We start from the raw sequence: 60,948 nt of genomic DNA, 5'->3' as shown, positions 1-60,948 counted from the left end.
GTATATATTCCTATACCACCAGCCCAAGAGAGCACGGAAATGCCATTCCACTAGAAAGAATCACGCTCCTTCTCTGCCTTTCCTCACTCACGCTCTTCTCACTGGAATGAGAAGCCTCGATCACGGGGTCCCTGTGAGGGACCAGCACCACTCTTCTCCTCAGTGGGGTTCTCATCCCAGACACAGGTCCCATGTCAAGGAGCAAATCAGATGGGCTATCAAGACACAGACCACAGACCGTAAGCCCTACCTTCTGTCCATGGGGGATGAATCAGGTGTGAAAGCTTCAGTATCTCCTAATGATGATGGTGGTGATAAACTCCCTTAAAGAAAAACAAAAGAGACCAGAGTAAAAAACTCACATAGAGGGCAATACCACTAGAGCCAAACTTCCAAAGCATACTTCAGCTAATATGGAAGGTGAATATGACCTGGTCCATTCATTCTTGTGACTCAAGAAACTATTAACCAAACATTATTAACTTTTCCCCCAGGTTGATGAGAGGAAGCCAGAGACCAATTCCCTATCATTTATAAACAAGCAGATATTATCAACAATCACTGAGAGAAATGTGGTGCCTCCTTCACTGAGTCCCAGGGACGGGCCAGCAGCTCCCATGGGCTCTGCCGGGTCCTCCTTCCTCCCAGGACCCCAGGTTCTAGCCTCTAACAGCCACAGACAGGTTCAGCTCCAGGGGCCAGAAAACAAAGGGTTTTGGCGCCGCCTGGTGGCCACGGGGTACGCAACCGGCGGGAAGGTCATGATAATAATCCGGGTATGAGTAAAGCCTGTTAAAATCCCAAATAAATGGAGAACAGCCTTGAAAAGTCCATGAGCAGACAAACCACTTTGGCCAAGCATTCAAAACTTCATTGAGCTTATTAGTAACACGAACTGACCTGGTCGTTTCTTTTCTATGCCTCGAGAGATCACAAGCCACACATGAAAGTTTCCCCGGGTGGATGTGAGGAAGCCAGAGACCAATTCCCCATCATCGGTAAATGTGTGACTCTTACAAACAATGAGAGAAACAACGCTCTTCCACCCCAAGAATCAGGCCTCGTCTGTGCCTTTCCTCAGTAAACCTCTCCTCCCCACTCCGCCCCTGCCCAAACCTGGTGCCTCCCTCACTGAGTCTCTGGGAGGGGCCAGCAGCTCCCCTGTCCTCTGGGGGTTCTGGCTTCCACCCAGACCCGAGGTTCCAGCCTCTCCCCAGGCACTCTGATCAGCATCCTAGAGCAAAACCAGGACAGGGACTTCGCGCCGCCTGGTGGCCGTGGTGGGGAATACGTCAGATGGGAAGACCTCGGGGTCTTGTTCCGAATGATGACAATGATGGGAGAAGTAAAGCCTGATAACATCACAAACAAATGGACACCAGCCTTGAGAACGCCTCATCAGAGACACCCGTGAGCAGGCCATCGGAAGCTTAATGTAGCTGCTTTTGTCACAGGACTTTGACCATCTCTTGTTTATGCCTGTGGAAATCACAAGCAAGCCTTCAGCTGATTCTCCAGGTTGATAAGAGGGAACCAGGATCCAATCCCCTATCATTTAAGCACATTTTCACAGCGGAGCTCAGCGCGGTGCAGAATAATCAGCCACTGCCCTCCCACTCCGCAAGCTGTTTTATGACAGCGCACACCTGAGTTTCATCAATGTGAGATCAAGAGTGCCTCAGGGTCTCGAAACTGCCTTTTTGGTGTTTGCACAAGAAACGTGGACCACTGAGTACGGAGTAATTCCACGGCTTTACCTCTATGATTGCTGAGCCTGTGACACGTTTTTATGCTAATTTTATACAGTATACATTATAAGCCCATGACACAGGCGTGATTATTTTTTGAATCGCTCTGTCTCCCTTATCACCAATTAAATGCACGGCTGTGAACGGTACTATTTAGGGTCTCTGCAGTGTATGATTCCTCCTTTCCCCTTCCTCCTGCTTGTCCTGATGTTTATTCCACCACCATTAGCCCCTGAATCCATACAAGGTTCTGTGAAGCTCCCAAGGGTCAGGGCCGTCCTCTGCCTTTCCTGGCTCAAACTCCACTCCCTAGAATGTGGTGCCTCCTCCACTGAGTCCCAGGGACGGGCCAGCAGCTCCCTTGGGCTCTGCGGGGTCCTGGTTCCGCCCAGGGCCCCAGGTTCTAGCCTCTGACAGCCAAGGCTCGGCTCCAGGGGGCGGAAAACAGTGGGTTTTGGCGCCGCCTGCTGGCCACGGTGTACACAACCACAGGAAGGCTTCGGAGTTCCTCATCAGGATAATAAGCGTGGTATTAGGAAAGCCTGTTCAAATCCACAGCAAATGCAGAACAGTGTTGAAAACCACGAGCAGACAAATCCACGTAGTCCAGAATAAATAACTTAATTTAGCTAATCGTTAACTTGATTGTGACATTGTTATATCCTGTTTCTCTCTAAAAATTCATAAGGAAAACAAACTTTTCTGCAAGTTGGTATGTGGTAATGAGTAACCAGCTCCTATTATTTATAAAAATGTAGTATTGTACTCTATCACTATGAATAATAAACAGCCAATGTCTTCCCACTATATAATTTGCTTTATAGCTATATGCCCCTGTGCCTCATCCTTTGTTTGATGGAGCCCTAGGGTCTCAAAGTAAATTTTAAGTTTGTGCGCAATAAACTCCTACTCATTACTACTCAGTGATTCATTGGGTTTAGTTCTATTATTACTTCATTGTTCACATATCTATGTATTATTGTATATATTATTATATTGAATCCATGTAACATAAAACATTTTTATTACTCTCTCCTTTGTCTCCTGTTAAGATGCATTTTTAGAGTCTTTGTATTTTAATCTAAATCTGTTCCCCTCTCCTCTCTGTGCTTGTATTTATTCCTCTAACCATTAGCCTGTGAGTTTACGAGATGCTATTTTACTCCAAAGCGTGCTAATTCTGTCACTTTCTTCACTCAACTTCAGCCCCCGACCCCCAATGTGATGACTCCTTCAGTGAGTCCCAGGGAGGGGCCAGCGGCTCCCCTGTCCTATGTGGAGTCCTGGTTCCTCCCAGACCCTCAGTTTCCTGACTCTGATCAGCTCCCCGGAGTCAAAATCAAAGGTTGTTATTGCCACCTGGTGGCCACGGGCGATACATCAGATGTTCCTCTTCAGAATGATAATGATAGTAGTATTAAAGTCTGTTAAAATCCAAAAGAAATGGAAGCCAGCTTTGAAACTTCTCGGAGCAGGAAAAACCAATTTAGTGAAAGAATCAAATCTTAATTTCGGTTATTTCTGAGACTCGCTGGTCCTGTGTCATATTTTGGGCATGCCTCTGTAAATCGTAAGCAAAACTTGAACTGTTTCCCAAGGTTGACACCAGGCACCAACACTTTATCATGAGAGAATTCTATTACTACCAATCATTGTGAAGAATAAACTGTCACTGCTTTCCCAACGCATAAACTGCTTTATAACAATACAGTCCTGAACCTCGTGCCGTATTTGATTCGAGTCTTCCTGGGGCACACACTTGTGTTTTTAGTGTGTGCACATAAAGACTTACTGAATACTATTTGGTTATTTATCGGCTTTACTTCTGTTATTGTTCAACTTTTGACATATTTTCGTATTACTTTATATACTATTATATTAAAGGTATGTAACATGATTTTTAAAAATCATTTTCTCATTTGTCACCTGCTATGATGCACTTTTATGGGTTATTTTTATTTTTTAAAATTTTTTTATTATGTTATGTTAGTCACTATACATATAGGTTATTTTTATAGAATCTTTGCAACTTATGACAGATCCCCCCACTCCTGTCCTGAATTTTATTCCCCACAGCCCATAAGACTATGCAAAATGCTACTCCACTCCAAAAAATCATGCTCCTTCTGTGCCTTTCCTCACTCAGTCTGCCCTCCTCAGAATACGGTGACTCCTTCACTGAGTCCTTGTGAGGGGCCAGCAGCCCCTGTGATATTGTGGGGTCAGGGTACATCCCAGACCTTCAGGTACAAGTGTCTGATAGCATTCTCATCTCTCCTCTCCTTGGAGCCCAAACCACAGGGTTATAGCGCCACCTCCTGGCCACAACGGGGGGCGCATCGGATGTGAATTCTGTGTTCACTTATTCAATTGTTCATTCTTTCGTTTATTATAATAATGATGGTAGTACTAAGGTCTGTTAAAGTCAAAGCAAATGGAGACCAGCCTTAAAAATTCCCTGAGCAGATAAATACAGTTTAGTGGAATAAGCAAAACATCATTTAGTTTAGTTTGTAAGACAAATTCGAACTGAGTCATTTCTTTCTCTGTATCTCTGGAAATCAAAAACAAAACTAAAATTGTTTCCCAAAGTTGATATGAGGTGACCAGTAAGAAATTCCTTACCATTTAATAAAATTCTATTAGTATAACTAGTCACTGCGAAGAATAAGCAGTCACTGCCTTCCCGTTATATAAGCTGGTTTATAACAATATACCCCTAAGCCTCAATCCCTATGTGGTTTCTGTGCTCCTGGGTCACAAACTTCTTTTTGGTGTGTGTACAATGAAATTTTAGTAATTACTACTTTGCTGATCCGTTGACTTTCCTTTTCCTTCTCTTATTGCTGAACTTCTGATATAGTAATATTTTAATAGTATTATATTGAAGGTACATAATATGGCTTCTTATCACTATGCTTTGTCACCTGCTAAGAAGCATAGTTATAAGTTGTTCTTTTTTTTTTTTTTTAAGATCTTATTATCTGAGAGAGAAAGAGGGAGAGAGCAGAAAGCAGGAGCGGGAGGGGGGGCGGGCGGGGGAGCAGAGGAAGAGGAAGAAGCAGACTCCCCGCTGAGCATGGAGCCCGACATTGGGTTGGATCCCAGGACCCTGAGATCTGACCTGAGCTGAAGTCAGGCACTGGAGCAACTGAGCCACCCAGGTGCCCCTATAGGCTGTTCTTTTTATAGAACATCTACAGTTTATGATAAGTCCTCACCACCCCTCCCCCATCCTGATTTATGTTCCCCCACCCATAGCCCACCAGAAACATCAAAAACTAGGGGCGCCTGGGGGGCTCAGTCGTTAAGCGTCTGCCTTCGGCTCAGGGCGTGATCCTGGCATTCTGGGATCGAGCCCCATGCCAGGCTCTTCTGCTAGGAGCCTGCTTCTTCCCCCTGCTTGTGTTCCCTCTCTCACTGACTGTCTCTCTCTCTGTGTCGAAGGAATAAATAAAGTCTTTAAAAAAAGAAAGAAAGAAACATCAAAAACTAATGATGTACTATAAGTGGCTAACTGAACATGAAGAAGAAGAAGAAGAAGAAGAAGAAGAAGAAGAAGAAGAAGAAGAAGAAGAAGAAGAAGAAGAAGAAAGAAGAAAAGCTATTCCTCTCCAAAGAATCATGCTCCTTCTATGGTTTTCCTAACTCAGTCTTCCCTCCCCAGAATGTGGTGACTCCTTCACTGAGTCCCTGGGAGAGGCCAGCAGCTTTCGAGTCCTCTGTGAAGTCCTGGTCCCTTCCAGATCCTCAAGTACCAGCGTCTGACAGACACTCTGATCTGCTGCTGGGAGTCCAAACCGCGGGGTCGTAGCGCCACCTGCTGGCCATGGGGGGACGCACCGCGTGTGAAGCTTGTGTGCTCCTCTTCATAATGATGATGGTAGTAGCCCTAAAACTTCAAAACGCTTTTAGTCTTGGAAGGTACTTTATTTGTGGAATCTCTCTCTTTTTTAAAAAGTATTTTATTTATTTAATTGAGAGAGAGAGACACAGAGAGAGAGTGATGGCATCCAGGATTCCTGACACCAGCCCAGATGTCACCAGAGTACCACTGACTCTCCCCAGTTCAGACCACACAAAGCACAGTCAGCCAGGCAAACCTTTCTGTTCTTAGAAGTATTCTTGGTAAGATGGGTTATTGAACACAGCCAATGTTCATAAAATACAAACACGGAGACAGGTGTGCAAATTACATTTGATTATTTGTGTCAAATAAGCATTTGTTCCATTGAAACTTTAGCATTAAATATAAATCATATTAAAAGATATGGAAGATGAACTAACACCAAGCTCCTAGAGAAATTAATATATATTCATATAGGTAAGCCTGTATGTGTGTGTCTGTATATATAATCTAGTTAGGACATTTCCATAAATTGTCATGAGAATTGTTTGCCAATGATTTTATCTTAGCAGTGGGAATACGAGTCAAGTGGCATGAGGAATTCTCATTTTGGCACTGCATTCATTTCACTGTGTTCCTGATCAGAGAGCACCTTTGTCCTACTTACCACCTGAAGCAGGAATTAAGGAAGATCCAGACAGGAAATGAGGCCTCTGTAGGTCCATCTTCCCCTGGAAGGTGGTCCCCTGACTGCCGACCACGCTCTGTCAGAGAAGCAAACGGAACACCAAGGGCCCTCACATGAAGGAAGACCCCAGAACCCCAGTCCCCTTGGTCAAGTGGCTCCATTCCTGGCTTGACAGGACCATCTCACATTAACCAGGGGACTAAATACATAAGGAGCAAATTGCACCAATATCTTCCCCACATTCTGTGACAAAACCTCAGGACTGGTCTCTGTTTATATTGTTAACAGCCAGAAATCTGAGCCTCCCTGGTCATTCACGGACGAGCAGCCTCATCTCCACAAAGATACGTGGCCCTAATCTGACCCACCTCCCATCCCACCTGCCACCCAGCCTTCCTCTGTGCCTTCTTGTCTCCTCCTATGAGCAATTACTGAGAGCTTCTGTGTTAGAGATGTGACAATTACTGTCATTTCCCATTTAAGTACTAGCAGAACTATAAGATCTCAAGGATTTCTAGTCCCCATTGCAATAGTCAACAGATTTAATCTATTTAATGGATCCATTAAATAAAATGAAACTTTGGCTAACCAAGTTTGGTTGGCCAAACTAGAATTTAAATACAACTTGAAACATAAAAAAAAATCACATCATATTATACAGTGACTTATAATTCATTTGCAATTGCCGAAAAGTATATAGATTTGGTAAGTCAGTGATATGATGGATATGGCAATTTTCTATATTTGGGACATTAAATGGCGGCAAATTTATTGCAACGAATTGCTTGTAGGCAATATATTGTGTTCCGTAGTTATGATGGAGGTGGCATCTAGAGCCTGGGTGTAGATGCAATACACCGTTCTATAGAATCAAGATATTATGGGAACTTCGTTTATACTTACTACTAAATTCATAATGTGAAGAAACCAGAGCAAATAATACAAAGCTATCGGTGTATGTGATTTCAGTGGCCTGAAAGACTCTGTTTCCTACCACCTGTGGAGTCAAGGAAGCTTGTTTTGGTTGCATTCAATTCTACTTCAGCATCATTTAGTGATATTTTTTTCCTGGTACAACTTTCTCCCAGAAAACTGGTTTCCACCATGTGTTTATATTATCTCGAGCTGAGTCTTCCTATGCTGTATTTAGTGCTTGGATTTGGGGATACAAACTGGACCTTTCTATGCTTTTGTTTCTTCACCTAAGAAGGAAGGAAAAGGATGAGATCACTGGTCTTCAACTTATTTTAAAAAGAGACTGTGCTCTTTAAAGAAGTGAATACCAATATTTGAAACTCACAAAGGCAGAGGCTCTGGGTTTGGAGACGAGCCTGTGCCCCAAGCCCACAGTGACCACGTCTACCTACCTCTGTGTTGGCCACCCATTGGAAGATGTTCTCTTTCTGCAGCCATGTTTTGTCACTTTTAAAACTGTATCTTTTTAAAAAATATTTCTTTAAAGATTTGTTAATTTATTTTAGAGGGGGGAAAGGGCAGAGGGAGAGAGAAAGAGAGAAAATCTGGAGCAGACTCCCTGCTGAGCGCAGAGCCAGACGTGGGCCTTGATCTCATGACCCGTAGATCACGACCTGAACCAAAACCAACAGTCGGGCACTCCACGGACTGCGCCACCCAGGCACCCACCCCTAAACTGTACCTTTATGTACACACAGAGATTACATATAAAGTGGGTCACAGACATGTTTATCCATATGTCATCTGCAATCATCCTAAATTGATCAAATACAATCAGAACACTGCTTGGCAAAGTTGGCAAAAAATCATCAATGCTTGTTTTTTAAAAATTCTATACATATATTTTTTTTCTAGTTGCCTTTCCTGATTCCAGTTTGCCATCAGCAATTGTCTAAATAACTGAGATACTTCATGCTAAACCTAAATTGTTGGTTCTTCTCTTTGTGATAATGAAATAATAGGTAACATTTTCAAGGTGTAGAGCGACATGTGGTATCTCTAAAGGTCACACCTCACTAGAAGGTTATTTGCCATGAAAAATCCATTTTAAACTACACTTTAAAAGATTCTCTTTTATTCAAATAGTAACAGAATGTCTTCAAGTTTTGCATAACTTGGGGAACTGAAGAATGAATCTAAAGAGGGTTAAAAATTAAAAGAACAGACAAATTGGATTATAGATGTTTGTTTTCAATAATTTCTTTCCATAGATTTTTAAAAATGTACTGTAAACATAAGTGTGGTAAAACTATTTGGTTATTCATAGGGATCTGGGTTATCACTTACTAAAACCCAGCAGTATGCAAAGAAGTTAGTTTATAATTATCTTCACTCTTTCTTTTTTTGGGCTCCACAATTACCACTTGTTTAATCAACACACACAATCATTTGGTCCCAACGTCCCCTTGTTAGTACTGTGGACATTATGACGAAGCCCTGAGTCAAGAAATGCATTCTCCTGTGGAGCACTGCACAGACCTGATTCACAGGAAAAGGATTTCTTGGCTGAAGACATGATGTTGTGGGTGAGAGAAAAGGGAGAGCAGAGACCTAAGTGTGGAAACTAGAAACAGAATAGGGAGACCACAGGCTCTCCCCCCCAGCAGTGTGGCAGGATCTCCAGTTTCTGAGAGACTACAATTTAGTAGAGAAATTACTGAAAAAATTCAGTCAAGTTCCTTATTTCAGGAAACCTAAACAAAACCAACAAAACAGAAAATACCTTTTAAACATCAAAACTTTTTAGAAATCGCTTAAAAATTGATATTTTTTCTCAAATCACCTAACATTGCCTTTTACCAGGGTGGACTTTTATTCAACACGAACAATTACACAGCTGCCAAGTAGCCAGGGAGAGAGCCTGGCCCACCTCTGGGGAAGAAAAATCACGGGTGAGTCTGTTTCAGTGCTTGGCTATTTGTTCAAAGAGATGTGAATCTGGGAGTGCCTGGGTGGCTCAGTCGTTAAGCGTCTGCCTTCGGCTTAGGGCATGATCCCAGAGTCCTGGGATCGAGCCCCACATCAGGCTCCTCTGCTATGAGCCTGCTTCTTCCTCTCCCACTCCCCCTGCTTGTGTTCCCTCTCTCGCCGGCTGTCTCTCTCTCCGTAAAATAAATAAATAAATAAAATCTTTTAAAAAAAAGAGAGAGAGATGCGAATCTGGAGACACTGTGGCCCTTTCTGTGGGTCTTCCTGGGGCTCCGACAATCATTAGTGTCATCACAGCGCACACCTGGCTAGATCTGGTTTATGTCCGGAGACTCTGTCACGCTGTCTCCAACCTCGTGCCACGACGGAGTTCTGTGAAGCATTCTGAAAACTTGTTTCCACTTTTTCAAAAATTTTTGTTGAAATTGAAACACTTGATCTATTTTCACAACCTGAATCCACTGCAACTGGCAACCAGATTAAGAAGCAGACGTGACCAGCACCTGCCACTCAACCTCTGTGCGCCCCGTCGGTGTGTATCACCCCAAAGGTGGCCCTTGCCACCACTTCTGACAGCATGGATTCACGGCGTCCTTTACATTTGGAATTTACAGATCACGTGCCCTTGTGTCTGGCTTCACATTACGTCCGCTAATTTGTTCTAATCGTTGGTGGATCTGTAGATCATGAATTCACACTGCTGCTGCGTACTCCATTTGGTGACTCTTCGACATCGGCATACCCACCTTTTGTTAGCGGGCATGATGTGAATGTTGTAGCGAGAGTTCTTGTACATGTCTTCTGGAGACCATGCGGAAGAATTGTTGTTGGAACTGAACCAGGAATAGATACACTAAATTATAGGACATGCTTATGTTGATCTTTAAACTTCCAAACCACTTGCCCACACTTGCCCATGGCAGGTCCCACGGCAGGCACTCTGTTTCTGATGAGAGCCAACACTTAACGCCAAACACTGTGTTACCAAATTTAATTAAGCTAATTTAACTATTTAACTATGTTGCTGGAGTTAACAGGAGACACAGCACCTCCCAGTTGTCTGGAGATGGACATGAACCATGACTTCTCTGCTAGGCTGTGAGTCAGAGCTGGAGTAGTGGAGTCTCTGAACTTGACCGTGGAAAGGGCATCTCACACTTTCTCAGGGTGCCCCACCCCTTTGTCCTTCACAAACAATAGGCATCCTCCATCCGTTTGTCCATTAGTTTGTAGATCAGTCTTTTCTCTTTTTTAAAAAAAACAACTGTGGTAAAATATGTGTAACAGAACTTACCATTTTAATCATTTTTAAGTGTCTAATTCAGTGGCATTAAGTACAGTCACATTGTTGGGCAATCATCACCACTATCCAATCCCAGAACTTTTTCATCATCCCAAACTCCCAAATCCTCCCTTCCTCCAGCCTCTGATAACCTCTGTTCTACTCTGTTTATGAATTTGACTACAGGTTCCTCAGGTAATCATATGGTATTTGTCCTTTTGTAGTTGGTTGATTTCACTTAGCAAAATGTTTTCAAGATTTACCCATGTTGTAACGTACGTCAGAATTTCATTTCTTTTTAGGGCTGCCAACTATTCCGCTGCATGGATATGCCACATTTTGTTTATCCATTCATGTGTTGTTGATGGACATTTGGATTGTTTCTACTTTTTGACTGCAAAAAATGTTGCTATGAACATTGCTGTGTACGTATCTGACTCCCTGCTTTCAATTATTTGGGGCGTACACTCCAAATTGGAATTTGTTGGCTCATTTAGTAATTCTACATTTAACCTTTCAAGGAACTGCCAAAGTGTTTTCCACCTGGGAAACTTTATACCATTTACATCCCCATGGATTCTGGTTTCCCCATATCCTCACCATTTATTATTTTTTAAAATAAAAACCATCCTAATGGGTGTCAAGTGGTATCTCACGGTCGTTTTCATTTGCACATCCCTCATGACTACTGATGTTGAGCATTTTTTTCACGTAATTGGTTGTTTGTAGATCTTCTTTGGAGAAATGTCTGTTCAAGTCCTTTGCCCAATTTTTAATTGAGTCATTTGTTTCCATCTGCTACTTTTTAAATTTGAGAAATACACCGCAGTGACTTTTATACAGGATTTGAAAAACTACACCTCTAATGGCGTCCCTTCCCTGTGTCTGTACCTCACACTGCCTCTGGGGTGAAGCCCACACTACCCAAGCGGGGGCTCAGGGGTCCAGGGGGGCGGCCCCTCTGCAGCCCCCTACCTGGCCACTCGGCCTCACATTCGTACTGCAGTCCCCTCTCCTCAGACACCATGCCTGTGACCGTGCTTTGCCTTTTGCAGAGATCTCCTTCCCTTCTTCTCTTCCTTCTCATTGCTCATCTTCAACTGAATTCTAATCATGCTTTAAGATCCTGCTCAGGACCATTTCTTCAAACCATCCTTTCGAACCCTTCAAACCGAGCTCCGGTCATACTCCTGCCTTTCCCACATGCAGCACATGTCTCTGCCCTCCACCGCCTGATGACAGACACCGGAGTCTGTCTGCCGCACAGGGCGCGCTCACTCATTGCGAGCAAGTGTGGGCCTTTGTCACCCACATGCAGCAATACCTCGCACCGAAAAGGAGCTCAGTATTTGCCTAACAGAACTGAACTCTTGATTTACACGAACTGCTACCAGAAAGACTATTTTGTCCATAAGAAATGCATGGCACTGCGTGTTTCCCTGTGCCCCCGCCTGCGCTGGGAATGATAATATTTGTTGCCAGGCCTGGGGGTAGGGGTCAGGGCAGGGGCAGCAGGGCCAAGGGTAGTGATGGTCAAAGTGTGACTTGGGAATCAGGGGTGGCACACAGGGCAGAGGAGGGTGCTTTGCCGTCGGTGGGGCTCCGAACAGCGGCAGCTCCAGTACCATACATGGGGAGGCATGTTGCATCCCAGGCCTGGGGAACGGCGCGTAGCAGCAGCTAGAGCCCCTGGGGGCAGGTCTCACTGCAGCAATAACGGTCAGCTGGGGTCAGCTGTGATGCAGAGCATGGGGGAGCTCAGTAGCAAAGGCTACCATGTCCCCAAGTGGTAAGGCTTGTTCTCCTTCCCTTTCCCATGTGGGGTGGAACTCCTGTGGTGGACGCCTTCTGCCGCTGAGCTGCTCAGGACTGGGGAAGGGGCTGCACTGCTAGGAGGTTTCCTGAACTTTTCATGTAGCCATCCTTGGGTTTTGAGCTCTGCAAGGTTTTTGCTGCTTCTTTGTCATAGTCCATGGCTTTCTCAGAGCTATTTTTGCCAGTTTGTAGTTATTTATTTTTGTGAGAGAAATGGGCACTGGGACGTCCTAGCCTTCCATCTTGTAGATGTCACCCCTCAGTTTTTTCTTTCTAGAGTTATTTTTTGTCATATTCAGAGAAGGGCATGGTCATACCAAAAGTTAAATCTAGTCATTTCACCTCCAGAAGAGAAACATAGAAGAATTTCAAAGGAAAACATTTTCCCAATCTTGCCATATATCATATTAAAAGTTTTTAGAGGCAGTTGCTTATGTAACAGCAGTAAAACGCTCTCTCCCCCAGAGCCTATCACCATGAACTTGTATGAGGGACCTGGTTTCTAGGTTTCTGCATGTTACTGGGGAACTGTCCACAGGAAATGGAAACCACCCTTACAGTTGTCGCTGCTTTAAACATCTCCGTAAAATGTGGTTAGTTTACCAAAAAAAGGTCCAAGCAGACTGACTAGTTTCAGGGTTGTGGCCACCTTTGGAGCCCTGAGAGGTGCTTGTGTCCTCTCCCCAGCAGCCCACCCCATCTTCCCTAAGCACCGTAGCTAAGACTCTGGGAGGACAGGCAGCGGGGCTCCCTCGAAGGGACTAGCTGATCTGTGAACTCAACAATGACAGGTTAAGAAAACTTATCTGACAGACTGTCTGCATACTTGTACTTTCATTACTGTGCATCTGTGACCATCCCTGTCACTAGCTCTCTGTCCTCAGATGGTACATAGGAACCAACTTTTTTTTACTGTCCCATTACGTTACACTACAGTTACACATGGACCAAAAAAACCTCCCCAGTAAGAAAACAGGTCCTCAAATCCTTTGAGGATTTCCTCTGCAAGACATGCATAAGACTTAGAGATTCTTAAACATATAAGATGTTGAATGACATTTAGAACTGTCTCCAAAGCTGGTTCTGGTGTTCCTGTTCGAGTACATGAGTTTCCTTTACCCCCTGCTCAGTGGCCCTCCTTATCACTGCACTCAGCCCAGTACTAGTTTGAGTATGTCAGCCTGAACTATGGCAAGGAACACAATCACCTAGTTACTAGTCTTTTCTACGGAGGAAAGCAATGTCTGGGTGATTAATATCAACACTACACTTAAAAAGCAAAGGCATCCCTTACTCAGTTTATTAGTTCCTGAAGATAAACTGCACAGCTGTTCTTTGGGGAAAACTGTAGCCCAGAGAAAGGTCACCATCTGGTTATTCATGACTACATATGTATGGAAGAGTCCTGAAAAGCATCTCTGAATTAAGCAAGAACTGTAGTGAATCCGTACCAATTTGCATTGTGTTTAGTGACGAGAATATTCTTAGGGATTTTCACATTTTAAAAATTGTTTTAATTAAAATGCTAGAAATCAAATATAACTGAGGTGAAACAAAGTTACATTTCTTCCTGCAGCAGTGGGAAGTGGGAACCCTCAGATTTCAAAACAGTAGGAACCCTCAGATTTCAAAACAGCAGGATTCAATGATAGGGTGACCACAATCATGTCTGAAATTCAAAAGAAAAACCAATGAGAAGATTTTGTAGAATTAAACTATGATAAAACACTTAGTATTAAAATAGAAGGGTGAATTTAAACAATAAATGCAACATTAATGATACAGTCATTACTGAAAACATAATGAAATATTCTAATGGTAAACATGTATCAATTTCAATAATACTATATAATCTGTGCTTATACTATTACTACTGAATTATTCAATAATTACTAAAAATAACTGTACTCTATTAATATAAAATTATGAAGTACTATTAATATATTCTACATTACTAATTTATATTATTTGATATAACACATAATGCCAATAAAACTTTAACAGAATGTTTTCTAAGTTTCTCAGAAATATTTATATAGAAGCTATGTGAGGTATTGTTTGGCCAACAAAGAAAGTGATGTTTTCTAAAGTGCTGGCGTTTTCTGGTTCACTTTTTTTAAAGTATTTGTTTTGAGCAGTTTTAGGTTTACAACAAAACTGATGGGGAGGTACAGAGATTTCCCATCTACTGCCTGCCTGTACACATGCACACCCTCCCGCAGCACCAGCATCCCCTCACCAGAGGCGTAGGTGTGCCTACACTGACACGTCATCATCACCCAAAGCCCACAGCTTACCTCAGGGTTCACTCTTGCTGTTGTACGTTCTGTGGGTTTGGACAAATATTTAATGACATAAATCCATCATTACAACATCATTCAGAATAGTTTAACTGCCCTAAAAATCCTTTGTGCTGATTAACTTTTTAAAAACTGTGTATTTCCAAAAGAACGGAATATCTGGAAGTTATAATGTCCTTTCATTTTCCACATAATAAAATCATTATTATTCACTTTATATTTATGAAGAATTCCTAATATTGGCTAATGTTCTCACTTGAAATGTTAAGTGGTTCACACTATGGCATACTGTAAATATATCATTTTCTGGTAAAGAGTACTTTATTTGAATATTCAAGTTACTATCTACTAGACTATTTTAGTCAACAATTGGCCTATGCAGTAAAAATATGTGTTGTGTTTATACTACTGATTTCAAATTTCATAATAATTGCAATTATTCAATTTTAATTGTTTTGGAAAAGTTGCCCTAAACATTCACAGTTCTGTAGTGAAATGTGGCCAGATAACAGATCCTAAGATAGAGTTTAAAATAGAATTATTTTATTCTTTATGACTGGAACATAAAAATCCACATATTATCATGCAAATCAACAACAGACATCACACATAAATTAAGAGACACATTTATATTTTTCTACTACTCTAGTTCTCTAAAAAACAAGATTTAACAGATTTCTAATATCAACCTTGAATATATATCTAAAATACAATAATTCTTACTTAATAGTGACAACAACAAAATACCACCACGTTCCTCTATTATGCTACAGGGATCATTTAGAAGAATTTAGTAATTAGTCATATCTTCCCTTGTTGTTCTCCTGAATCAAAAAGCTAGAGAAGTTTAGGGAACAGAAAGGAGGTTTGACTACTTAAAGGAGAAAATTACCTTTGATCCCCCCAAAGCAGGAGAAAAAGTAGCTTCATGAACATAAATGCAGACCCTTGAGACAACTTTTCTCTAGGAGATTCAACCCACCAAGCTCAGAGAAGAGCGAGTCCACTTAACACCCCAAGTATGTGTCATGAACATGCCCCCCAACACACTCGTTCATGGGCCCTCCCCAGTGGGGGCCAAGGTGCAGTGTCATTTAATTCTGCCACATTGTGTAGTTTACACATCAATTTTCAGAATAAAAGCCAAGGTTTTTAGTTTTTATTTCAACTACTTTTCACTGCCATGAATGTTCCATACAAAATGATTTTCATGGAAGAAATCTTTACTTTTTATCAATTCACTTACTATTTGGCATATTCTCAAATGTGACATAGGACAGCCACTGTGACACGAGTGTGCATCACTGCTCAGTCTTTCTACCTCTCACCCTCCCCAAGTTGGCATCTGTCAGTGAGGGAGTCTCAACACTTAGCAGCCTTAAATCCTACAGGGCTGGCATTAAGCAGTTTCTGGGGTGGATCTGGGTACAAAGAGAGTGGGTAGAGGACAGCTGGAGGGCACGGAGCAAGCTGACACCTGTTCTTGATGCAAGGGAAGGTAAGGGACCAACTTCAGGAGACAATAGGGAAGGACCATCTACTGGCTGCCTGGACACCAGCTTGTCCCTTTGTTTAATTAAGGTCACTGTAACATCAAGCCCAGCTCCCTTCCTCCTACAGTCAGGCTCACATGGCTCCATTATTTTCTGTCAGGTTTTTATTCTACTTGTTTTTATAGACCTGGAGTCCAGAACAAATACCCTGAATGCTCCAGCTCATCTCTGCCCCTACTTCTCTTTAAATTGTATGAGGAAGATAAAAGCAAACCATGTCATCCATAAACTGGTTTGGTATCATCTGCTAGGTCTTGATGTGCTCCTGGTGAATGTAACAAATTGCACAGGACATCGACATCATTTAAGGCCATTATAGGACCATGATGGATCAGAAGAAAGACAAATCCACCCAGTTACCATGTCTGGACACAGACAAGATATGAACACCATCCAAGCCACAAAATACCAATCACACCCTTCTCCCAGCCGATATAAGACTGCTATTTCTTTACAAATTACAGCTGTAGTCTTATTCTATTCATACCTCCACACAGAGAGATTTCATAAGACACCAATTAAACAATTATCCCTGCTTTCTGACAGCAAATAATCTAGATCAAATCACTGCTTCTTTTAACTCACTTCCAAAATCAACTAACACACGTGAAAACGAGGTCCTTCTAACACCTTCTTAATGAAATATTCCAAAGTTCCATTTTGAAACTTGTCTCTAGATGAAAAGAGTAATGAATCCAATTTTTATTCAATTGCAGGCATGTTCCTGATGGTCTTTAGCGGGCGATCACTAATAGTATGAACATGTGCGTGTATATAAAGGCATAGATATTTTTACAAACCTGAACCCGTGTTCTCAGTGTTTAAACACAATTTCACAACCCAAGATCAATACGCTGAGCTGGAAGTCCATAGACTGCCAGCTGCTGCGGACCCACAACACACTGCCGGCTGTGGACATGAGTGTGAGCAGCAGCACAAACACATGGAACAGGGAAGAGGATCTGCCATCACTAGCGGGAGCCCTGGAGTGACAGGAGCAAAGAAAGGTGTTTGTGGTTGTGTCTGGCCCTCAGATCCCCAGCCACGGAGGTACGACTGAGTAACGCGGATGCAAAGGCTCCACAGTGTTGCAGAGAGGAAACTGGACTCTCCTGGGGCTGTGGCCCCTGCTCACAGGTCTTCACTCCCCATCCTCAGTCCTCTGTTACATTTTCTGCCCAAACTCAAATCAGGGGCAATTCCAACTGCACCCACAGAGTCTTGGATGGGCTTCTAATAGAGCCAAGCAAGGGAACCTCGATGCAGATGCCCGTGGTTGAGGTGACAGATGGATCAGTGAGTCACATTTCTATCGAGCTGAGACTCTGCTTGCATCCATATTATATTTCTGCAGAATTAGATGGGCCCCTTCCACAAGTAAGCAGCCAAAAGGTGTGTTGTGACTGCTTCTACAATTGGTAGCAAATCATATAAAAGATACCAATGCTTTAAACTTCTTCCACCGAAATTCCACACATCATGGTATTATGACATTCCTCTCTGATGCTGTGTTCCCCCTTGGCCAACAACTAAAGGAAAAACACCAATGAAAGGAGTTCAGGGTTGCCTCCTATTTTACTCATTTCTCTCATTTGTGAGGAGGACCATCTAGAGGAAAGTCAGAAATAATGATTTCAAGAATGAGAGAAGTGACTCTTTAGATAAAGACCCCCTGAAACAAACTCCTAAAATTAAGAGGGCAAGGCTGGATGCAGAGGGGCCAACACTGCTGCCTTTAGGTTCCTGGGCCCCAAATCCATGGGCAAGCTGAGGGCTCCCCTGCTTTTGTCTGCCGCCATGGGGACATTCTGTATCCTGTGGAGCTCTCCCAACTCCGAGTTCATTTCTCCTTCCATCATAGGGCACATGTCACCCCAGGATTCTGGTTCTTTAGCTGGTGTAATCTTTTCCAATTGAGATACAGTTCACATTCTATAAAATTCACCCTTTAAACTGTGACTTTTATTTATTTATTTATTTTTTTTAGTATATTCACAAGGCTCTGTTAGCATCATCACTAACTACAGAACATTTTTATCATCCCCCAAGAAACCCTGCGCCCATTAGCAGTCATTCGCTATTCCTCCCTCCTCCCAGTCCCCGGCAACCACTCCGTCTCTGTGGACCTATCTGGACATTTCATATGAACTGAAGGACATGATATGCATCTTTTGTGTCTGGCCTTTTTCACTTAATATAATGCTTTCAAGGTTCATCAGTACAGGAGCACATACTCAGCATTCCATCCCCTTTTTTCTTTAATTTTTTTTATTTGAGAGTGAGAAAGCACAAGCAAGGGGAGCTGGAGGGAGAGGGTGAGGGAGAAGCAGGCTCCCAGGGAGCCGAACCCAGAGCTAGATCCCAGGACCCTGGGATCATGACCTGAGCTAAAGACAGTCGCTTAACCAACTGAGCCACCCGGGGCCCCTCAGCATTTCATTCTTGTTTTAAAGGCTAACATTCCATTGTATGATTATGGCACATTTTGCTGATTCATTCATCAGTTTATGGACATTTAGGTTGTTTCCACTTTTGGCTCTATGAAACTGCTAAGAACACTCACATACACATTTTTATGTGAACGAATGTTCTCAATTATGGATATGTCAGTAGAAATTGAATTGCTGAGTATATGGTAACTATCTTTTTGAGGGACTGCCAGGCTGCTTTCCAAATCAGCTGCACCATTTTATATTCCTACCTGGGGTGCATGAGAGTTCCAGTTTTTCCATGTCCTCTCACTCGCTCTGAGCATTTTTTTGTATTCTTACTGGTCACATTTAGATTGGAAAAAGATCTATTCAAGTTTTTTGCCTGTTTTTAAATTTGGATTATTTTGACAATTTTTGAGTTGTAAGAATACTTTACGCATTCTGTATACTATGCTCTCTTCAGATCTTTGCTTTGCAATTATTTTCTCCTATTGTGTGGCAAGTCTTTCAACTTTGTCAGTGTTCTTTGAAGCACAAACATTTTCACTTTGATGAACCCAATTTGTCAATTTTTTTTCTTTGGTTGCACATGCTTTTGGTATTGCCTAATCCAAGAACACAAATATATATATGTAAATTTTTTTTTAATAATCTCTACACCCAACGTGGAGTTTGAACTAATGACCCTGAGATCAAGTCACATACTCTTCCGACTGAGCCAGCCAGGCACCCCCAAGAACACAAATATTTATGTCTTTGTTTTCTTCTAAGAGTTTTGTGATGTTAGCTCTTATATTTAGCTATTTTACCCATTTGAGGGGTTTTTTTTGTATGTTAGATAGGGGTACGATTTCTTTTCTTTATATGTGGATGCCCAGGTGCTCCAGTACTATTTGTTAAAATAACTATTATAAGTCCCACTGAATATTCTTGGCACTTTGTCATAAATAAATTGACTATAAATATGAGGATTTATTTCTGAACTCTCAATTCTAGTCCACTTATCTAGAAGTCTATTCTTATTCCACTACTACAGTCGTGATTCATGTGCTTGTGGTAAGATCTGAAAGTGAGACATGTGAGCACTCAATTTAATTTTTCCTTTCAAGGTTGTTCTGTTTATTCTGGGTCCTTGCACTCCCATATACATTTTATGGTCAACTGGATTTGTGATACAGATTGCACTGAATCTGTAGGTCAATGTGGGAATACTGCCATCTAATATTGTCTTCCAATCCATAATCACTTTCATTCCATAAGTACTCTTTTGTGGTATATTTCATTTCTTTCAAAATATTTTGCTGTTTTCAGAGAACAGATCTACCTATGTTAAATATATTTTCAGTATTTTATTCTTTTTGGTGCTATTAATTTTCTACTCTCTAGATCCTAGTCTGGATCATACATTGCTTTAAGCTGTCTTATCTTGATACTTTCCTGTGTTCTAGAACATGTTTCAGTTTTGTCTTCCATGAAGTTGTCATTTTTGTAGACTTTGAACCAGTTGTTTACCACAATTCTCCAAAATGGTATTTCCTTCTGTTTTCTCATTGTGACATATAGTTCATGTATTATCATCATTCTTTGTCTTTCATTTTTCAGGAACACCACACAGTGATGTTTGGTCTTTCTCAGTGATTTACACAAGGAGCTGAAGGTATCAATGCTTTTCATTATGATGTTAATTTTTTCATGGGTGGTAAAAACTTCAATTACATACTTAAAGTGTTTACCTAATGTTAACCTTTCACTCTGGTGGTTTCAAGTGGTGATGTTTTTCCTACCATTCTCTCTGCTTTTAGTTGGTTTCTACTATAAAGAGCATTTCATTTCCCTCCACATATAGACGCATGTACATGTATGAATATGTTAATCTTTCAATGTGCTAAAAATCCATTATTTTCGTTCTTTATTTTGATGATATGGTTGTCCCAAAAGTGGCCATTGGGCCCCTTTGATCTGCCCATTTCCTTTTCACCTGTCTACCTCTCCTTTTGTGAGTACTTCCTCACAAGGAAGGCTGCGCAAAAGATACCTTAGATACTTTCCCTCCTCAATACCAATCTTCTGTTTGCCTGCCTCAATCAACCCTTCCTCGAAGGAAGCCTAGTTCCCATTATTGAGAATGAAATTTAGAAACCAGTATTTGAGTGATATTTGTCATTGCAACTGAGGTGCCCTGCTTCTAGGCCCTTTCAGAGGGCAGGATCAGGAAGCACAAGAACACACATCATTAATTCATGTTATTTAAGTCTATTTCCAATTCAACACCCTGAGATTTATCTTCTTCTTCCTCAAGTATTTGTATCTCCATTTTCCATTACGAGGTAAAACTTTGGCTGAACAACCTAAAATATATTTAATCACGTACTCAGTCATACACAAAAAAACTTCAAAAATTGCTACACTCACACCACTGCCAAAAAAAAAAAAAAAATCAAGTAGGCATAAGGATAATTTGCAAGTATTTTTGTATTTCACTTAAGTGTATATAGTAAAAACACTGTGTTAAAAAATGACTTGACTTTATTTTGTGATTATGGTATTTGATATAAAGTTAGGCTCATTTGTTTTTCAATTTTTTCCCACTCATCCTGTTGACTTTAATTTCGTTGTTGAGTACACCGAGTGTTCCCAAACCAAAACCATCCAAAAGGTATTATCAGAAAGCGTCCTTCTCCTACCACTTCCTCAAGACTCCTCTCCACCCCCTGAGGTTACATTTATTGCTTATCCTTCCTTCGCTTTTTCAAGGCCAGCAGCAGACTGTCTCTGGCTTCACAGCTCTCTGACATCCTCTGTTTCTGACCTGCAGATCCTCTTCAAAATGGCTCACTTGATTAGGTTATGCTTATTCTGGAAAAACACCCCTATGATTATCTTACAATTAACCAATTAGAGACTTTAATGACATCTGCAAAACCCCTTCCCCGTTGCCATATAATGAAGAGAATGATATTCCATCACACCCAAAGGTCCAGAACAGAAGCAAAGGAAGGAAATTATACAGGGGTGAACCCCAAGGGACATAATCTTGGGGTCAAACTTAGAATATTGCCTAGCAAAATTGCCCAGAGAGTCTGAGATTCTAATTTATATGGAATAACTGCTTAAAGTTTAAAGAAAGCACTAGGAGAGAAGAAAAAGACTTAGATTCCACCTACACCCTCCACCACTGTCCCAACCCCTCACCTCAATCTGGACTCCTATGTCCCCTCAGTGTACCCCGTATCCCCTCGTCCTGTTCTTTAACCTACATTAACCCTCCCTACCTGGACCCTCTTCCTGAGGCCTGTGCTCACCCTGGATCACCAGTACAGTACCTGTCCCAAAGTCCTGTTCTTCCTCTGCTCAGGTCACTTCCGGTGGTGTGGCCTCTCTATGATCTGGAGTCCACTTCCACATGCCCCCTTTTGCACCCTCATTAAGTAACTTGGCTCCTATTCCTTTCCCTCCTTTTCTGTTTTTGTCAATCCCTAAGGTCACCAAATGCTCCCTTCAATCTATCCCTGCTCCAACATCACCTAGTGCCTCAGATGCCAGCCATGTACTTGCCTCCTCCCCCACTTGCACTCACTTCTCCCTCTGCCCCATTTTTTTCCTACTCCAATGGGGCCCTAGTCTCCTGGCTTCCCATCCCCCCTCTTTTCCTCCCACCTGTTCAGATAGGAATGATTGAGGCTGCACAACTCGGAAAATGTGGACAGGTTGGACATTTTAGAAAGAGGAGTATTATTTTAACACTGGACTTTATTTACAAACCAAATGTTTATTCTTCCATGTTTGTATTAATTTATACCACAGATGTATATGCTTAAACACTTATATAATATTTAAATCAGATTATTTTGTATTATGACCTTCCAGTTTATTTAGATTACTTTGTGATTTAGATTACTTTAACCTCTGTAATTATGGTTAAAGCTGCATAAAAATATAAACTGAACAACATTATGAGCCTTTTGAGAAACAACCCTTACTGATTTCAAGTACTAATCTATTGAAATAATTTAATCTAATGTTTTAGCAATTGTTACAAATTCTTCACTAAACATTACTGGATCACAGCACAAATCGACAAATCTCTATTTTCATCTTACATTATTTATAATAGATCATTTGGCAAAGTCCTGAACACTCTCAAGTGTGGATTTCAGGACTTTTGACAGAGGTTGTAGTCTCTGCTGTAGAGTTTGTTCATGGTGCTTGAAGGGTAAATTATAAATGACGGCATGCTATGAAGGCGCAGGACTGTACACATACAATTTCTCCCTACGTGAGCTCTCTGGCATCTATTAGAGCAGAATCTGAAAACCGTTCTTCCTTACATTTATAATATGGGTTCTTTCATGTGAACTAAGGTTGGAGACTGATGAAGGCTTTTTCATTCTATGTGATTATTTTAACTAAAGGGTAGGACATTTACCTAGCATTTCGGACACATTCATTTCATATACAGGGCTCCTCTCTGGTATAAAATTGCTCATGCTGTTCAAAGCTGGAGTTTTGACTAAAAAATTCCTATGGTTTTTCTTCAGTATGACTTCTTTTATATTGATTAAAGGTGGAAGGATGATAAAAACCTTTTCCACATTTATCTCAGATGTAGGATTTCTCTCCCTTGTGACTTTTTTGTGTGAATGTTAGTTAGCATTTTGGCTAAAGTGTTTTCCACATTCATTACATTTACAGGGTTTCTCTCTGGTATGTGTTCTTTGGTGTATACACAAGCTGAGCGCTCCGATGGAATCCCTTCCTATATTCACTACATTTATAGGGTTTCTCTCCTGTGTGAGTTCTTTGGTGTGAATGTACGTTAGTGCTTTGCCTGAAGTGTTTCCCATATTCATTACATTTAATAAGGTTTCTCTCCAATGTGAGTTCTCTGGTGTATATAAAGCTGAGTGCTCTGATGGAACCCTTTCCCACATTCCTTACGTTTGTAAGGTTTCTCTCCTGTGAGAATTCTTTGATGTGAGTAAAAAATAGCCTTCTGGATGAAGTATTTCCCACGTTCACTACATTTGTAGAGCTTTTCCTCCAGTATGTGTCCCTTTGTGTATAGAAAGCTGAGTGCTCTGGCAGAATTCCTTCCCACGTTCCTTACATTTATAGGGTTCCCTCCCACGTGAGTTAGCATATGTTGAGTCACTGTGGATCTGTAAGTGAAAACCTCCCCATTTTCATTATATTCATAGGCATCCTTTCCATTGTGAGATCTCTGCTGTTTGAAGGAGATGAGAGGCTGTTAAAGAATTTCCCATATACATCAATTCATTTCTCTACACGATACCTACTTTGACCATGCGGTGAACATCTCCTGTTAATATCTTCCCTGTTATTTACACATGCCATGCATGTTATTTTCTACAACACAAAGAGATTTCCTTTCTCATAACATGTCAACTGCAGAACTCTCAGATTTACTTGAAAGATTTCATTAGTTTCAAAGACTAGATGCATGAGCCATGTTTATGTGGCTGTCCTTTTATAAGAACACAGGTGATGGCTTTAAGCAACATCTTGATTTTCTCCCTAAATTCAAACCACCCAAAGCTTTCTGCTGGGGCAACATTTATGCCCAACTGAAATCACAGTCCTGTGCTGTGCTCTAAAATCTGTTGACTCCCATGTCTTTACTGTTGAGGAAGGGTTCACCCCCGTGAAACTTACCATTGATATGCAATTAGATGGGTCCTTTCTGCAGATGTCTTCTTGTCTCTTAAGGCCACTTTTCCTGTCTAAAATAATGTAAACAAAATGAACTGCTAGTATACACGAGAGGATGAAAACTGTTGAAAACAGGGAAGGACTGTGTACTTTTCAAATACTGACCCTTACACAGGGGGAAAATGTGAAAAGAAGGAATGTTATCAGTGAGTTGAAATGTATTTCAGAAAAGTGAGAATTATGAAGTGTTTTCAGGATTGAAATGAGATGTCTGCTGTTGACATTCCCCTGGTCCTGCCCTCCCCATAAAAGGATCTTCCTGGTGCTGTGCACACACAACCTGGAGCTCACCTGGATTCAGGCCTTGGAGAAATCCTCCTCCCTCCCTCCACAGCTCCACTCCTTGTTCCAACTGGGAAATCACATCTGATTTGCAGAGATGATAGCCTGTTTGTGGGGAGTAAAAGGTATATCAATTTTAGATTCTGTGCAGAGAAACATGAATGATCTTTAATTTCAGGGCAGAATACCAAGGAAGAACAAGGTGAATAGTGAAGGAGAGCCCAGGGAAGAGCACCTTGAACATTGAAAATAATTAAGTCCTTCACCAGAGCAGAAAGAACATCCTGACACTGTGCCAACACAGGCAGATTTTCTTGTTGTTGACATGCAGCACCAAGGTCAAAGATAGAATGAACAATCTTTAGTGTTTTCAACAAAGCAGAAATTATATGTTCCCACAGTAGGCTGAAATTAATTTTTTAAAAAATTAAGTACACAGAAACTGCACCAGAACATTTGATTTCTCTTTGGAAATAGATAACAGGTATAATTTTCACAAATGGATCTTTAATTACCAGTTGAGTATAGAGAGCAGAATAGTTATTTAGTAATATTTAGTGTTTTCATTCATTTAAAATATTGAATTCCCAGCACAGTCCTGGGTGTGGGAGAGGTCCAGAAGCAAGAAAGACATGAAAGAGGTGTCAGGAAAACTATATATTCTTTTGGGGTGACAAAATATGTGTAAGTAAGTAAATAAACACATTGCATTCAAGTAGTTTTAAGAACCATGAAAGAATTTGATTGATGGGTGAGAGGGGAGGGAGGATATGTAAAAGCTGGATACTTGCTGAATAAATATATTTATGTTGACAGACTCACCCACAGAGACCAGATGACTGATGTTCTCCAGCATTACATCTCTGTACAGCTTTCTCTGGGATGTATCCAGCAGGGCCCATTCTTCCTGGGTGAAGTCTACAGCTATATCCTTGAAGGTCACGGATTCCTAAAACATCACAGACATTTTGATGCAACCAGGGCCTTCTCCACTAAGAGTGGAGAAGGAGTATACTGGACACGACGATGCTGAGGATGGGTTGCTGTACACACAGAAAGCTCAAACCCTGTCTGGGATCCCAGTCAAATGTCTCTATGCTGCCTTGTCATGTGTCTTTCACACAGACTCTCAGAAATATACACACTTTGTAAACATAACTTCTTTATAAATGATTATCTCATGAGGTGTGGTGGAAATACCCAGGACACAGCACTGCCCAACTTCCTGCAGGACCAAATGGGGCTCCTAGACAACTTGGATAAGCAAGTGTGGCCTTGCTCATCTCTACACAACACACATGTTATGATAAGACTTATGGGCCCCAGGGGCCCTAAGACCGCTGTACATAAGGAATGTCCTGGCCTGCCCCTCCATTTCAATCTTCTTGGGCACCTCCAAGCATTGCTTATCACTATCCCTCTTGTAACATCAACCTCTCAATTGAACCTAATCTTTCCAGTGCTGCAAAATTTGCTACAGGACCCTAGGTTTTATTCCATTATAATCCTTCTCAATGCACAGCCCACATTGGGAAAGTAATACTCACCAGACATTTCTTTGTTTTCAGATTTGAACAAAGTTTAATTACAAAGAGGGAAATTGAGTTGTTGGGAATAAGAGTGATAAGGAGAATTTTTCTTTAAGTTATTAAGATGCTCAAGCATATTCTATAAAAACTTTAGTAAGTTTAAAATTGGGGAAAATAAATAAATGATTTCTTACTGCTCTCTTGCTCCTCACCCCCAGTCTCAATGCTGTAGAGCCCTCCTCTGCAGCATTTGAAACCCTGGATGGACTGAACTTACCTGAAGGAACCTCTGCCTCCCCATAGGACTGTAAGCTTCTGCTTGTCTCATTTCTTCTTTTATTCTGTTTTTTTTTTAATTTTTAATTATGTTATGTTAGTCACCATACATACATCATTAGCTTTTGATGTAGTGTTCCATGATTCACTGTTTGCGTATAACACCCAGTGCTCCATGCAATACGTGCCCTCCTTAATACCCATCACCAGGCTAGCCCATCCCCCTGCACCCCACCCCTCTGAAGCCTTCAGTTTGTTTCCCAGAGTCCACAGTCTCTCGCCGTTCATTCCCCCTTCTGTTTATCCCCCCTTCATTCTTCCCTTCCTTCTCCTACCAATCTCCCTGCTATCCCTTATGTTCCACAAATGAGTGAAATCATATGATAATTCTCTTTCTCTGCTTGACTTATTTCACTTAGCATAATCTCCTCCAGTCCCTCCGTGTTGCTGCAAATGTTGGGTAATCGTTCTTTCTGATGGCTGAGTAATATTCCATTGTATGTATGGACCACATCTTCTTATCCATTCATCTATTGAAGGGCATCTCAGCTCCTTCCACAGTTCAGATATTGTGGACAATGCTGCTATGAACTATGGGTTGCATATGGCCCTTCTCTTCACTACGTCTGTATCTTTGGGGTAAATACCCAGTATTGCAATGGCTGGGTCATAGGGTATCTCAATTTTTAACCTTTTAAGGGACCTCCACACTGTTTTCCAGAGTGGCTGCACCAACTTGCATTCCCACCAACAATGTAGGAGGGATCCCCTTTCTCCATATCCTCTCCAGCAATTGCTGTTTCCTGCCTTGTTAATTTTTGCCATTCTAACTGGCATAAGGTGGTATCTTAGTGTGGTTTTGATTTGAATTTCCCTGATGGCTAATGATTTTGAACATTTTTTCATGTGCCTGTTAGCCATTTGTATGTCTTCATTGGAAAAATGTCTGTCCATATCTTCTGCCCATTTTTTGATTTATTTGTTTCTCGTGTATTGAGTTTGACAAGTTCTTTACAGATCTTGGATACCAGCCTTTTATCTGTAGATTCATTCCCATTCTGTGGGTTGCCTCTTTGTTTTGATGACTGTTTCCTTTGCTGTGCAGAAACTTTTTATCTTGATGAAGTCCCAAAAGTTCATTTTTGCTTTTGTTTCCCTTGCCTTTGGAGACGTGTCATGAAAGAAGTTGCTGTGGCCGATGTCAAAGAGGTTGCAGCCTGTGTTCTCCTCTATGATTTTGATGGATTCCTGCCTCACATCAAGGTCTTTCATCCATTTGGAGTTTATCTTTGTGTATAGTGTGAGTGAGTGGTCACATTTCATTCTTTTGTATACATTTCCTTGATGATTTGGGATCTTTTCTGGTTCCTTTTAGGCTTGTCTGTTCCAGCTCTTTGAAAAATATCATTGGTATTTTGAACAGGATGGCACTGAAAGTGTAGATTGCTCTGGGTAGCACAGACATTTTAACAATGTTTATTCTTCCGATCCATGAGTATGGAATGTTTTTCCAACTTTTTGTGTCTTCTTCAATACCTTTCATCAGTGTTTTATAGTTTCTAGAGTATAGATTTTACCTCTCTGGTTAAGATTATTCCAAGATATCTTATGGTTTTTGGTGCTATTGTAAATGGAATCGATTCCCTAATTTCTCTTTCTTCAGGCTCATTGTTCGTGTATAGAAATGCAACTGATTTCTGAGCACTGATTTTGTATCCTGCCACATTACTGAATTGTCAAATGAGTTCTAGTAATTTGGGGGTGGAGTCTTTTGGGTTTTCCATATAAAGTATCACGTCATCTGTGAAGGGAGAGTTTGACTTCTTCTTTGCCAATTTGAATACCTTTTATTCTTTTTTGTTGTCTGATTGCTATTGCTAGGACTTCTAATACTATGTTGAACAATAATGGCGACAATGGTCATCCTTGTCATTCCTGAACTTAAGGGAAAAGCTCTCAGCTTTTCCCCATTGAGAATGATATTCGCTGTAGGCTTTTCAGAGATGCCATTGCCATGCTTTCTTTGTGATCACAGCTTTGTAGTACAGCTCAAAATCCGGCAACATGATGCCCCCAGCTTTGTTTTTCCTTTTCAACAATTTCTTGGCGATTCGGGGCCTTTTCTGGTTCCACACAAATTTAAGAGCTGTTTCTTCCAGTTCCTTGAAAAAAGTCATTGGTATTTTGATCGGGATGGCATTGAAAGTGTAGATTGCTCTGGGTAAGCATAGATATTTTAACTATATTAATTCTTCTGATCCATGAGCATGGAATATTTTTCCATCTTTTTGTGTCTTCTCCAATGTCTTTCAAGAGTGATTTATAGTTTCTAGAATATAGATCCTTTACCTCTCTGGTTAAGTTAATTCCGAGATAACATATGATTTTTGGTGCTATTGGAAATGGAATGGATACCCTAATTTCTCTTTCTTCAGTCTCATTGTTCATGTATAGAAATGCAACTGATTTCTGCGCATTGATTTTGTATCCCGCCACATTACTGAATTGCTCTATAACTTCTAATAGTTTGGGGGTGGATTCTTTTGGGTTTTCCATATAGAGTATCATGTCATCTGCGAAGAGAGACAGTTTGACTTCTTCTTTGCTGATTTGGATACCTTTTATCCCTTTTTGTTGTCTGATTGCTGTTGCAAGGACTTCTAGTAGTATGTTGAATAATAGTGGCGAGAGTGGGCATCCTTGTCGTGTTCCTGATCTTAAGGGAAAGGCTTCCAGCTTTTCTCCATTGAGAATGGTATTTGCTGTAGGCTTTTCATAGATGGTTTTTATGAAATTGAGGAATGTACCCTCTATCCCTACACTTTGAAGGGTTTTATTCAGGAAAGGATGCTGTATTTTGTCAAATGCTTTTTCTGCATCTATTGAGAGGGTCATATGGTTCTTGACTCTTTTCTTGTTCATATGATCTATCACACTGATCGATTTGCAAATGTTGAACCACCCTTGCATCCCAGGGATGAATCCCACTTGATCATGATGAATAATCCTTTTAATGTACTGTTGGATCCTATTAGCTAGGATCTTGTTGATAATTTTGGCATCCATCAGGGATATCAGTCTGTATTTCTTTTTGATGGGGTCTTTACCTGGTTTGGGGATCAAGGTAATACTGGCCTCATAGAATGAGTTTGGTAGTTTTCCTTCTGTTTTTATTTTTTGAAACAGCTTCAGGAGAATAGATATTATTTCTTCTTTGAATGTTTGGTAGAATTCCCTGGGGAATCCGTCAGGCCCCGGACTCTTGTTTTTGGGAAGGTTTTTGATCACTGCTTCAATCTCTTCATAATTAATCAGTCTGTTTAAATAATCAATTTCTTCCTGTTTCAGTCTTGGTAGTTTATAGGTTTCCAGGAAGGCATCCATTTCTTCCAGGTTATTTAATTTATTGACATAAAGCTGTTGATTAAAGTTTCTAATGATCCTTCCTATTTCATTGGTGTTGGTTGTGACCTCTCCCTTTTCATTCATAACTTTATTAATTTGGGTCCTTTCTCTATTCTTTTGAATAAGTCCTGCCAGTGGCTTATCGATCTTATTTATTATTTCAAAGAACCAGCTTCTAGTTCTGTTGATCTGCTCTACTGTGCTCCTCATTTCTAATTCATTGATCTCTGCTCTAATCTTGATCAACTGCTTTCTCGTGCATGGGTTAGGCCTGTTCTTCTGTTCCAGCTCCAGCTTCTTGAGGTGAGAATATAAAAACTGCATTTTAGATTTTTCTATTCTTTTGAGTGAGGCTTGGATGGCTATATATTTTCCCCTAAGAACTGCCTTTGCAGTGTCCCATGGGTTTTAGACTGTTGTGTTTTCATTCTCGTTGGTCTCCATAAATTGTTTAAATTGATTTTTGATTTCCTGGTTTATCGAATCATTCCTGAGCAGGATGGTTCTTAGCCTCCAAGTGCTTGAGTTTCTTCCAAATTTTTCCTTGTAGTTGAGTTCCAATTTCAAAGCGTTGTGGTCTAAGAATATGCAGGGAGCAATTTCAGTCTTTTGGTGTCAGTTGAGACCAGTTTTGTGACCCAGTATATGGTCTATTCTGGAGAAAGTTCCATGTGCATTCGAAAAGAATGAGTATTCTGTTGTTCTGGGGTGTAGTGTTCTATATATTTCTATGAGGTGCATCTGGTCTAGTATGTCATTCAAAGCTCTTGTTTCTTTGTTGATTTTCTGCTTAGGTGATCTGTCTATTGCTGTTAGTGGAGTGTTGAGGTCCCCTACTATTAACGTATTTTTATCTATATGTCTCTTTATTCTGGGTAAGAGTTGGCTTGTGTATCTTGCTGCTCCCCTGTTGGGGGCATAGATATTTATAATTGTCATATCCACTTGTTGGAAAAATCCTTTAAGAATAATATAGTGCCCTTCTGTATCTCTAACTACAGTCTTTAGTTTAAAATCTAACCTGTCTGATATGAGAATTGCTATCCCAGCTTTCTTTTGAGGTCCATTGGCATGAAAAATGGTTTTCCATCCCTTTACTTTCAGTCTGGATATATCTTTAGTTTCAAGATAAGCCTCTTGTAAACAGAAAATGGATGGGTCATGTCTTTTTATCCAATCTGCAACCCTGTGGCATTTTATGGGAGCATTTATGCCATTCACATTGAGAGTGATTATTGAGAGATATGATTAATGATGTCATGTTGCCTGTGAAGTCTTTGTTTCTATAGATTGTAAATTTCTGTTCTGTATCACTCTTGGGGCCTTTTTACTTTTATAGAACCCCCCCCCTTAATATCTCCTGTACGGCTGGTTTCGTGGTTACAAATTTGGTCAGTGTCTGGCAATCCTGGAAGATCCTTATCTCTCCATCAATTCTGAATGACAGCCTTGCTGGATAAAGGATCCTTGGCTGCATGTTTTTCTCGGAGAGAGCTTTAAAAATATCCTGCCAACCCTTCCTCTCATTACAGGTCTGTGTAGACAGGTCTGACGTAATTCTGATATTTTTGCCTCTGTACGTAAGAAATTTCTTCCCCCTGTCCACTTTCAATACTGTATCCTTGGATCTAATATTTGCGAATTGCACTATGATGTGACATGGCATAGGTTTGTCGTGGTTGACCTTGGGAGGGGTCCTCTCTGCCTCCTGGACAGGAATGCTTGTTTCCTTTGCTAGATTAGGGAAGTTTTCAGCTGCAATTTGTTCAAATATCTCTTCTAGACCTCTCTCTTTCTCCACCCCCTCGGGAATGCCGATGATTCTGACATTGGAACGTTTCATTGAGTCAGTAACCTCCTGTAATCTACATTCTTGAGATTGGATTTTTTGGAGCCAAGTTTCTGTTTTAACTTTCTCTTCTACCATCCCATCCTCCAATTCACTGATATATTCTTCTGCCTCATTTACCCTGGCCATCAGAGCATCTAGTTTTGACTGCATTTGATTCATAGCATTTTTAATTTCTGCCACATTCGCTCTCATTTCTGCCCTTAGAGATTCTATATTCTCATTAATATTTTCATTAATATTCTTTTCAAGTCTACACATCATCTTGACCATTGTTACTCTGAACTCCATTTCTGATAATTTGGTTATATCCATATCCATCAGTTCTGTGGCAGAGGCCACAGACTCATTATCTTTTCTTTGCTGGGGGGGGGGATTTCTCCTTCTCGTCATTCTGATGAGGAGAGGTTGCGGGGTTGCCCAGAGCCCAAATTATTGATCAGGGTCCAGGCAGAGTGCACTTGTTTTATAGGGACCTTAGGGATGTGGGCTTCTTGATTTTTCAGCCTGCCTTCCGGGGGAGGGGCCTCCCACACTGATACTCAGGCAACCTCTTTGGGTAGAGTCTCCCTGTCCCCTGCGAGGGGGGATGGGGATGGGCACAATGTGAGCCTGTATTTCCGGGCTTTTGTTCTCTGGCGGCTTTCCCTGGAGGTTTTCTGAGAGTCAGAGCAGCAGTGGCCGAATCCTAGCCTCTGTCTCAGAACAGAGAGATCGCAGTCTGCTCTCCACTGAGCTCTCTTGGCCTCTAACTCTGTCGGTGCTGCTAAACCCTGCAACGTCCCGGGTTGTGTGCCCTCACTACCCAGGGCCTACACGTCTCTGTCCTTTGTGTTTCTAACACCGCCAGCCACCCCTGGGTCCCGCGTGTGCTCCCGAGCTCTCTGTTTCAGTGTGGTTGGCGCGCACTCTGGAGCACTGGTTTTCAGTCTGGTTGCACGCGTGCTTCCGAGCTCCCGGTATCAGTCCGGTTCCAGTGAGCGCTCCGGAGCTCCAGTTTTCAGTGTGGTCGCACACCCTCTCCCGAGCTCCCGGTTTCAGTCTAGTTCAACTGTGCGCTCCGGAGCTCCAGTTTTCAGTTTGGACACACACTCCCGAGCTCCCGGTTTTAGTCTGGTTCCAGTGAGCGCTCTGGAGATCCGGTTTTCAGTCTGGTCGCAGGCGCGTTCCCAGGCTCACGGTCTCAGTCTGCTTTCTCACGGGTGCGGACCGCGAGTCCGCCTGCTCCCCCGGGCAGGTGGCTACCACTTCCCGGCGCCCGAACGCGGCGGCTCCCTCCCCCTTCCTTTTATCTTCCGATATCTGTGCGCGGTTTCACGACTCCCCACTTCGTACCTCAATACTCAGCTCTGGAGATGTTCATTTGTAGAGATCCAGATGTATCTTCCTCCATCTCAGGCTGATTCCGTGGGTTTTCAGGATGGTCTGGTACCTATCCAGCTCGACTCAGGGGACCAGCTGAAAAAGGAGACCCCTACTCCTCTGCCATCTTTTCCCCCTCCCCACTCTGAAGGGGTTTAATCAGGAAAGGAGGCTGTATTTTGTCAAATGCTTTTTCTGCATCAATTGAGAGGATCATATGGTTCTTGTCTCTTCTCTTATTAATGTGATCTATCACACTGATCTATTTGCGAATGTTGAACCACCTTGCATCCCAGGGATGATTCCCACTTGGTCATGATGGATAATACTTTTTTTTTTTAAGATTTTATTTATTTATTTGATAGGGAGACAGCCAGTGAGAGAGGGAACACAAGCAGGGGGAGTGGGAGAGGAAGAAGCAGGCTCATAGCGGAGGAGCCTGATGTGGGGCTCGATCCCAGAATGCTGGGATCATGCCCTGAGCCGAAGGCAGATGCTTAACGACTGAGCCACCCAGGCGCCCCGGATAATACTTTTAATGTACTGTTGGATCCTATTAGTTGGGATCTTGTTGAGAATTTTGGCATCCATATTCATCAGGGATATTTGTCTATAATTCTCCTTTTTGATGGGGTCTTTGCCTGATTTTGGGTTCAAGGTAATACTGGTCTCATAGACTGAGTTTGGTAGTTTTCCTTCTGTTTCTATTTTTTGAAACAGCTTCAGGAGAATAGGTATTATTTCTTCTTTGAATGTTTGGTAGAATTGTCCAGGGAATCCATCAGGCCCTGGATGCTTGTTCTCATTTCTATCACCTGTGTTCACCACAGGCCTAAGCCCAGGGCAGACAGTAACCTGGTTAACAAGTGAGTCACTTCTCAGCTGGGGCCATGGGATGGATGAGAAGAAATCATTTTTCTGTGAGGATATCCTTAAGGGGGTGGGGGATGGAACAGAATAATTCTGGGTATCAGATTATTTCTCAATCAAACCCTGACCTCCCACAAGCCTCCCTGAGTCCTAGTGAAGTTTGACTGACACTAATATTTCATGAGGGCACAAAGAAGATCCAGGCCATGAAGATAAATCTGCTTATCCTCTGGAAAAACAGGTATCCATGAGAAAGAGCAAATCCTACTCACCTGTGGTTGCATTGTCTAGATGTCAGTTGACCCTTTCTTCCTGTGTATTCTCACCAAGAGACAGTCCAATAACTAAGCAGACGAAGCTGAGGAAAGAGAAAGAACCCATGAGACTCATCTTTTCCAATATTCCTAGATATGCCCATCTTGAATCTGCAAATCTTCATATGGCAGTGACACCCCCCCCCCCATAGTCCAACTCACATGTACCAGCAGAGTAAACAAGGACAAACAGGGAGGTGAGCTCCCCTCTCCAAGAATCAACAATAAGAAGCCTTTGCCTAATATGCTCATAAAGAAGATATTAATATCTCATTAAAGAGATAGCAAAAGCATAGAGGTGTCTAGTTTAATTAGACTTGGTATTCAGAGGTCCTGCGTATTTACATCCCTGGCACCAAAATCTTAGGAGAACCTGATTCCTGTCACATGGAAATTCTTGTATCAATAACTCAGGACACCATTTTGGAATTTCATATTTTATCATTCTTGGGTAGGTCTGCTAGCACTGTTTTCCAACACCATCTCAGCTCATGAATGCCCCGTGCTCTCCCTCAAGCAACACCTGCCCTCAGTCACCTTGGCTCCTCTATATGTGGGATTCAGGCAGTGTTAGCGCCTTAACCCAAATGTATACCTCGTGGCCTTGGATATATGGCCAAGCAACTATGGAATCTCTTTAAAGTTGGGCTGGAACATTTCAAAGACCCGACCGTTGCTCAAGTGTTCAGTGACTTTCATCATGTAAGTCTAGTACATACAATCCCTTGCACAGGAAAGGAGGAGCACATATGTCATAATGCTACACATTAAGGATTGCTACACAATTCCCACAGAGCAGACAGGCTCATAAAATATAGAGCGAAGAGGTTTAGTTTTAGAGGTAATTTATTGACTTCTTGGGGTCTGGAGTTCTAGTTATTTTTATCAACAAGATTATATCTACATTTCATAATTTACGTAAAAGAATTTGTTACCTCTACAATACTATCTCAAACAATGTTTATAAATAAATAAACTGCATCAACAAACACTGATAATGTGTCAAGAACAGGATATGATTAAAACCCACTGACTCTGAGGACCTGGAGAGAGAGAAAAAACTACTGGTATTAACTGAGACTCTGTGAGTGGAATTTACATACACGTTGACATACATTGCACTTAATATTGATCAAAAATCCTGCCTTTATGGATTACTTACACATTTGAGTGATGTGCACTAGGTTCAGAAAACTATTTATATGACAAAACTACATGGCTAAAAATTGACAGCTAGGATATAAAATTAGCTCTGCCTGTCTCTGAATGTCAAATAACTTAAAAATTTCATCTTGAAGGACACTAGACACCAGAACAGTTTTACCTGCATATATCTTCTGTCAGATCCATGACCAGAGACTCCTCCCTCAAAACCTCTTCCTTTCAGCCTGTTCACACAATTTCTCCCCATGTTCAGGATTTCCTACTACATGGGAACCTCCAGTTCAGTGACCTCAATTTTCAAATTCAGCCCCCACACCTAATTTTTTTTTTTTAAGATTTTATTTATTTATTTGAGAGAGAGAGAGCCAGCCAGCCAGAGAGGGAACACAAGCAGGGGGAGTGGGAGAGGAAGAAGCAGGCTCCCAGCAGAGGGGCCTGATGTGGGGGTCGATCTCATAACACCGGGATCACGCCCTGAGCCGAAGGCAGATGCTTAATGACTGAGCCACCCAGGCGCCCCCCCCACATCTAATTTCTATCAATCAGTATAACATACACTTACTCATTCCAACATATATACACCAAGACCAACAATTCTAATGCCCCTTAGTCTTTCCCAACATCTACTAATTGAAACCCCAATCCTAGATGATGCCAATATCTTAACTTCCCCTTGGCTGCATCTGTCACAGCTCAGAATGAAGTATTGAGCTGGTCTAATTATAGCGTCACAAATCTCCCAAAACCTTTTTCTAAATATCTGGCATCCGACTTTGGCTTAACAATCACTCTGTTATGCTTCATTAATATGTTAATATTCCCTGTGCCTTTCTAATTTTCTAATCTCACAAAGTCTCACTTTTTCCCTTAGTTTTCAAAAATCATTTCACTTCCTACTGCAGAGATGAAACTGGTAATTTGAAGAAATACTTCAGCTCACTGGCAAGAAAACTACAATTATTCCTGATTTCCAACCCATCAGTATACTGCTCTTGTAAAAACTGAAAAGTAAACTCTATTCCTAATTAAATCCGACTTCTCCAATTGTATCTTGTTCTTTCCACCTCCCTGAAATATTTTATGTTATTGATTATAAACCAGATTGCTTTTTACCAGTAACCCCTTCATCATTTCCCCATTCATCTCCTTACACTCATTTAGTCTCTCCATTCCTCTAAGAAAAACCTCCTCTAAAACAATTTATATCTAGTTGCTGACACAAGACCTTTTCCCTTCAAAATGAACCTGAAGAAACAGTACGTATTTAGCTACAGTTTCTTCACATTCCCTCACTTTGACTTACAAAAATCACTTATGATTTCTATGTTTAATGAATCTTGTTAAGATCAGTTATTCCCCCATAATTAAATCTGGCGAGTGTTTCTCAGCCTTTTACTTGGAACCAAAGCAGTACTGGCACATGATCTCCATTTGGGAACTTTCTTTTTCCTAGGCTTTTCTGCAGCTCAGGTTCCTAACTGCCTTTCAAACAGTCTAGCCACTCCTTCCAGGAGTCCTCTGCAAGGTCCTCCTCAAACAAAGTGTCTCAAGGTTCAGTTGTACCCCTTTTCTCTCCTTTTACAATAAACTACCTCAGAAATCTCACTACATTCACTTGCTTCCATTTCTTCCACCATTATCTCTAAATCATAACTAAAAACATACCTAGATTCTATTTCTATGCTGTAATCTCTACCTGCGTGTATTATAGGCACATAAAAGGAAATAAATTTCAACACAAAGACATTAACTCTTCCACAATAAAAAGTTCTTCTAGTCTTCGAAGTCAGATAATGGTTCCACCAGATATCCAAGGATTAATCTTTGACACTACTTTTCAGAACCACACAATTAAACACTGCTGTTATCTCTACACTGAGCACTACTATCTTTCACTTCCATCTTGATATCTACATATATACTGCACTTCATACGTCATTCTGAGATTAAATGCTATTCTTTAGAGATCCCTCCTGTTTAAACTACTACCCAAGTTGTTCCTTCTCACCTCATTGTCTTACATAGGACCTTACTTTTTTTCCTTCAGATTATTCTCCTAGTTTCTCACTAAGCATTTATATCTTTGCTCCTTTCTTTATTGGCAAGACTACCTGCAGAAAAACCACCTGCAGAATCCTAAGGCAACGTTCCCTTTGACTATGATTTATGAAGTATGAATAAACAGAAATTCCTTGTCCTCATCACCTAACCTACCTTAGATGTGGTATTACAAATGGCCCCCATCATATCAGTCATTTTCATAATTAAAGTTCACTGGCAAAATAAAGGAGGTTGGATTGGGCTGGGGAAATTTTCCTTCAATACTCACCAGAACCTAAGTAGATGGAAAACCTGTGAAGCCGTGTGGTTATTGAGTGTGCCATCACCACAGTCCTGAGCTCAGAACTTCATTTACTTTAAGAATAGACATATTTCGTTTTTGGACTCACTTTGACATAGTTGATAACTTCATCAGATTTATAATCCAATGGACAGACCCTGTTTATGTTGGATGTCAATCAAGATAAATATAACCAAGGAATAACTAGTTTAACAAAAAAATTCCCCCTCTAATTAATTAAATAATTTAGATACAACTATGAAAAACAGAGTAATTCCTTAAATCCTTTTGGGCATTCTAAAAGCATTCAAAGGCCTCTTTACTTTGTGGGTTTGGGCCTGTTCTGGCACACACTGCAGGGAATTTACAGCAAGATGATCAACATTTTCAAGTGGGTTTAGCCTACAAAATATTCTCAGGCTGCAGTTTTGAATGTGGCAATTCTACTTCCAAAGAAAACAGAAACGCTAACTCAAAAAGATATTTGCACACTCATGTTCACTATAGCATTATTTTTTTAAAGATTTTATTTATTCATTTGAGAGAGAGAGAGACAGAGAGAGTACAAGCAAGGGAAGAGGCAGAGGGAGAAGCAGACTCGCCACTGAGCTGGGAGCCCAACAGTCAGGATATGCACATCATGACTTGAGCAGAAGGCAGATACTTAACCATTTGAGCCACCTAGATGCCCCTACAGCATTATTTACAACAGCCAAGCCATGGAAGCAAACTTAGTCTCCATCGACAGATGCATGGATAAAAAAAAAAAAAAAAAGTGATATATATACACATAACGGAATATTATGCAGCCATAAAAATAAGGAAATCTTGCCATCCGGGATGATGTGAATGAACCTTATGGACATTATACTAAGTGAAGTCAGTCAGACAAAGAAAAATACTCTTATGACCTCACTTTTATGTAGAATCTAAAAACAAAACAAACACAGACCCATAGATACAGAGAACAGACTGGTGGTTGCTAGAGGTGGGGGTGAGCAAAATGGGTGAAGGTTACCAAAGGCACGAATTCCAGTTACAAAATAAATAAATCACAGGGATGAAATACATAGCACAGTGACTATAGTTAACAATATTGTATTATATACTTGGAAGTCAATAAGAGTACATCTGAAAAGTTCTTGTATAGGGTAGCTGAGTCGGTTGAGTGTCCAACTCTTAATTTTGGCTCAGATAATGATCTCAGGGTTGTGAGATTGAACCTGGCATTGTGCTCTGTGCTGGGGGGTGGAGTCTGCTTAAAATATTCTCTCCCTCTGCCTGCGCCCCCTAAAAAATGTTCTCATTATAGAAAAAATTTGTAACTCTGTGATCATTTTGCAATATACACAAATATCAAATTATGTTGTATGCCTGAAATTAATATATTGTTACTCTATTAAGCAAAAAAAAGGTATGAGAGGAAGGCAAAAAGTGAGCTCTAGTTTTGGCTCATCTCTAACTACTTCTTTGTCTTTGGTTAAATTCCTAACTCAGAGTTAATCCTTGTTTTCCCCTTATCTAGTCAGAACAGGCTATTTTTGCGAGCCTGAGAAGCCTCCTTTTCACCTCACAAGCTATTCTGCAGACCTTTCTTCGCTGTCGCTGGCACCTTTCTTCCCCATTTCCTGGGCTCAGGGAATGCACAGCTAGCTGATCCATACACTGTTGTGAGAAGTAGCTAATTCAGGAAGCTACTTTTGACCAATACCTTCCTACCGAGCACTACCCCACTTGAGGTGAAACAAGGTAAATACACTTTTTAAAGTAAAGCAAAAATTACTGTCTTTATAGAGCACCTTTGAGCCTTTAGCTGGTCTCTTGTTCCCTGATTTGAACTTATTTTAAAAAAAAAACTGAGATAGAAACACACTGGTGACATATCCAAAATTAAAATGGGGGCTAGGCACAAGAGAAAAAATGTTTCTTCTCATACCTATGATATAGTCAAGAAGCAGAACACATTGAGGGTTCTGTGGTGTGCATGTTTTAATACAAAAGAAGAGAAAGCCAACCCATCTTGCATCTGTCCAAAGACATTCAGGTATGTCTTAAGTGCTGTAAATCAAGAAGTTTAAAAATATTAGGACCTCCTGGGCACCTGGGTGGCTCAGCTGGTAAAGCGTGGGACTCTTGGTTTCAGCTCAGGTCATGATCTTGGGGTCCTGAGGATCAGGCTCTGTGCTCAGCGTGGAGTGTGCTTGTCCCTCTCCCTCTGCTCCCCCCCCAAATAAAAATCTTTAAAAAAATAAATCTTTTTCAAAATTTATGAAAATACATATTAGGACTTCTCACGATAATCGAACCACAATTTAGAAGTGATCTGAGTATAAACAGACTGTGTTTTAACTGATTTTTTAAAAAGTAAAATTTAGAACCCTCAGGTATTTCTGCAGTAAAGTAGAATAAACAATTCTGAAGAACTGTATTTTCATTTTTAGTACAACCGCTCCATTAGAAATCTGGATTTTCCTTCCCTGTGTTTTTATGAACATCCTATAAATTTGGAAATGTTCTAGATTTATTTGCAAACCCCTGTTACCGGGAGGTCCTACAGAAGATAACGTTTCAGTGACCTGACCTTTCTTCCCAATTCTCTACGGCTGTCACCGCGGCACGACATGAAGGCTAATTGTGCTAATACTTCAGTCTGACAAGGAGACGCGCTGAGGAGCATCATTTTAAACAGATTAGAGACACGGCAACTTCCCTTAAAAGGCTGGAAAGTGAAATTATAATACATTCTCATTTGGATGTAAATAAAATACTGCTGTGAGTTTTAATACACCTACGGTTCTATTTTTTGGCACTCCCTCGACTACTTTCACTTTCTGGGACAAACCACCCACTTCAACGAAGACAAGCGGGCGCGGCAGCGGCACACGCAGAGCCCTTCCGCCCGCGGCCGGATGTCTCGTCCCCCGGCCCTTCCCGCGCCCCGGGTTTCGCCTGAACACCCCGACATTTTGATCCGTCCCTTCGTCACCGCCCACGCGGTTCCCTGTCACTGAAGCTGCATTGGGGTTCCCCACCCACAAAAAACAATCCCGAACCCATAAAAATGACCACAGCATACTACAATTTCGCCCCCGAAGCCCCTCAATGAACGGACCTCCTGTAAAATACGTCCTGGTAAAACACTACACGGGAAAGAGTAAGGTACACGGGGCAGGGTGAAAAACGAGTTTCTTTTTCACTATTTATGAAAAGTCCCTTCCCAGTGGTCCGGGCCTCACAGGGATGTCACTCACCAAAGATGTAGGCCCTCGTCCTCCGCAGCGTCGCCGCCTCAGTCAGTCACGAGGAACGTCGCTCCGGCTCTCATGCAGACGCGGCGTCGAGGGCAACGGGCGCAACGCGCATGCGTTCCACGCGGGCCTAAGGCACCGCGTCAGAAAAGGCGGGTTGGCGCGCCCCCTGCCGGCCACCAGGGTGCAGCGCAGAAAGCTCCCAGCTCCCTATGTCCTGGATGAGACCCCGACAGGTGCCCTCACAGGTGGAGTGGGGAGCAAGGGGCAAATGAGGAGACGGCTAGAATGGTCCATGTGTAGTGGATTATAGATGGCAACACTGATATGAATTTAGCTGTGTTTCCCTTAATGTAAATGAGGACTATTCCTTACCAAAATGCATCTGTATGTATTGATGAGTGGATGGGTAGACACTACTCATATGTATGTACACAGGTTATGATACACATAAATTTCTTCACGCTGTCATCTGAGAGGCCAAGGAACAAGCCTCCCCTGCTTCAGTGAGTACATTCAGATCTACGGTGGTGTTTTATCATGTTCACCAATAAAAAAGAAACCATATTCCCCCGAGACACAGAACTCCCTAGTCCATCCCTAACCCATTCTCTCAACCTAGGCTGTTCATTCAGTGCTGGGGGTGAACAAAAGCAGGAATCTGATTCCAGAGGATTGTTGTCAACTTTGTCATACTCCATGAGAACTATGAACCACGTGGGAACCTTGCTCCCGAAGAAACCCAAACCAGAGTCCTAGATCTGGCATCTCAAACCTCCCTTCTCCCTTCAGCCTCTTTGCAAACATATCTCAAGTACCTACCTAATTTTGGGGGGTGACTCTCACTTGACCATGTATGGAGTGTCTGCTCCTATTTTTAGAATGTTTTTCTTTACATTCGTACCCCCTATTAAAGGAATCATAATGAAAGAGGGACTGGTCATCCGGGTGTTTGGATGGATGGGCCAAGGGGACCCAGGATCTCCAAGTTCAAGTGAAAACTCTTCTGAAGTGTCCAGGATGAGAATGGGGGGTGACAGGATACACCAGAGTTTAGTGGTTTTCCAGACAGCAGTGGTGGCTTCTACCTAGTATTGGCTGAAGAACTTTTTCCTTCCTGACAGCCCATCAGAGGCCCACTAGGATTGAGACAGGAATGTCTTGGGTTGTGGTCACCCTGAGACTCAGACATGGATAAGATGAGGCAAGTGCAGGCATGTGGGGATGCCCAAAAGCAGTAGGGCCTGTGGGCAGAGGACCCTCCCTGATCCCTAGTTTTGCTCCTAACCAATAGGACTTAGACCCTGCCCAGGTTCCTCCCCTTCCTCCACCATGAGCTGAGAGTGAGGGCTTGCCAAGGGCTCCAGAAAAGAGGATCATGGAGGCTAAACCAGCTGAAGCAAAATAACCCCTTTTAGGATACTTTCCTTTAGAAAATGTCATCTTTAAAAATGTCATGGGGTAGGGGGTGTTCAGGGATGGTTTAAATAGATAATGGGGTTTAAGGAGTGCACTTGTTGTGATAAGCACAGGGTGATGTATGGAAGTGTTGAATCACTATATTTTACGCTTGAAACTAATATAACACTGTATGTTACCTAACTGGAATTAAAATAAAAACTTAAAGTAAAAAAAGTAAAATAAAAAATGTCATAAGGAAATCTGACTTTAAAGAATATATGTAGATTAGTTTTCCTAGAATATAGAACCATTACCCTTCACTTATGTCATTGCCCACTTGGGAAAAGTGGGAAGAAACTCTAAAATGGTTCTGGAATATCTGGATGGTGCTGAAGGAAAATATATAACTCAATCTTACTTATGGATGTACGGATCAAGTATTAATTGAAGTAACCAAAATGAAACCAGCAGCGGATTTAAAATAATTTATTATAAACATATTTTCTAAGTAATGCACACCTGCTTTATTATTCCTTGTTTAATTGAAACATTCCCCAAATTAGAGAAAATAAAATGAAACTCTATATACCCTTAAGATAATTTCAAAAATTACCAACAATTAACAGTGTTGTGTAATTCATTCCGAACTCAGCTTGGTGGGTAGGTAGGAGGGGGAAGGAAGCTGGATTCTTTAAAGCAAACCTGGAATCATATCATTCTTTCCATGAATAATGTCCTAATGAGGAAAAAGTGATAGGATGTGAAAATATATCTGGAAAACCATCTGTCATTTAGGGACGCTCTTAGTATTACTTCATGTATGTGTGTGAGTGTGAGTGAGTGAGTATGTGTGTGTGTCTTGCAGGGAGATGGGTCTCCTTGAAATATGGCCACATGCAGGGACATCACCCCACTCCCCATCCTCCAAATCCCCCCCCCCCCCATGCTTAACATTAAGGCTCTAGCACTTTCTCAGCCCTCACGTCCTTGCTGCCCTTTCTGCCATCTGCTGTCAGGATTAAAGAGATTGTGCTTTTGGGACTAACAGTAGCAGCAGCAATAATAAATCTTAACTGCTGTAATAATTAAGATCATGGTGATTAACAGCAATCATGACAACAGTCTTTATGATGAAAGTCATCATCATCATCATAATAGTAAACCTATGGGGATGGGAGAATAGACTACAGACCACCATGATGTAGGAGAATATCAACTTTCCATGTGACGCTGAAAGACAAAGACATTCAATAGTGATGCAATAATGTTAAGCTGTCTCAATGTCTTCAGACTGATCACTTAACCAGCTCCTACTGAATACGATGGTGCAAGAAAAATATATCCATCCTGTACTGCAGATGGGAACTTGAGGGTGCCATGTTGGGTTACACAGCCTGCAAAACCTATTCATGTTGAAAATACAAGCAAGCCCACAACCAGCATCACACCTGCGACTCTCCCTCAAAGTAGTAAAACCTATTAATTAAACAAAGACATTCATGTTGACATCCTTGCAAGAGGCAGAGAAAGGACACAAGCATATTAGCCAAGCACTGAGCAAGTGGTGAAACAATTTGAGGGTCACTTTTGCATGGCAACAATCAATTCATTGAATTATGTCTCAGGCAGAAGACCCAAAAAGCATTTCAGCCTGTGATTCTTTTCATTATTTTTGTAAGATTATGTATCACCAAATTAACAATCTTAGCAATTTTAAGGTGTCCAGTTCAGTGGTATTAAGTACATTCATACTGTTGTGCAACTATTTCCACCACCCACCTCCTGAACTCTTTTCATTTTGCTTAACTGGAATTCTACCCATGAAACACTCCCCATTTCCCCTCCCCCTCCATCCCCTGGTGACCACCATTCTACTTTCTGTCTCTGTGAATTTGACTACTCTAGGCACCTCGTATAAGTAGAATCACACTGTATTTGTCTTTTTGTGAATGGCTTATTACACTTAGCATAATGTCCTCCACGTTCAGCCATGTTCTAGAATCGTTATGTCAGAATTTCCTTCCTCTTTAAGGCTGAATAATACTCCATTGAGTGGATATACCACATTTTGCTTATCAGTGTATCTATAGCCTATGATTTTAACTCAGAAACATAATATGAATGGATTCTTCTAGAAAGTGTGGAGGTTTCTTAAATGACCTGGCTCTACCTCTGTGAATGATGACAAATTGTTAGCCTAGATGAGATGGACAGGGATTACGAGAGGGAAGATGGAGGAGATAAGTACCATCTCTACAGGAAAGACACCGCTGTGTTAAAAAAAAAAAAAACACAAAAAACAACAACAACAACAACAAAACACCCAAACCTTCAGCGGACAGCAGACAGCCATTTTTCTAGAGGATCCAGTTGGCAAAGGAAGTCCTCCTCAGGGCTCCCCTATCATCACAGACCTGTCAAGATCTCTAGAGGGGGACACGCTATATTTCATAGGGGTCATCAGAGTAACACACTCCAACTCATACAGTGGGGATGTGGAAGAGAGTGTGTGAATTATAGGTTTTTGGGGGAACCCTCCATAATCATCTTCAAAAATCTGAACTGTTTCATGAAAAGAGAGACTATAATGTCATACAGCTTCAACAACAAAGATAATCCATGATAAAAAATTTACTGATAAAAATAATGAATTACAGTTGTCATCATGAGTAATATTAATTCCACTACTATTAACATGGGAAATAATGAAAAATAAAGAGGTTGGGTATTGAATCCCCTAAGTGAATGACGAAGGGACTGTACTGGGCCTTACAGAGTGGAGGGTTTGGAGCAATGGGTGTGTACATGAAATCTGTGACATGAGGCAGATGAAAAACAGGGAAAAAAGCCAGTCTGGAGGAGGGTCTGAGCCAACTTGGGAAATTGCATGCAAACCCCTTGAGGGCATGCCTTTGGGGCAGAGGGAGTGGGAACCTGGTGTGGGCCCACTTACAGCAGGACAGCCACCAGATTTCAGGAGATTGGCCCCTATGTAGGAGAGGCAGGACTCCATGTCCACGCCTGGCACAAAAAAGCCCAGCATTGAATGGACACCCAAGCTGCCATTACTATCTGCCCGACACCCCTTCTGCTTCTTTTCCACTTAGACCCTGGAGCCTCCAGACTTATCAGTTTACATCTTCAAGGTCACTTAAAATATTTGCAGAGGATCAGATGGCTCTGGGCTATAGGAGGCATCACCCATGGTGCTTCCTTGCCAGCAGGGAGGATACGGCCTCCCGAGTGGCTGCCAGCCTCCCTTGGAAGACTGAGAAAAGTCATGGATTGTACAGCATGGGAGTTCACAGTCTCCTTGCCTTCTGGTACTGCACCGGCCTATCCTGTGTACCTGAGGGGACTTAGATTTCTGGAGTCTCAGGCTGGCCTAGGGAGCCATTGTTGCACCTCCATTTTTAACTACAATGGTCCCATGGTTCCAGATCAGATCTAGAAACTCATGTGGACATTCATATGGGCAGAGACGCCATCTCCCACTTCTCCAGGAAAGCAAGAGTGGTTATGGGTACTCCGATTTGACTAAAATAATTTTAGTCAAATTATTGTTCACCCAAGGACAACTTCCCTGGTCTTCCAGGCTGGCACAAGCAGTTTGTGGGCCCTAGAGGGGATTTTAAATTTTAACAGAGGCATGTGTGTAAAGGACGCCCTCCAGGAGGCTCCCCTGGTATCAGGGGCTGGTCCTGCTTCCAGAGGCTGACTTGGAACATTTCAGGATGCTCCTCAGAAAAAGAAGTATCATGTGGTATAGCAGGAATTGCTTTCCTGTGGAGAAACTCTGTTGAAGGTTTTATATCAACCAACTACAAAAATAATTCCTAGTAAGAAAAGTAGCAATGAAAATAATGATGAATAACAATAACAATAATAGTAATGCTCATAGTCAGGGAATTACAATTATTATGTTAACGATAATCATAACCTAAGGAGATGGGAGATCAGAAGACAAGAGTAACATGGTAATATCAGTTCTCATGGGGTCGTTGGAGTCAACATTCTAGATTTAACAGTGAAATATGTTCCACAGGGGCAAAGCCTATTAGCAAGAAAAAAGAGAGATCCAACCCAGTGAGGGCATGAGAGCTAGTGTCACAACCATGGAAGAAGAGCCTTGTGGGCAAAGGTAGAGGGACCATGGTATGGGGCCCTGAAAAACCCCCACCACCCTCTAGGAGTGAGGGTATGGCTCCGTGCAAGGAAAAGCAGAGGACCCGAACCGCACCGGGCGTGCAGAAGTACCACTCGGACAAACCCTGAGCTCCCAGTGTTCTGTCAGCCCTTGTATGCTAGCTGCCTTTCTGCCATCTGTACTTTGCCAGGCCCGGCAGTTTCAGACGTCTAGATTTGCCCATCTGGGTCAGTTCTCGTAGGAGACCATCCTTATTACTCTCCGATCTGCAGGTGGTGACAGGGAACGGGAGGAGCCATACACAGCCTTCCCATAGGACTTTGTCAACAGATGCAGGGTTTGACTCAGCTGCAAAGAGCCACCTGCCTCAAGGCACTCGCTCCCCAGAGTGACTGACATGCAATCATTATTGATAGAGGTGGGGAATATATAGGCCTGGTCACTTTGCTTCAATTTAGGACAAGTGTGATGGCCCGGATAGTTCTCCAGCACCCTGTGGGGTGGGCTGACGCTGTAAGGCTGTGGCAATGGTGGCTAAGTTTCTCCCTCCGCCTGTGTTTCTTCCTCCCCACCCTTTCCAAACATGTTCATCTGGAGATCACTGCCTAGTAAACACCCAGCACCCTGAACTCCACCTTGTCTGCTGTCTGGTAACCTCAACTTCAGAGAACAACAGAGAAAAGACTCCAGGGTACAGAGGGCTTGCAAACAGGAGGAATCAAATTCTGCTGAGGTTGAAACTAACATAAAGAATGATGACACTCTGTGACTTTTTTTTTTTTTTTTGGTTGTTGATTAGAACGTTTGAATTGTCAGCAAGAAAGAAGTCCATGAATTAATGGGGACCAAAAAAAAATCAGATTGGTGTGGGGTGAGGAGAAAAGTCCATGAGCAGATCTTACCTCCCCCTTGGATAGCAAAGAAGATGAGAGAAACAGTTGGAAATAAATGGAGATCAAAGTGTTTTTGCTCTTCAATGCAAATTTCAGGCTGGGTGATGCCATCATCTGTTGAAATGCTAAGGGGTTGGATCAGATTGAGAAGGACTACTTTCAAATACGGGGAATATGCTTTAAATCATAGCAAGAAATTCGTGATACAGTAGGAAAGAATAGGAACCAAACACAAATGCAGAAATAAATTGCCTGAGATGAAAGGTAATCCCTTTCCTGTTCTGAGGGAGATGAGCAAAAAGTGTTAAATCTGGTTGTTGAAAGCTTTTACATCCCAAATTATCTACTTCATTTGTGAAGTCATTAATATACCATCTGATGAAGGTGAAAGTAGAGTCCACGGAGACTGCATGGTAACAGCAGACTTACTCTTTGCTGAGCACCAATAAAGGAACTGACATGCATGGCTTACTAGGACTGCCAGGCATTTCTGGAGAAAGAAACAAAATATCCTCAGCTACAATGGAATACTCACTATGTCCTCTGGTTTACTTATTTCCCCTTGGAAATTTTAAGGAATTTAAAGCCAGAAGACTCTATCTTTGCAAGTGTAAGAATTCCACTCAAATGTGTAAATCAACTGGGAATAGCCTGGAACCAAAGCTATTGACCATAATTTTATTATGTGATTCTGTTTTTATTTATTTCCCCACTAACCAGGAAATAAAATATAAGACTGTTTCCCCCATTTTCTTTGGATAATTAATAAATTTGTAACATGGTCTTAAAAGTAACATGTGGCCAGTGCCCAACAGTCAAGTAAACATTTTTATTTTTATTTTTATTTTTATTTTATTGATTGATAAATTTAATTAGTTTCAGTGGTAGAATTTAGTGATTCATCAGTTGCATATAACACGCAGTGCTCATTACATCAAGTGTCCTCCTTAATGCCCATCACCCACTTACCCCATCCCCGCATCTTCCTCCCCTCCAGCAACCCTCAGTTTGTTCCCTAGGGTTCAGTGTCTCGTATGGTTTGCTTTCCTCTCAATTATCATCTTATTTTATTTTTCCTTCCCTTCCCTTATGTTCATCTGTTTTGTTTCTTAAATTCCACAAGAGTGAAATCATGTGGTATTTGTCTTTCTCTGACTTATTTTACTTAGCACAATACCCTCTAGTTCCATCCACATTGTTGCAAACGGCAAGATTTCATTCTTTTTGGTGTCTGAGTAATATAACATAGTATATATATACCACATCTTTTTTTAAATTCAATTAGCCAACATATAGTACATTAGTCTCAGATGTAGTGTTCAACAATTTATCAGTTGTGTATAACACCCAGTTATAAGAAGACATGCGTCTTCGGGATTAGAGTTAAGATGGCGAAGGAGTAGGGGACCCCTTTTTCAGCCGGTCCCCTGAGTCGAGCTGGATAGGTACCAGACCAGCCTGAACATACACGGAGTCAGCCTGAGACACAGGAAGATACATCCGGATCTCTACAAATGAACATCTCCAGCGCTGAGTATTGAGGTACGAATCGGGGAGCCGTGAAACCGCGCACAGATATCGGAAGATAAACGGAAGGGGGAGGGAGCCGCCGCGTTCAGGTGCCGGGAAGTGGTAGCCACCTGCACGGGGGAGCGGCCGGACTTGCGGACCTGCACCGGCCAGAGAACAGACTGAGACCGTGAGCCGGGAGCGTGCGCCACCAGACTGAGAACGGGAGCACCAGGAGTGCGGGGGCGGCTGGCCGCTGGCAGTGTTAAAAACACAAAGGACAGAGACACGCCGGCCCTGGAAGTGAGGGCTGGGACGCCGGGTGTGGGGCGCACATCCCGGGACGCTGCAGGGTTGAGCAGCACCAACAGAAACAGAGTTAAAGTGGCCAGAACATCAGTGGAGAATGGTCCGCGATCCCTCTGTTCTGAGACAGAGGCTGAGATTCGGCCACTGCTGCTCTGACTCTCAGAAGAGGCACAGCAAACCGCCAGGGAAAGCCACCAGAGAACAAAAGCCTGGAAATACTGGCTCACAGTGTGCCCATCCCCATCCCCCTCGCAAGGGACAGGGAGACTTTACCCAAACAGGGTTGCCTGAGTATTGGCACAGCAGGCCTCTCCCCCAGAAGGCAGGCTGAAAAATCAAGAAGCCCACATCCCTAAGATCCCTATAACACAAGGGCACATGGGCTGGGTCCCGGTCAATAATTTGGGCTCTGGACAACCCCGCAACCACTCCTCATCAGAATGACGAGAAGGAGAAATCCCCCCCAGCAAAGAAAAGACAATGAGTCTGTGGCCTCTGCCACAGAACTAATGGATATGGATATAACCAAATTATCAGAAATGGAATTCAGAGTAACAATGGTCAAGATGATGTGTAGACTTGAAAAAAGTATTAACGAAAATGTTAATGAGAATATAGAATCTCTAAGAGTGGAAATGAGAGCGAATGTGGCAGAAATTAAAAATTCTATGAGCCAAATGCAGTCAAAACTAGAGGCTCTGACGGCCAGGGTGAATGAGGCAGAAGAACATATCGGCGAATTGGAGGATGGGTTAGTAGAAGAGAAAGCTAAAATAGAATCTGGACTCAAAAAAATCCATGCTCAAGAATGTAGGTTACAGGAGATTACTGACTCAATGAAATGTTCCAGTGTCAGAATCATCAGCATCCCCGAGGGGGTGGAGAAAGAGAGAGGTCTAGAAGAGATATTTGAACAAATTGTAGCTGAAAACTTCCCTAATCTAGCAAGGGAATCGAACATTCATGTCCAAGATGCAGAGAGGACCTCTCCCAAGCTCAACCACGACAAACCTATGCCACGTCACGTCATAGTGCAATTTGCAAATATTAGATCCAAGGATACAGTATTGAAAGCGGCCAGGGCAAAGAAATTTCTCACGTACCAAGGCAAAGCTATCATAATTACATCAGACCTGTCTACACAGACCTGGAATGAGAGAAAGGGTTGAGGGGGGCATTTTTAAAGCTCTTTCAGAGAAATACATGCAGCCAAGGATCCTTTATCCAGCAAGGCTGTCATTCAGAATTGATGGAGAAATAAAGACCTTGCGAGAAACAAAAAAACAAATCATAAAATGGGCAGAAGATATGAATAGACACTTTTCCAATGAGGACATACAAATGGCTAACAGACACATGAAAAAATGTTCAAAATCATTAGCCATCAGGGAAATTCAAATCAAAATCACACTAAGATACCACCTTATACCAGTTAGAATGGCAAAAATTGATAAGGCAAGAAACAACAATTGCTGGAGAGGATGTGGAGAAAGGGGATCCCTCCTACGTTGTTGGTGGGAATGCAAGTTGGTACAGCCACTCTGGAAAACAGTGTGGAGGTCCCTTAAAAAGTTAAAAATTGAGCTTCCCTATGATCCAGCCATTGCACTACTGGGTATTTACCCCAAAGATACAGATGTAGTGAAGAGAAGGGCCATATGCACCCCAATGTTCACAGCAGCATTGTCCACAATAGCTAAGTCGTGGAAGGAACCGAGATGCCCTTCAACAGATGACTGGATTAAGAAGCTGTGGTCCATATATACAATGGAATATTACTCAGCTATCAGAAAGAACGAGTTCTCAACATTTGCTACAACATGGACAGCACTGGAGGAGATAATGCTAAGTGAAATAAGTCAAGCAGAGAAACACAACTATCATATGATTTCTCTCATCTATGGAACATAAGAACTAGGAAGATCGGTAGGGGAAAGAAGGATAAAGAAAGGGGGGGTAATCAGAAGGGGGAATGAAGCATGAGAGACTATGGACTCTGAGAAACAAACTGAGGACTTCAGAGGGGAGGGGGTGGGGGAATGGGATAGACTGGTGATGGGTAGTAAGGAGGGCACGTATTGCATGGTGCACTGGGTGTTACACGCAACTAATGAATCATTGAACTTTACATCAGAAACCAGGGATGTACTGTATGGTGACTAACATAATATAATAAAAAAACATTTAAAAAAGAAAGAAGACATGCGTCTTCTTTATCCAAGTAAACATTTTTTAAAATTTTATTTTTAAGTCCGTATTTCCCCCAGTTTCATGTCCACAAAATCCCACTGGAATTGATGCCCTGCATTGCCCGTACAATGTTTTCTGGTACATAGAATGCACATAAAAATATTTATGAATGAATAAAGGGATAAATGTATCTTTCTAATATCTCTTCACAGTCTCCTTACATCTCAGCTCTCTGATTTTACGTGAGGGTTATAATTTTGTATTAGTCTGGGCAATCCAATCAAACTGGGTAAGGTGTGTCCCACGGGCTGAAGCCCTGATTAGGTTTAAGATTTATCCAATCAGGGTGTGACCCCTGAAATGTAGCTCTGATTAAGTTATTAATGGTTTTTTCCCAGTACAAAAGGGAAGTTAATTAGTCATTTTCCCTGAGAAGAAGCAGAGAGGTCTGGGACATTGGAAGAAAAAGAATTGGCTGCTTGACCATGGAACTCACAGAGAATCTGGCTTCCTGTCTCCTCCAACTCTGTGTTCTGGTGAGTTCTCCAGTGAGACTTGAGCTGGCCTGATTCCTTTAAAATTATGTAAGTTCTCAATGTGGTTTTGATTTGAATTTCGCTGATGGTTAGTGATGTTGAACATTTTTTCATGTGTCTGTTAGCCATTCATACGCCTTTTTTGGAGAAGTGACTCTTCATGTCTTCTGCCCATTTTTTGACTTGATTATTTGTTTTTTGCGTGTTGAGTTTGAGAAGTTCTTTATAGATCTTGATACCAGCCCTTTTTCTGTAGCGTCATTTGCAAATACCTTCTCCCATTCCATGGGTTGTCTCTTTGTTTTGTTGACTGTTTCCTTTGCTGTCCAGAACCACCTTACATCAGTTAGAATGAACCTTACAGTTAGAACGGCAAAAATTGACAAGGCAAGAAACAACAAATCTTGGAGAAGATGTGGAGAAAGGTGAACCCTCTTACACTGTTGGTGGGAATGTAAGCTGGTACAGCCACTTTGGAAAACAGTGTGGAAATTTCTCAAAAAGTTAAAAATAGAGCTACCCTATGACCCAGCAATTGCACTACTGTGTATTTACCCCGAAGATACAGATATAGTGAAAAGAAGGGGCACCTGCACCCCAGTGTTCATAGCAGCAATGTCCACAATAGCCAAACTGTGGAAGGAGCTGAGATGCCCTTCAACCGACGAATGGATAAAGAAGTTGTGGTTCATATATGCAATGGAATATTACTCAGCCATCAGAAAGGATGAATACACACCATTTGCAAGGACATGGATGGAACTGGAGGGAATTATGCTAAGTGAAATAAGTCAAGCAGAGAAAGACAATTATCATATGGTTTCACTCATTTGTGGAACATAAGGAATAGCAGGGAGATCGGTAGGAGAAGGAAGGGAAGAATGAAGGGGGGATAAACAGAAGGGGGAATGAACCATGAGAGACTATGGACTCCGGGAAACGAACTGAGGGTTTCAGAGGGGATGGGCTAGCCCGGCAAGGGGTATTAAGGAGGGCATGTCTTGCATGGAGCACTGGGTGTTATATGCAAACAGTGAATCATGGAACACTACATCAAAAACTAATGATGTACTGTATGGTGACTAACATAACATAATTAAATTAAATTTAATTTAATTTAAAAAATAAAAAATAAAATAAATTATGTAAGTTCTGTCTCTCTTTAGACATCTGTTCTGTCAAAGCAGATTCTTATGATCTTGATATTTCATTGTGTCGACATTTATGCCACCATTGTCATTCCCCATTTTTGACTATTTGTGTCCCCTTTCCATATTGGTCTTGAATCAATTTAATTATTTTAACTGTCTACCCTAAGATCTTAGATCTTTGCTTTCCAATAAGATAACTACCAGCCACATGCGACCATAAAATTTAAATTAATAAAATTAAATAGCTAAACGTCAGATCTCAGCAGAGCTGGGCAAATTTCCAGTATTCTGTAACTATGTATGTCTGGCACATACTGTATTGTACAATGCAGATATAGAGTATTTCCTTTATCTTGGAAAGTTATATTGGCACAGCGATTTACATCTTTTGTTTTTATTATTTTTTGTTGTAAATACTTCATTTTCTGCTCCTCTGAACTAATTTCCTTTCATGGGTTTCATCAAGTGATTTTCTTAGTAAGTGTCTTTAGATACATGATTATTTAATCATTTAAAAATTAATATAAGGGTGCCTGGGTGGCTCATTCGGTTAAGCATCTGACTCTTGATTTAGGTTCAGGTCATGATCTCAGGGTCATGAGATTGAGCCCCACAACGGGCTCCGTGGTGGGCGTGGAACCTGCTTGGGATTCTCTTTCCCTCAATCCCTCCCCTCCCCCTTCCCCTGCTCCCACTCTCACGCTCTTTCTCTTAAAAATATATATATATATATATATGACAAATAGTTTTCTGTGAATATTATTTTAGCTTTCCTCCATTTGTACTTATGCATTACTGCATTCAAACGTTATTATTTTCCATAATGTACTTAAATATTTTTGTGTCAACTTTATTTAAAAGAGATTTTTTTCCACCTTATTTTTTTTTTAAGATTTTATTTATTTATTCGACAGAGATAGAGACAGCCAGCGAAAGAGGGAACACAAGCAGGGGGAGTGGGAGAGGAAGAAGCAGGCTCCTAGCAGAGGAGCCTGATGTGGGGCTCGATCCCATAATGCCAGGATCACGCCCTGAGCCGAAGGCAGACGCCTAACCGTTGTGCCACCCAGGCGCCCCTCCACCTTATTTTTCAGTTGACAAGTTGTGTCTTCTATAACTGTCACTTTCTGGTATTATTTCCTTGTTTATAGGGCTGTTGCCTATTCCCTTTTTAAAAAATATGAGATGTTATCCATCCTAGTACATAAACCATTGGTATGCAGGGTCCATTATGCACCTTGAAAATAAATCTTCTGTTTCAGGATATGGTGCTTTCATAGACAAAATTCTAGAATAATTGTAAGCTTAAATCTAAGTTGACCATTCCTGAATTGCTTTGAATATATTACATGTTGAAAATCATGAAAGGTTGAACTTTGATTTGTATTCCACCCTGAGAGGATATATTTCTCCATTTTCAGTATGAATTTGATGTACATTTGTTTTGGTTTAATCCTTTCTTCATATTTAAAGCTGCTTTCTTGTACCCTGTGATTTGTCTTTGTTTTCCTGTCTGTGCACTGCTAAAATGTAAGACGCAAACCATTTCAGTTATGCTGACTGCTGTATCCTTAGCACCTGGAATAGTGCCTAGCCCATCATAGTGTTGGAATTTGAGAGAGCTCACCTAATAACATCACTCTCCAGACTGTATTTCCGAATTGAAGAAGGGGTCAAGGCAAGTGAGTGAATATGAGTAGATAGCAGTCATTTTTACCGACAGATCTGTTGGGGAACACAGTTTTGGTATGGGGGGGCAAAAGTTCCTAAAGCACCCAAAAAGTAACAAAGTGTGTCAAAATAGCCCTGGGATGGCTGAAAGTAAAAGCTCTACTCCTCCCTGGTTAGCAGCGCCCTTAAAATATTAAGGCGATATTGAGGAAGCAGAATGCATCCTTCTAGGTAGCTCTTTGAGACCTGGAGGAAGAGCCTATGGCGTGCATTCACCTGTCCTGAAGTCACCAAAGATTTAAGTCATACACCTTAACTCATCTGAATCTACTTCAGACTCATACTTAATTCCACTGATATATAGAAACATTACTTTTATATATTTTGATGTAGATCTCTTTGAATTTATCCTATTTAGCAAAGGGCATTTTCCGGATATGTTTATTAATCTTTTCATCAAATTTGAGAAGTTTTCAGCAATTATTTCTTTGAACAGTTTTCAGCTTCTTTCTCCTCCTTCTGGTATTTCCATGACGTGTACTTTGGGGTGATCAGTGGTGTTCCACATCTGTCTGCAGCTCTGTTCACTTTCATTTTTTCTCTCTCAGTTCTTCAGACTGCATTATCCATCTTTAAGTTTATGGACTCATTTTTCTTCTAGTTCGAATCTACTGTTGAGCCCCTCAACTCCAGAAATTCCATTTGGTTTATTTTTAAAAATTATTTCTATCTTTGTTTATATTCTCTACTCGATGAGGCATTGTTATCATACCTTCCATTACTTCTTTAAGCATGGTTTTCTTTTTTTCTTTGAACACATTTATAATGAGTGCTTTGATGTCTTTGTATGTTAAATCTGACATTTGGGCCCCGACACTGGTGGTTTCTGTGGCCTGCTCTTTTTCTCATGTATTGGTCACACTTTCGTATTCTTTACATGTCTCACATTTTTGTTGTTGAAAACTAGTCATTTGAGGTACAATATAGTAATTTTGAAAACTACCATGCTCCCTCTTTGGGACTTTTTTTATATGTGTTTGCTTTTTTGTTTATTTAGTGACTTGGATGGACTGTTTTAGCATATTTCCCCCAAAGTGTGAAGCCTGTGGCTACAGCCTTTCCATGTGAACAGCCATCCTGAGATGAGAGTATCTTTGACTGTCTTTTCCTGATTGCTCTGTTAATATCTCTACCTCGTTTGGTATCATACCCAACTATTAGGTTCCAGTAATGAATGGCTGGCTGATTTTATTGTTGTTAATGTCCTAGGTGCACGGATTTCTTCAGAGTCTGATCCAACTTTTCAGGGGCCATTTTCAAGGCCACTCTTTGAGCTTTGTTCCAATCCCAGGAGTGCTCTTTCCCTGGTTCTCTCTGGTGAACCAACTGGCCTACAGTGTAGCTTCGTGTCCCATAGAGTCTCAGCCTTGTCTTACTGGTTTACCATTAAAATACCCATTAGGCATGAACTTTCCAATACTCTGTTTCAAATAATTCCAGTTCCTTTGGACAGAACTTCTGGGCACTTTGTTCTTAGGGACTGCCTCTGCCCCTGGCAAAATCTCTGAGCTACGGCTTCAAAGCTGAAGGGCAGGATGACATCCTTTCTTAATGAAGAGTGCATTGGCCATGAGTAGTAGCCTTTGGTCTTCTTTGATTGCCTCTCCTATTATTGGACCTTTGCTTATGGGTGAGCTCGGGCAAGGGTGACCAGAGTCCTAGTATTGCTGGCCTGCCATACCTCGTGTGGAGCATCCACAGTATGAATGGGGACTGGGTGGAGGAAGGGAACCCTCAACCTCTTGGCCATATCTCCAGGAATGTAGCCTCTACAACTCAGAGCTGGAGGCAATGAGAAATGCAGGCAGTTTGCCCTTCCCAGTGATTTAATACATCTCTTGACTGGGAACTGAAGGGAGAGGGGGCCTTATTTTCTTGACCACACTTGCCCAGAGTGGAGCTTCCATTACACTGCTGGACAGGAATAGGGAGCACATTGTGCCTCAGTTGTTATAAATTCTTGCTCTTACTGAGATTTAGTAGATTTTCTTGAATAAATATTACTTTTTTTGCTGTTGGAAAATTGATAGAACAATTTTAGAGACTGAATTTTTTAAAAAGCACCAGTTATGGTTGTTTTACCGGGCAGTAGGTCTGTGGAGCTCCTCACCCCACTATTCCTGAACTATCATTATAATTTATAAAAATTTCTTTCAAAGTCACAACTGAATTAAAAATTCACAACAGAATATGAACACAGGTATTATTTTACAGTTGTAAAACAAGACTTGAGAAAAAGAATATGTCATGAATTTCAATAGAATATTCCACCCTGGGGTTGCCTGGGTGGCTGTCAGTCAAGTGTCTGCCTTTGGCTCAGGTCATGATCCCTGGGTCCTGGGATCGAGTCCCTCATCTGGCTCCTTACTCGGCAAGGAGCTTGCTGCTCCCTCTGCCTGCCCCTCCCCCTGCTTGTGTGCATTCTCTCTCTCTCTCTCTCTCTCACACACACACACACACACACACACACACACACACACACACACAAATGAATAAATAAAATCTTAAAAAAAATAAAATTCCACCATGGATAAACCACATGGCCCAATAGGATCCAAACAAAACCTTTAATACACATGATAGAAAAAGACTTCTTTCCTTAAAATTAATCAGCTTTCTGGCTTTTTATTTCTGCCAAATAAGGAATGCCTTTACTAAAATTCATGGACAAATGTCATGAAAAGTCATTTTGAGGAAAAAGAAATAAATGAATCCATAGGAAAATAATTTCAATTCTATTCTAATTAGAAAAATTGAAATAGGTTGTTTTTTTTTTTCCACAAAAAAAGTGGCTGCTATAAACCGGTAATGGTGCATATATGAGAAAATGCTCAGGCACATAATTTATGTGAAAGAGCGTAAATCGTTATGGAAGAGAATTTGCCATTATCTTTCACAATTAAAATGTATAAACCTGGGGCACCTGGGTGGCCCAATCAGTTGACCGCCTGACCCTTGATTTTGGCACAGGTCATGATCTCAGGGTTGTGAGATCTAGCCCTGCACCAGACTCTGCACTCAGAGGGGAGTCTCTTTGAGATTCTCACTCTCCCTCTGCCCCTCACCCTGCTCAAGTTCTCTCTCTCTCTCTCTCTCTCAAATAAATAAATAAATCTTTTTTAAAAAGTGTGCAAACCTTCTGAACTAGAGCCCCCTAGTTTTGTTTCTAGGAATTTGCATACATGCATACATATCATGACTCCCCCCAAAATATTTGTGCAGCATTGTTTCCATTTGAAAAGTTAAAACAACATAGGTGATCATCAGGAAGAAACTAGTTAACTAAATGTTACATACCTTTAACAGAATTACATAAGATGCATGTGCTCATAGGGAAGCGTGATCAAGATATATCATTAAGTAGAAGCATTAATTGCATGGCAAAGCATTGCATCTATTATATTCTATTTATATGATATAATATAACATATTTTCCATAAACTTGCAGAGACATTATTGGTTTCTTTGGGGGAAATGTACCTCAGGTTAGGAAAGTTACGTATTGGGGCGCCTGGGTGGCTCAGTCGTTAAGCGTCTGCCTTCAGCTCAACGCATGATCCCAGAGTCCTGGGATCGAGCCCCACATCAGGCTCCTCCACTATGAGCCTGCTTCTTCCTCTCCCACTCCCCCTGCCTGTGTTCCCTCTCTCGCTGGCTGTCTCTCTCTCTGTCAAATAAATAAATAAAATCTTAAAAAAAAAAAAAAAAGGAAAGTTAAGTATTTAATTGTCACTTTATACTCTTATCAACTTTATTTTATTATTTATTTATATATATATTTATTTTTACTCGTGGATTTTAAAGCTGAATCTGTTACTCAAAATAAATTAAGAATTTGAAAATCATTAAATACAATTTACTTTGATTCTCTAGGCCTTAGTTCAAGCCATGAAACAAACTCAATATAATAAAGAACATACCATTTTATAAATTTTTCAAGTCATTAATATAATAACTTGAATGCATGTTTTATAATGCATAGATTCTACCTTTAACAGAACTATTACATCTCACAACTTCAAAACTTTCCAGCTTCCTAGGTTTTATAATACTACAATCTCAAAAACAGAATTATTACCTTATTATTTTTTCACAATATTCCAAAGAATGTAATGAGTTAAAAATAGATTTGCAGGGCACCTGGGTGGCTCAGTCAGTTAAATGCCTGCCTTCAGCTCACGTTGTGATCTCAGGGTCCTGGGATCGAGCCCCACATTGGGCTCCCTGTTCAGTGGGGAGTCTGCTTGACCCTCCCCTCTGACCCTCCTGCTCATGCTCTCTCTCTCTTAAATAAATAAATAAAATATCTTAAAAAAATTAAATAATAAAAATAAAAATAGGTTTGTTTTAAAAAAGCATATTGAATAATTAGAATGATTCTTGAAAAATACGTGTTTTAGTTTCAGAAACGTGTTGTAGTCCAAACAAAACAAAACAACCACATAGATTCTCTCCTAGATCAACTCATATTCTCTGTGATTTGAACTTCAGATTGTTGGGGCACCTGGGTGGCTCAGTCCATTAAGTGTCTGCCTTCAGCCAGGTCATGACACCAGGGTCCTGAGATCCAGCCCCACATCTGGCTCCCTGCTCAGTGGGGAGTCTGCTTCTCCCTCTCCCTCTGCCCCCCACTCATGCTTGAGCTCTCTCTCTGTCTCTCAAATAAATAAAATCTTTTAAAAATACTAAAAATTTAAAAAAATAAATTTCAGATTGTTTGGGGTTTACTACTGGCTATATTCTACTAGACTCACTTTCCCACTAACGGTTGGTTCAGACATTTATTTTTTCTTCTTACAAAATAAGGTAGTCACACTTTGTTAGGATGGCACCTAATTTTCCAGGACATCATTATTTTATCATTATTTTCAATATTAGGTGGTCTAGTTCCTCTGCTGCATTCCCCACCATCATCACTGGTCCTTGGGAGTTAGATACCACAGGGCATTTTAAGAATACTGATGCCCTCCTTACCAAATCATTTCTTAATGCCTTCATGATGAAAATGTTCTCCAGGCTTTCCACATGGTATGTTTAGAGGGTGGCTAAGCATATTGCATTAGACAGATTCCAAAACTCCCATCTTCCTGAGCCCAGATTCCTTTTTCCACAGGGTACCAGGGAATTTCCAGCTTTTCAACCTTATTGACCATAGACTGTCATTGAGTTCAAGCTTCAGGTAGCCAGTTCATCATAACCTGTGCTCTGGATGATAGGACCAATGCCATTAAATTCAGATCATTCACGTTTTATATTTCATATTCTTTAACATCCACTCCCATAAGTGCTTTCAAATTTCTGCTAATGCAAACCTTAGGGAGCGGCATTTCTTTTAGAGTAAAATACGACATTCTGTGGAGCAATACTTGAATGTGTGTAATGACCTTGTTCTGTATTTATAATTTTCCCTGGTGATTAGCAAGTACATTTCCTTTTACTTTTTTTCATTTTCTATTTTTAATTGAAGTATATTTGACACACAGTGATACATTAATTTCAGGTGTACAACATAGAGATTCGACAACTCTCTATGTTATGCTAGTCACCACAAGTGTACCTACCCTCTGTCACCATACAACACTATTATGATACCCCTGACTATATCCCTTATACTGTACCTTTTATTCCCTTGACTTCTTCATTTCATAACTGGAAGCCTATACTTTCCACTCCCCTTCACTCCTTTTGCCCATCCCCAGCCCTGTATTTGTGGGTCTGTTCCTGCTTTTATTTGTTTTGCTTTCTAGATTCCACATGTAAGTGAAATCATATGGTATTTGTCTTTCTCTGTCTGACTTATTTCACTTAGCGTAATACCCTGAAGTTAAATACTTTTTTACGTATTGGCCATTTGGATAGGTGAAGTGACTGTTCTGTTAGATTTTCTGTCTTTTTATTATTGATTTGTAGGACTTCTTTGGACAGTACTTTCTCTGAGGTAGACAGACAGACTCGCACACACACATTGCGTGCATTGCCTCTCTTAATGGACCTTTTGGTAAAGAGATGTTCTTAATTTTACTATTTTTCAATTTAAACAAATTCTTCTATTATGGTTAAAACTGTGTCTTATTTAGTAGATCTTTTCCTACTCAAAATTCATGAAGAGAGCCACCTCGGTGGCTCAGTCAGTTAGGCATCT

The 60,948-nt window shown here is 41.3% G+C and overlaps 1 protein-coding gene across 1 annotated transcript; it reads right to left on the bottom strand.

The window, feature by feature from the left end:
* Positions 1-23,424: 23,424 nt before the first annotated feature.
* On the bottom strand, positions 23,425-40,656 carry LOC113262016 (zinc finger protein 705D-like). Its single transcript, XM_026508271.1, has 5 exons — positions 40,534-40,656; positions 25,404-25,530; positions 24,591-24,686; positions 24,243-24,310; positions 23,425-23,814 (listed from the first exon to the last, which is right to left on the bottom strand). The coding sequence occupies exons 1-5, from the start codon at positions 40,654-40,656 to the stop codon at positions 23,425-23,427; spliced, it is 804 nt and encodes a 267-aa protein (XP_026364056.1).
* Between the last annotated feature and the right edge of the window lie 20,292 nt (positions 40,657-60,948).

Source organism: Ursus arctos, unplaced genomic scaffold, assembly GCF_023065955.2.
Source record: "Ursus arctos isolate Adak ecotype North America unplaced genomic scaffold, UrsArc2.0 scaffold_27, whole genome shotgun sequence".
NCBI lineage: Eukaryota > Metazoa > Chordata > Mammalia > Carnivora > Ursidae > Ursus > Ursus arctos.
The sequence above is the reverse complement of the archived record's forward strand: the minus strand, read 5'-3'. Positions and strand labels throughout refer to the sequence as shown.

Excerpts from the sequence above, each read along its gene's own strand:
- LOC113262016 (XM_026508271.1), bottom strand. The coding sequence starts at position 40,656 with ATGTCGGGGTGTTCAGGCGAAACCCGGGGCGCGGGAAGGGCCGGGGGA. Across the intron at positions 25,531-40,533 it reads TGTCTTCGTTGAAGTGGGTG|GAATCCGTGACCTTCAAGGA; the intron begins GTTTGTCCCAGA and ends GTGATGTTTTAG. Across the intron at positions 23,815-24,242 it reads CATCTAATTGCATATCAATG|CCTCTCATCTCCTTCAAACA; the intron begins GTAAGTTTCACG and ends ATTCTTTAACAG.